Source organism: Pleurodeles waltl, chromosome 2_2 (genome assembly GCF_031143425.1).
Source record: "Pleurodeles waltl isolate 20211129_DDA chromosome 2_2, aPleWal1.hap1.20221129, whole genome shotgun sequence".
NCBI lineage: Eukaryota > Metazoa > Chordata > Amphibia > Caudata > Salamandridae > Pleurodeles > Pleurodeles waltl.
In genome coordinates, this window is record NC_090439.1 from 725,443,918 (window position 1) to 725,516,006 (window position 72,089).

Genomic DNA, 72,089 nt, shown 5'->3' on the forward strand with positions numbered 1-72,089 from the left:
CTCTCTCCCTCCCTCTGCCCCTTGCTCCCAGCCTGCTGAGGACATTGAAAAGAGGAAAGCCTGGATCTGAAGCTGGCACCAGTGCATCCCCTCAGCAGAAGCTTGCAGCATCCCCATGCCGACAGGCAGAAAGCAAAGCCTGAGTTAGGGTTCTCCTTGCCTGTCATTGGGCAAATGTTGTCTTCATTTTGGGCTGAGTGTAAAGTGCAGCCCAGTTATGGGCCACACAGCATAAGCGCAGTGCGCACTCAGATGAGCTCCACTCCTCTGCCTGGCTAGCAGAGTTTTTGGCTGAACTCCGTGTAGAGCGGAGCTCACCACCCACTCATAGAAATATGTGAGTTGTTTAGGGCCTATATAAAGGACAGTATGGAAGTGCAATAATTGGTACAGTCTGGCAACAGGAGCTCTCTAATGATCACAATTAGTGCACAGATGAGATAAATATGAGATGAAATGCTCTAGAGTCTAGTGATAACTGTGGCTACTCACTGCCAGTGAAATATGGAATGGAAAAAGAGCCACGTTGACTGTGGAATCAGGGATTGGCTAAGGTCATTAAGCACCAGTGAGCAGTGAGCAGACAGTGGGAACAACAGACCCTTCTGAGATATGGGGATAATTAATATGATTGTCTCCTGACTGACATCAAGGGAGTATGTCTGAAACGGGGGGCATTGGCTAGATTGAGCCATAGGATTGTTCAGCTAGACCCAAAAGTACTAGAAATGTTGCACAATGCAGTGCACCAATCCTATTTGCTGGTCTTCATTCTACGTGGGGGAGAGGCCAGGACAGCCCATATCTACTAAGATATGGCACTGCCCTGCTCTCTCTCCCTCATGCTTGCACACATTCAGGCTGCCAGCACCACTCATACACCAAAGGTGTGTTTGTCATGTATAGCACAGGTTTTGTACAGGAAGGGCACCCTTCTAATACAAAATACTCTGCTGAAAAAAAACTTACAACATTTCCCACTTTCAAAGTGTTCTTAACAGTGCATCACAGGTACAAAGTTGGGAAAGTTTGGACAAATAAAAACATTTCTCCTTTTTATGTCTGCCTTAAAGAGGTATTATTTTTTGGTCCGAAACACTATACACTATTTTTAGTAGATAGGGTTTGCTTATAAACCATGGCTGACTATATGGGAACGCCTAAGTACAATCCTTGAAATGACTCTATGATGAAAAGTAATGCAAAGCACAGCAAAGCCTTGTTTTGCATTACTTTTAGGTAACTTTCTAGCAGAAAAACAAAATGTGCTGGGAAGAAAATACAAAATAAACATTCTGCACCATTTTATATCACTTTTGTGACACAAACTTAGAGTAAAATGTGAGTGAATCTTTCCCTTAGTGCATTTACTAGAACATCACAAAGCATACTATTTACCAGCAGATGTATCGAGCTTTAGGTTCCACTCGCCCCAACAAGTGAATCAAGCAGCATCTGTGGCTCCATACAATCCAAAATTTAAACAATGGGGGAGTGACACACACTACATGCCTAACTGCCAGCACCATTTCTTCCGATTTATTCTGTTAGGTGTGTTAACGCAAAATGACTTAATTAAAAATTATTAATGAATGTTTATGTGTTCAAATAATGAGTTTGTTAGAAAATGGCTAACGTAGAAAATGAATGTGCATGTTTGAAATTGTGACCTTGGAGATTGTTCACCAGGATTCACAAATGTACTAATAAATAGACTAGCATACATGAAAAATAGAAAAACGTATAAAATTAATGTAGTAAAGTGTCATATTGAAAGATATAACCTATGTTTTGCAATGATGGTAGGCCTTAACTTAGCTAATGGCTTGACCTAGTTTTGTCAGGCCTCATGCAGAAGCTGTATTTGTTTGCGTTTAATGGAAAATGCTGACAAGCTGAACTAACCGTGAACTGCTCATTGTTTAATAAAATTTGCTTAGCTGAAACCTCTATGTGAACCGACGGACAGGAGATGATGGAACTAGAATTGTAATGGTTAAGAGTGTAAAGCACACTGAGTGTACTTTCCCAGGACTTGAACAATGAAGGCACTGACTGGAGAAGAAGATGCAACATTTTTGATACCTGACGAGCCAGATGATGAGGACATCGTAAAGCGGACCAATCAACGACAAGAGAACTGTGAAATATTAGAATTCATAAATTTTGAATAAAACAGCTATTGGGTAAAGTCATAACTTGTGATTAATTGACCAATTGGAAATTGGGGCATAGTCTGGGTAACTTCCATATAACAACGTGACAGTGAGACGACAGACAGATGGAGAGAGACGTCAGATGCCAGACGCAGATGCTAGATGTTACTAAGGCGATTCGAGATTCTGTCATTGGGCTCATACGTTTGTGAGTCTGATGTGATGCTGACTGTCTGATGACCTGAAGACGAAGACTGACTCTGTTGCTGATCCATACCGAGGATAGGTAGATATGATAATGTGACTGAATATAACTTTGTTGCTTTTTGTTTCTAGTTACCAACTGTGCTGTCGACCTATGCGCATCCCCTTGTAAGTTTACTTATTAAGGACCAGGCGCGCAAACAGATGCAGCCCTAAAGATTGTTCCTCCTTACAATTAGCTAAATGTTTTCCACCTAATGATGACACAGCATGAGCTGGATATCCTTGTAGATGTGTTTCATGTTAACTGACACTCACTGGCAAGCAGCAGTCCTTTGTTTGGGGTGCTTTTTAATTCACTGTCTGTGTATCAAGTTCTGCCCTCACAAACTACAAGCAGCATTTCAAGCACCCCAAATCTGAATTGCTTCTTCCTTTTGAAGAATGGGAATAACTCCTAAACATATGTCCCAGAATGTCCCAACCTGTCCTAAAAGACTGTGAACACTATGGGCCTCATTTAGATATTGGCGGATGGGTTATTCCATCGCACCAGTGATGGATATCCTGTCAATATGCCGCAGGCTTTTCTTTTAATTACAACGTATTAACTCCTCTGCTCTTTAGACTACAGCAAACAAGCTGACTAGTGCAGCGCGAGTGAGGAGACATGCACGTTTAACCCTTGCCAAACGAGTCAGCCAGCAGACACGAGGGGGCTTACACGCGCCTTCAGTAGACGAATCGTCGGCGATATAGCAGGCATGCGATTCAGAATGACAAAGGCATTTCAAAGGACGCTAGCCGATAGATTAGTTAAAGTGCCGCCTCGCACTTTTGAATGCCAAAGGCATTTTAGAATGCGTGAGCCAGCAGATGAGTCCTGGCACTGCCACACTCAAATAAATACTTCAAGGGTAATTCAATCCTCCCACACTAATAGCCAAGACCACCACACGCACCTCCGAGCGGCGTCGTAAATCACAAAAGCAAAGAGTCTTTTTCACTCTAACCCTAAGAAAACTGAACACAATTTCCCAAAATACAGCGCCACAACTAAATGGGAAGAAGAAACCAGACACACACACACAATGAATTACAGCCTCCAAAAGTCAACCCATGCTGCACACGCAGTCACCCTTTCAAATCCTTCAATCATACCAAGACTCAGAGTATTTACCTCATCCGTGAGCAGCAACAAAGAAGGGAGATGGTTGCTGGGCAGCAGATTATATAGTTGATCCGAATGTTGTTTTGCTAATATTCTAAATTCTGAAGTTGAAAGTCTAGTTGCTGCTGTGTATGGCAATAAAGAGGTGAATGCATAATATTGGCCTCCGTACCTTGCCATAAAATCAAGCTCAAACTCCAAAAATATTGAATTAAATAAATTCACTTTAGATAATGTAGGTGCATTAAAATAGGCTTCTACACTGCACTGAGCCATCAAGTCTATCACTATATTCCCCGGAATTCCCAGTTTCAAAGTGGCACCGCTAGCTTTTAAGCCACACAGGTACCATTAGGAAAGTTTGTTTCTCCTTCACGCCAGCAACTTTTCTTGTAGGTTTAATTCGTACTCTAAGGCAAGTCAGCCAAACATACTTACGTTACAATCTCATGTTGGAAAATACACTCAGAATTCGTTCCTTCAGATTTACAATTTGCAGCCCTTTTCTGTGCACAATCAGTTTGCCAAAAAGGACACAAATAGTTTTCTGCGAAGTATAAATCCCACAGAAACATTTTTGTATTAAAAAAGAATTCTGTTGCAGACATATGGTCTAATAAATTAAATTAAATGACCTTTCACCTTTGAAAATTCAGTCAATAACATGTACTTTCCTTTTCGCATCAGTCAAGCAGACAAAATACTCCTATTTGGTTGCCTTTGCATAACTTTCGTCAAATGCATATAGACAATTTAGTCCTAACCATGCGTGCTTAAAAGCTTGTGTATTTAGGAGAGTCACCAGGAGTTCACGTTAGTCATACTTACTACGCCCCTGACATCTCTAATTAGTGTTTAAGTCAACACTTGTTTTTCTAAGGAAATGTATTCCTGAAATGATCCACTCTCACTGGATATAGTATATCGGGTGGGAAATGTGCCTGATGTGCTGTCAAGGATGATATACTTGGCCTCGTCGCCATTGGCTCTCGCTGCAGCAGCGCCGATGTGGTGTCATTATTAAGTCGCTTCTGCTGTTAAGGTCAGAATGCCCGCATGTTTTTTTAAATTTTGAATTATTTTGAATTGATTTGACCTGACAACTCCCGGGTAGTTTTGAGCTGCAACACTAGGATGTTTGTTACATTTCGGATCCGCCGACGTTCTGGTTCCCATTTTTCTGGTTAACGGCATCAGGCTGCAGCCTGACCTTTCAGCTAATTCAATCACGTTTAGGCTCTTCATGTTTGATCACATCAGGAATATATATTTATTGGATGTGTTACAAATATTTTAATGACCTTTCCTGCCTTTGAAACTGGAGACGCCAGCGATTTGATTTGTGTAATCTTGCTAAACCTTTGAACTGCGCTGCAAATGCTTTGTTTTATAAAATCACTCCCTTTTAGGATGTCCAAACTGATTGTGTGGATTATTTTGTTTTACTGGAGCAGGTGACTCACTTGATGTCAGTGCCTTTCAAGGAAAAACCAGAGAGCCGGCTTCACCCTATCACACGTGCTTCATTTTCAACAGCTTGAATCTTTTAGTTAAACCGAGCAGTTGCTTTCCATCACAGCTGCAGGGCGGCTTGTTTCCAGTCTCCGAGCCAGAGACACTGCCCTCTCCGAAAGATAACCTGTCAACTTTAATGTGTTTAAAACACACGTTGTTCCATATTTCGGGGTTCCTAGTCTGCCAAGAAGATCTCAGAACACATACCATAATTTAGACAACTTAACTTTTATATGTGTTTCCGATTGATAGTGACGGCCTTTTTTTCTCAAGGGCCTAATAATTCTGAATCAGGTGCAAATTTATTTTGTGACACTCGACATTACAAGTTGTGCAAAACTACAACACCGGTGCTGGCCCCTATTGAAGTCTGCATGGGGAAAACTTATTGGAAAAGGGGAAATCTGTGGTAATTATGTGCTATGCCTCATTCGAGGAGGAACATTTGGAAAAACCTCACCAGGAACAATTCTTACCTCGCAGCAACGTATTTCCCTGGGTAGTTTTATTTTACTCACTTAATTCTCGAGTCTCCTAAGCAGGAGACCTACATATCGCCTTGTAACATTGACATTACATTGGCATTGTGCAGCACACATAGGACTAGAAATGGCAATAAATGATTGTTTATGTGCAAGAAGGGACACCTTCCTGCACATAAACAATCATTCCCTGCAGTGCAGGGACCCTTGCACTATGGTGCACTATGGTGCAAGGGTGCCTGGGTTGGCACTAGGCAGCTAATTTTACCGCCAGCGCTAGGGCAAACACATGGGTATGTAGTATTGTTTTAAATGCAGCGCAGCCCTGCGTTTCTGCACTGAAGCAGTGCGGCGCTGCCAGTCTTAACGCAGCGCCACGCTGTACCACTTTTTAATAAACAAGGACCTATATTTTTTAAATATCCTAGCCCATATTCTGAGTGTCTCAAAATCATCAGGAATTATCACTTGAATGTGGGTTGCGAAATGTGGAGTAAATCCGCACACAGTATTTCCTCATCAATTGGCTTTTCTGAGGACATATTCAGGAGGTATTGCCTTGTTTATATATCCCCAGGAAGCAACCCAAAAGTTGGAATTACTCAGGGAATCAGTTTTCATCAGTTTCCTGATCTGTATGTCTACCATTCATATGGGACTATGTGAAGGGACTTTTATGAAATCAACCAAACCAAAGTTTTAACATCATCTGGTCCTGAAGAAGGTGGTAATAAAGAAGTATAAACCATAAAAACATGTATTGACCATTTCTCTGTATGGTCCACTGGCCATGACCAAATATTCTGAAATAGATGCACAACATAAATCTTACTGATTGGGTGGCAATGGGCATCTGGGATTGTTTTACAGTTTTATTAAAGTTTGTGAGCAATCAATCAATCAATCAATCACAATATTTATAAAGCGCGCTATGTACCCGTCAGGGTTTCGAGGCGCTGAGGGGAGGGGGGGGCGTGGTGCGCTGCTGTTTAGCGGTCGAAGAGCCAGGTCTTGAGGAGCCTTCTGAATGCGAGGAGGTCCTGGGTCTGGCGTAGAGGTGTGGGGAGAGAGTTCCAGGTCTTGGCGGCGAGGAAGGAGAAGGATCTGCCGCCGGAGGTCTTGCGCTGGATTCGGGGTACGATGGCGAGGGCGAGGTTGGCGGATCGGAGTTGACGAGTTGGAGTGTAGAAGTTAAGTCTGGTGTTGAGGTAGGAGGGTCCGGTGTTGTGAAGCGCCTTGTGAGCGTGGGTGAGGAGTTTGAAGGTGATCCTCTTGTCTACCGGGAGCCAGTGGAGTTCCTTCAGGTGAGGGGAGATGTGACATCGGCGGGGTATGTCGAGAATCAGTCGGGCGGAGGCATTTTGGATACGTTGGAGTCGTTTGATGTCTTTGGTTGGGATGCCTGTGTAGAGTGCGTTGCCGTAGTCAAGTCTGCTGCTGACGAGGGCCTGGGTCACCGTCTTTCTGGTTTCTGTTGGAATCCACTTGAAGATTCTGCGGAGCATTCGAAGGGTGTTGAAACAGGAGGAGGAGACGGCGCTGACCTGTTTGGACATGGTGAGGGCGGAGTCCAGGATGAAGCCGAGGTTTCTTGCGTGGTTGGCAGGGGTGGGCGGGGGTCCGAGGTCGGAGGGCCACCATGAGTCGTTCCAGGCCGAGGGAGTGCGCCCGAGGATGAGGACTTCCGTCTTGTCGGAGTTGAGTTTCAGGCGACTGTTGTTCATCCAATCGGCGATGGCTTTTAGTCCCTCGTGGAGGTTTGTTTTGGCGGTGAGCGGGTCTTTGGTCAGGGAGAGGACGAGCTGGGTGTCGTCGGCGTAGGAGATGATGCTGAGATGATGTTGGCGGGCCAGTTTAGCGAGGGGGGCCATGTAGACGTTGAACAACGTAGGGCAATGATTGCTGTGTAAGTATAAAAGCAGTGGAGTAGAGGATAGTGACAAAGAAGCAAATAAATAATGTAAAGAGTATGTATATTCATCATGAATCATGCAAACAAACTATATTTTCGTATAGCAAAAATTATTTAAAAAGGTCAAATTTTTAGTTTCGAAGTCATACAGCATGGATAATTGCCAGATGATTTCTCTGTAGAAATACAGGTTGAGCAAGAGCTTTTGTGCTATACTTGTATGGTATAATTAACCCCTCGCCCAAACCTAAAAGTACAATGTGTGGTTACCCTATATGGTTGTGTGATGTGAAGTGTCAGCTTTGCTTTGGTGACAGAAGATCAACCTTCATACCATGTAAAGTAGCATCTTCATGGAGATCTAATAACATGGTGGACGGAGTGCTTTAATAGAACCATTAACAGGGTAGGGCGTGAATGATTTCACACATCTACTGAAATAGATGCAAACCTTTATGGGCTACTTTATCGACGCCTGTCAAAGTGGCATATAAAGAGAAGCCCTACCATGCAGAATGCCAACCGCAGGTCTAATAGAATCTGTAGATAGACATCACCAGTACTTGAAATTTACAGACCATTGTTAAGTATCTAGGTAGTGGGCACTTCCACGTCCCATCTCAGTCGGAAGCCTAGTCTACAGGGCTCATAGGTTGGGTTTGAGAAAATGAGCCAATAGTTTGGAAGCTATAGATTTTTCAATTACCCTCCAATTCCTTTTTTAAATTTATTCTATCAAAAAGGATTGAAGTTGAATTACAACTGATTGAACACATGAATAGCAAAGAATAAAAGAAAGTAATCTTACTATCAGCCCAAGAGAGGCTGTGGTTTGTAATGCTAGTGGAGTTCTGTCACATGCACATTTAATGACTACTCTACTTCACTGGTGTTCATGTGATGCATTTGAAGTAAACCTTACCAAAATCAACCTTCACTAATGAATCGCTGATGTTTTGTTCATTGAGAGAAGTGAAAAAAGGAGTGACAAGGGGTACCTGCATAGGCTTGAGAAATATTTCCATAGTGCTTAGGGCTGCTGATTCACTACCTCCACCTAGCAGGTACTTAACATATATGTCCCACTGCTTGTTCTGCTGCCTGAATTCCCGCCTTGATGGACAGGACTGGGGAATAGATTGTGTATGGCTGCTAAGCAATGGCTACAAATTTCCTTATAAGTTGTCGTAGGGAGACTCAACAATAAGGGCAGATATCTCCACATGGTAAAGTATTGGGAAAAATAAAAAAGTTTATTTAACTCTAAAATAAATTTTTCTAATAAATATTAATGTAAATTCATTTTATATATTCATTTCAAATGTAGAAGAAAATAAGAAATGTTGCAATACTACTAACTTAAATTGAAATAAATCTTTAATTACTTGAAATATATATACATTTAAATTAATTTGGTTATATTTTAATGTAATTTTTTTTATTCAATATAGGGTATTAAAATATGTTATAATTAAATAAAGGTTTACTATTTTATATATTTTAGCATTAAATTCTATTTTTTGATATTTTTTACTATTGTACATAGTTTAATTAATGTAACATTATTTCCTATGGGGTTTCTATTTAATCCCTTGCCTCCATTATTTTCAATGGGGCACACAGATTTTGTGAATAGCAAAAAGTAGTAAATGAACTAAAAATTGTAAATAACTAAAAAAAGTGCAATTTACTTTTGTGGCTAAGGCTCTAAGGCCCTCTTTATGAGTTTGGCGGATGGTTTAGACCATCTGCGATCTGCTGACGGGGAGGTTGCTGCCATAGTGGCTACCCACCCGCAGGGCCCATTAAGAGTTTCCTGCTAGGTCAGCTGGCTGAAACTTCAGTTTCCGCCTAGTGGCAAACAGCCTACAGCATTGTCTCTGGCTCATAATCAAGCCTGGGGCAATGCTGTAGGATGTTGGGGTGCACCAGCACCCTTGCAATGTTCACTGTCAGCAAGCAGACAGTGCTGGCCAGGGGACCCCTACACTGCCCATGCCAAGTGCAAAGAGGAAACCTACAACCTCTGATTTGATTCTAGACCCCCACCCATGTTTCTGGCACTGTGCTCAGAATGAACTGTTATTTTGATCCCTCTTAACACTAGCACACCTCCAGCAAGCAAAGATATACTAAGCAATCAAAATACATTGCTGAGTTCTCATGAGAAGTGTTAGACACAGCCAAACGATGTTCTTGCGTGCTTTACAAAACTATGTAAATAAATAAGTAAATAGAAACAAATGTTTGTAAATGGAACCTTTAACTGCTTCATGTAAATGTTCTCTTTACAGCAAGCCTAGACAACGTAATGATATCTGGCTATAGTCTTTTCTCTTCATTGCAATTAAGAATTTCTAAGCAAACAGTTAAAAGCAAGGAAAACACAATACTTTAATCCTCAGGGAGCATTCTTTGCTGTAAGGAATAAATTACAACCATCAAAACTTAAGATAGTCTATAACAAAGACTTTATATTACCTACAACTCTGTCAGTAATCTAAGTGAAGTTGGAGAACACATCCATATAATGGCAACAGTCCCAGGCAGTACCAGAACACTTTGAACAATTACTAAAGCTATTCTGAATTCTGCTTCACAGTGAAAGCTAGTCAGAAATTAAAAGAAAGGGATATAGTTCTGGACACATACCAATACATTCCAAAACATGTCAAGAATATGTGATACCTCTTGCTCCTTTCATTATCTTTCTCAAAGATTTAGACCCGCTTCTGATGCAGGAATTTCTTTTAGCTAAATCCTGAGCACTCAAAATCATGAGTCCTAAGACTCTTCTATCACTTTGAAGGCACATTGATTCTTGTTGAGCCTCCAGTGTGCCTCCAAAAATGCAGTGATGTTTTATATCTATTATATCTCATAGAAAATGTTCTCAAAGTCAACTCTCATAAAACTCAAAGTGTGGTATTTGGGACAAGTACACATACTGAAAATTTTGAAACGGTTGGAACCAAGCCCTAGATCATCAATGAGTACCCTGGCATACTATTGGACATTAAACTAACACGGAGTCTCTGTTTGTCCTTTTTTATTTCCCTAAAAAGTTGAATATGTATAATAGATTCAAAACCACATTATAGCAGTTACTAATTTCGACCCTTGACTCAGGTCTACCAAGTCCACAGAAGTTCCTGTTTTGATCTATGAAGATGAATTATGGTTTCCAGGGTATAATGAACAGTTCAATATGATATAGGCCCTCATTATGAACTTGGCGGTCGAGACCGCCATGCCGGCGGCAGCGGAAATTTCCACCATCGGTATGTCGATCTCAATCGCCACATAATGAACACAGTGGGGACCTTCCACCACAGACAGGCTACTGCCGACAGGCACCCTGATGATGGTTCACCCACCAGGGAAAGGCTGGCGGAAGGGGTGCTCAGGGGCCCCCGTGTAGAGCCCCGTCACGCTGGTCACTGCCTGATTTAAGCACAGCGGCATTGACGATGGCTCCATGTGGAGCCGTCAGCAATGTCCCTGCCCAGCATTCCGGGGGACAGGCTGGCAGAAACACTGTTTCCGCCCGCCGGCCCAGCTGAATGTTAATTATTCGGCTGTCGGGGTCTCAAGGTGGCTGGAGGTCTGTGATAAGACCGCCAGCATGAACACGGCGGGGATTCCTGCCATGTTCATAATGACCCCCAGAATTTCTCACATGGCAGAAATTGCCGACAATGTGAAGTTCATCCTTAACTGAAATGATAAGAATGGAGCTAAGCTTGCTGACCTTGGTGTTATGACCCAATTACATACAAGGTAGACATATGTCAGGGACAGTCCCTCCTCTCCCCTTATGGGTCCGCTCACTCCCTTGCTGTAAACTCAAGGATAGTCAAGGAAAGCAAAGTTTAAGGGGCAAATAGGCTATGAGAGAGATAGAGAGACAGAAAGAAAGAAAGCAAGAGTGTGATAGAGGAAGAGAGTGATAGAGAAAAACAACAAGAGAGACAGAGACAGAGAGAGAGAGAGGGGGGATTCAAGTGCAACGACTTCCCCATCATATGGAAAGAGAGTAGTGGAGGCTCAACAGAACTATATGGATTCCTTGGCACTGGCGTATAAATGTTTAGACTTATACAGCGAGAAAGAGGAGGTGAGAAAAACAAGGTAACAACAAAACCATGAATGGGGTATGAACTGAGTAAAAGAGGGAACTGGAAGGGGGAAAACAATAGAGGAGACAGGATGGTAAACCTGGATGAGAACTGTTGTGTGGCCTAAAGAGTCTTAACAACCCCTGTTCCCAGACACCTGCTTATGCATGTGATTGGTCTTCATAACACTCTGCCTATATCAATCTGCTACTGGCTGGCTCTAGTGTGGCTTGTGTAGTGTTTACAGGTCTGAGTGGCCATGGAATTCTTTGTTCTAAGTGTGTCCTTATTCTCCATTGCCATGCTTGCCACCTTCTTCATGTTGATGTTGTTAGGGTCTTTTCTAGTATCCCCACTCAGGTAACCTGATACTTGGAAAGCCTAACTGATTGTGCTTTTTAACTGGTAGTTTAATCTAAGGTGTGTTCCAACTTGGTTGTTATTGTAATCACCAGTACTACAACTGACAAACATAGTGAATCTAAAATTGGTGCTATATTCAATATGGAAAGATTAGATATATTAGTCCTCAGGTCATGTTATGATAATTGTGAGATGTTGTTAGTTTTGTTTAGAATACTGTATTCTAAATTAGATAGAGCCAACCTGACAGCAGTCCAAGGAATTAAACAACATGTAATTTATAGTAAATATTACATTGGAATTTCAATCATAGCTGGACATGGTTTCCCAAAATATCAGGAATTCTAAAAAAACATATCTGAGCACTAGATTAAAACAGCTTTCACTATTCCAAATCACTGTTGCTTGGGCCAGTGCAGAGGCCAATGTATGAGTTTTGTGGTAGCAATGTAGTATCTGTTAAAGCAGAAATCCTTAAATAAATAAATTGTACTTGTTGTCAGGCATACATTTTGTGGGTGTAGGAGATCCCATCCATCCACATCAACTGCCTACCGCTTTCTCGCCTCACATTCTTATGAGCATTCTAAATGACCTCACAATGTTCTATAAGATATAGAGATAGAAAAAGGGTGTACAGAATAATAAAGAAAGAAATACAATAACACAATAATTAAATATGATACATAAAAAATTTCACACATCTTCCTTCTCATATTGGCAAATAATATCAAACAAGACTATAACACCTTCATACCAATGCAAATAAGAAACATAAGGTGTGAACACTCTTTTTCATAAGCTGAAACAGAACGTATGCAAAATAAACCAATCAATCAATCACTTGTAAAGTGTGACTTATCACCCGTGTAGTCTTAATGCACTGTTGCGGGCATGCTGCTCACTCGAAAAGCCAGATCTTGAGATTCTTCCTGTCCTGCTTCACAGGGTGGCCTGTCTGAGGTTGTGTGGGAACGTGTTCCATGTTTGGGCTGTGAGTTAAGAGAAGGATCTGCCTCCAGATGTTCTTTTCCTGATTCTGGGGATGGCTGCAAGGGCGAGTTGGGAGGATCGGAGTTGCCTGGTGAGGGTATAGAAGCTCAGGAAGTGGTTGAGGTAGGCCGGTCCTATGTTGTGCATTGCCTTGTAAGTGTGCGTTAGTAGCTTATAAGTGATGTCTTTGTTGACCGGGAGCAAGTGCAGGTCTCTGAGATGGGCAGGGATGTCCAGGAAGAGTCTGGCTGCTGTGTTCTGGATTCTCTGTAGTCTTGTTTGGAGTTACTTTGTGATACCAGCGTAGAGTGCATTGCCGTAGTCTACTTTGCTGCTGAAAGGCGAATGGGTGTCCCCCCTTCTTGTCTCATGGGAATCCACTTAAAAATCTTCCGAAGTAGGCGCAGGGTGTGGAAGCAAGACAATGAGATGGCACTGACTTGGTGGGTCATGGACAGCATGGAGTCCAGGAGGATGCCCAGGTGGTGTGAGTGGTTGGTTGGGGCGTTTCCTAGGGCAGTTGGCCACTAGGAGTCATCCCAGGTGGAGGAGTTGGAGCTGATTACGAGGATCTCTGTCCTGTCCGAGTTGAGTTTGTGGAACCTGGTTTGGCCATGTAGATGTTGAAGAGGGTCAGGCTTAGTGAGAAACACTGGGGTACTCCACAGCATGTTTCTTTGGGTGCTGTGGTGAACGGATGGAGTCTGGCGCTCAGGGCCCTTCTGGTGTGGAAGAATAGAGTCCATTGCAGTGCTTTACTGCCGATGCCGGTGTGATGGAGTCTGGTGCAGAGGGTTGAGTGGGAAACTGTGTTGAACGTGATGGAGAGGTCGAGGAGGATGAGGGCAGCTGTGTCTCCATGGTGCAGTATGGCGCGGATGTCACCGGCGGCTGTGAGGAGGGCTGTTTCTGTGCTATGGTTGCTCCTGAATCTCGACTGGGAGGGATATAGGACCTGGTTTGCTTCGAAGAACTCCATGAGTTGCATGTTGATGGCCTTTTTAGTTACCTCGTCTGGAAAGGGGAGTAGAGAGATGAGTCTGTAATTCTTCACATCCCTTGGGTCAGCGGAGGGTTTCTTTAGGAGTGGGTTGTTCCCTGTGTGCTTGCATTCAGATGGGAAGGTGACTGTTTAAATGGAACGGTTGATAGTCCGGCAGAGCACTGGTGGAATGGTGGCACTGAACACATTGAAAATGTGATGTGGGCACGGGTCTGAGAGTTCCCCTGAGTAGATGGACTTCATGAGTTTCTGGGTGACTTCTGTGGAGATAGGGGCACAATGGTTCAGGGTCTGGTGCGGCTTGGGGTCCGTGGTGGTGCTGGTGAGCAGTGGGGGCCAGCTTTGGTTCTTGAATCCTTCGTATATGTCCTGGATTTTCCAGTAAAAAATGCTGGCAAGGTTGTTGCAGAGGTCTCGAGAGGGGGGATGTGTGAGGTGTCAGTTCCGGGGTTCAAGAATTCTTGTCTTCAGTTGTTTTTCTGTTTCTCCACTTTCATTCCAGTCTCCTGCAGGTGTGTTTAGACTCTTAAAGTTCTGTTGTGAATCAGCTTGGTTTCTTCCGGTGCTGGTTTCTAGTGGGTTTTCTGAGGGGGGCTATGCTGTTAGCGCATTTTGTGATCCAGTTGTGCAGGGTGCGTGCTAAGTCATTCAGGTTCACGGCATCCACTGGGGGAGTGGCTGAGTGCGTCAGTGTGCTGTGCTTTGGTTTCTTTGCCCCCAGCTTCTGATGGGGGGTCAGAGGCCATGGTGATGTGCAGTGGTCTTCGTGAATGCAAAATGGACACATCGGTGGTTGGTCCACTGGTGTTCAGAGGTATGCGAGATGCTGATGTTGTTTCCTGCTGAGAAAACGGGGTAGAGGGTGTGACCTGCTTTGTGAGTGGGGAGGTTGACTAGTTGCTTGAGACCAAGGGTTGCTAGGTTGTCCAAGAGGATTGTGGTGTTTGAGTCATCATGGTTGTCGGGTGGAAGTTGAGGTTGCCGAGTAGGATGTAGTCAGTGGAGGCGAGCGCGCGGGAGGTGACAAGATCAGCAGTGGTTTCGCTGAACTGGGGTCGGGGCATGGGTGGCCTGCATATGAGCATGCATTGGAGGGAGGTTTTTGGGTCGGTCAGGATCCGGAAGTGTAGGTGTTCTAGGGTGGTTGATAGGTTCTGTGTATCGATGGTGGTTGACAGGCAGAGGGTGTTCCTGTATACCGTGGCGATGCCTCCTCTTGGTCGATTGGCTCGGTCTTTGTGGATGATTTTGTAGCCATTGGGACGGTCGGTGGTGATATCCAGGGCTGGGGTGGGTCTGATCCAGGTCTCTGTGAGGAAGGCGATATCAGGGGCGATCGAGTCAAGGAGGTTCCAAACTTCTACTCCATGTTTGACGAGGGAGCGGGTGCTCAGGAGTATGCAGCTGAGGTGTCTGTCTGGACTTGGTGTGGGGTCGTGTGGCAGATGGAGGCAGGTGTGGAAGAGCAAAAGCAGTAGATTGGACCATAAGTATTCTTCAGGTCAGCTAGGTGGCAGGCTGAGGATCTTCTGGGGGTTGAAGACATGCAGAGGTTTGGCGTTGTGCTGATAGGTGGTGCGGCAACCAGGGTCTGTGGCACTGGGCATGGTCCAAGCACAGACAGGTGCAGACAGGCTTGCCTTTGGCCCTCCTTCTGTACACCAGTGGCACATGCATGCAGCGGCCACCATTAAGAAGGGGAGGGAGGAATGGGCTGGTCAGCTGGGAGGTGGGAGGGCTGGAAAGCGCTTCTCAGGGAGGGATGGGTGGTGCCTTAGGGGCAGCAGTGGCAGGGAGGGAGCGGGGGGAATAGCGAAGCACAAGAGCTCAAAAGAGAGAGAAGAAAAACAGACAAGGAGACATAAAGGGTGAAAAAAGAGGAAAAAGAAGAAAAGACAGAGGCAGACAGAAGCAGACCAAGGATGGGTGCCTGCGGGTGGATGCCGGCCTCGATCTCAGATAGGTCAGGCTCATGAGGAGATCAGATGCAGGAGGTTTACATGATATAATCATCATTATATAATAAAGGAAATAATCATCAAAATATGCAGGTCTCTTCATTGTTCTGTTAGACTTCCTTGATATTAAAATATTCTTGTCGCACACCACTCTCTATGTTTTTCCCTTTACAGACAACAATTCTATTCAGATTCCACTTTTTATGGTCTTCTCTTTTGACTTAATTGATAAATAGTTTGATAAAGGTTTTGAATATTTTCCATCACCATCCTTCCTCACAGACTTCTTTGCAAGTACCCAATCACCCACCACAACCTTGGTTACTTTGACCGATCTTCTTTTCTCAAATAGACCTTTGTTGTCACTCATCTTTCTGTCCTCTCTCACCTTTCACTCATCAGATGCTAACTTTGTGCCAAATTTTCTTAGGGAATCATTCACCCATGCAGATTCTAAGATTGCATTATTGTGTTCTCCCCTAAGCAACACAAATGGGGATTCACCTGTGGTGGAATGTGGTGTAAATATATGTGTTTTAACTCTTTTTCTCACTTCCTCCACCCAATCTTGTCGGTTATCTTTTGCCATAGAAATGGTCTCTTTCAAAACACGATTGAATCTCTCTATCATTCCGTCAGTCTCAAAGTGATACAGAACACATTTTCTGTGTTTTATTCTACATCCAGTCAGAAAACTCTCCATCTCTTTAGACACTAGATGTATGCCATTGTCCATGAGAAGAGATTCAGGGATAACTTCTCTTTCTATCAATTCCTTAATTTTTTTTATCACATGTCAGGTCTCAATTCCGCTGGTAAAATACACCTCCTGCCATATGGAGTAAAGATCTATAATGGCAATGACATAGGTATCCTGACCATCACCATGAATTGGACCCAAAATGTCCAATGCAATGTCCTGCAATGTCCTTCCATGGACCAATGGGATGATTTCTAACCACCAAGGGTTGTTCCCTGGGTTTCAAGGCTTTTTCACTAACTGCATATTATATGCATTCCCTCACTAACCTCTCAACGTGGTGGTCCATCCCTGGCCAACAGTATGAGGAACACAGTCTCCCCTTGGTCTTGAAAATACCATAAGGACAGTTATGTACCATACTTACATACTTAACCACTCCTCTATTAGCTTGACAGAAGGAACCAGTCTTGTGCCCCTAAACTGTAGACCATTACTTGTAGACAACTCATTTCTTAGCCACCAAAAATATTTGCACCCTGCACCACTTTGTTCTTTACTCTTCTATCCAGTACATATTTGACTCATCATTTCCTGCAATGACTTATCCAAACTTACCTCCTCCTGCCATCTCTTTTCAGAAATAATTTCATACCCAACTTCCCAGACAAATTCGCCCACATCATCAATTACAATGTCTTTTTCTGGCCCATCCTCACCTTGATCTTTTTCTTGTCCAACGCACATCTTAGGCACCAACCCGTACAAAGTATCTGCCACCTTGTTCTGTGCTCCCAGAATATATTTCACCATAAAGTTGTATTCCTGCAAAGTTACCAACCATTTGTGATTCTCCCAGATACAAAGTCTATACCTTTCATCCTGAAACCTCACATAAAGTCTTGTGATCCATCCTCACATCTAAAACACCTCCCCACAAAAATGCCTTCAGATTTCTAATCTCCCAGTGTACTGCAACAGCCTCCCTGTCAATGAAGGAATATCTAATTTCCACATTTCTAACTTTGCGAGAGTTGAACATAATGGTGTTGTCTGCTCTTAAACCACTGTGCTGTAACAAAGCACCCAGCCCTGTGAGACTGGCATCCGTAGTAATATTAAACTTATTTTTAGGATCCAATTGTTTTAATTTAATGGCATGACTGAATTATTTTCTTAATTTGGCAAATTCTTGCTCACAAGCAGGACTCCACACAAATTCAACCCCTTTTTTCAACAGATTCCTCATCTCATTGCTCAACTCTGAACATTTTTTAACAATTGTAGAAAAAATACTCCGTCATGCCCAGGAATCTAATCAATACTTCTTTGGTGACCAGTGAAGCCATGCTTTGAATTTAACCAACAAAATCTGCTTTTGGATTACCTCCTCAGATGTGACCATGTGACCCAAGTAATCTATGGATTTTGTGCCAAACATGCACTTCTTCAACTCGATTGTGAGATCATGATCTGACAACCTTTTCAGGACATGTCTCAGGCACAGTTGCATCTTTTTCATACACATCATCTTGATATATGCATACACCTTCCACGCCACAAAACACCTTCTCCATGGCACATTGGAATACTGATGTTGCCAAGACTAACCCAAAAGGTAACCTGACACACTTAAAAAGTTCCAGAAGGTGTCATAAATACCACAAGAACCTTTGCACCCTCTTCCAGTTGGATTTGGTGATAGACTGAGGTAAAATCAATGATGCTAAATACTTTTGCCCCACGTAGCATTATTAACAACTGTGAGATTTGGTGAAGTATTTATCTATCTACTATCACACTCATGTTTAAGTGGCTGATATCCACACACAATCTTAATCTCCCATTCCACTTTGTAGCTCCTACAACTGGAGGCAGCCACTCTGTACCCTCAACTTATTTAATTATTTTTTGCAACTCAGAGTACATCTCCTCTCTTATGGCTACAGGTACATTTCTCACTTTGCTGCAAAAAGGGTGCACCCCTGGAGTTAGTTGCATTCTATGGCTATAACCTTTCAAACAACCTAAACCTTCTCTGAAAACCTGGGAAAATTACTTCCTCACCTCATCTTGAAGGATTACTCCAGGTTGTCCCAGAGTTTCTACATTACCCACATTACAGTTTTCCATCAAAATAATTGGAGGAGAGCTGTTGGAATCCAACATCACCTCTAACTCTTTCTGATGAACCCAACTTATTATACTGTAATTTTCTTTTTAAATATACACTTTCCCAGATGTATAACATTGCTTGTACTCAGTCAATCAAATGAAATATCCATACAGTTCAATTGCCCCCCTCTAATGCACATGGTCTTATGTCAGGTTTCAATTGTGTCACTTTATTTTTAAATTTCTCTTCATAAGACTTATGTGCAACAAGTTTGATTGTAACTCTTGAATCAACTCTGTTTATTCCCCTTTAACCAGGATATAGTCAAAGGATCAACATCAACCTTGTTCGCTACTTGCAAAATTATTTGCCTATATTCAAAAATAGAATTATTCTCCCTGTCCTCTCTATCACTCACATCCACCTAGCTGAATATTTGTTTGAATTTTTTCATTCTGCATACAGATGCAAAGTGGTCTTTTTTCTTGAAAAACATACATGCGGCTATCAAAGCGGGACAAGACTTGTCATTAGCAAAGCATCCCACTCTGTCACACCAAAATCATTTCCTAGCCACATCACTCCTTGAACACTTTTGGCTTCACATGCTTTTCCAGCTTCTTTAGTCGTTTCTTTAATAACTTTCACATCGTTGCATGTCTTTCTTCATTTCTCCCACACACTTTATGAAATGTTCTATCCTTTTTGCTACTTCCAATACCTCATCAAGTGTGGGCTCATCCCTTAGACAGTTCCTCACATACCTTTTTAACGTTGCAAACCAACATGAACTAGTCATGACTACTTTCATCTATGGACTCCCCCTCAATTTGTACTTTCTTACCAAAATGGTAACACTCATGATTCATACTTACTTTCGGTTAGTAGTGTATTCCCAATGTCTGTATGCATGTCTCATATTCATTAAGATCTACAGCCTCATTGTCTGGTCCATCAGGAACATGATCAACAGTTTTCTGACCTTCAGGACCCAGACAATGCAGAAGAAGTGCTGCTGTACTCTCTGCTAAGAGATGTGCCACACACTCTAGCATAGCACTCAAAAAGCTTTTTCCATTTGCTACATTTTATTGGTTATAAACCATGACTCGTTAGAAAAAAGGAAGGAAATTCTGCATTATTTTATAAATATGAATTTGTCCAGACAATGTCAAAACTGCTGAAAATATTAAAATATTGCTAAAATGCAATGCACTATAATATAAATAAACACCAGGGATAAAGTTACTATTTGTAAACTATTAAAGATTAAGAACCATACTAGACATTAACACCTAAAAAACAAGCTTTCTTTATAATTCAGTATATGTTTAAGACAGTAGCTTTCTTTCCTCTTAAGACAGATAGCCAATGAGATGCGCTGGTACTAAATGACAGGGAGTGATGTTCTGTGCACACTGGGACACTCCAAAACTCTGTGTTCAGGACTGCTGCTGACTTTTCTCTAAAGCTGGTAGACAATAAGATGGGTTGTTATAGCACAGTTGGCTTGGTGATATAAGTGAATAGACAGTCTTGCGACTTTTCCAACAGGGTATTCTTCATGCAGAACTCGCTGCTCTGGGAACCTCCTAGATACTTGCTACAGCAATGGCAGAGCGGTAAGTTATTAATGGAGATAAGATTTCTTCATGCAGAATTCACTGCTCCAGGAACCTCCTAGATCCTTGCTACAATGATTGCACAGTTAGCAGTAAGTCATTAACGGAGATAAAAGAGACTCACACCTTTTTCACCACAATATTCTTCATACTGTTTTTATTTGTACTCAACAAACAGCTAGAGGACTTTCAGAATTAGTATCCACTACTCTCCATACTCAGAAGCTTCTTCCTACGTAGCTTTCCCACATGTGTAGTGTACAGTGGCACACTTCACAAACTTTCTTTATTGTGATCACAGCCATCAAAGGTGTTTAGAGTCAGCCGCTGTGCGTAGTGTACATTGACAGCACTATGCTTTACAAACTTTCCCTTACAGCCATCAAAGGTGTCTCAGTGCAGCCGCTGGCAGCATTTTAATGCTCGTGCGCTGTCTTCAAATATCGCAACAGTTGATAATGCCTAAAGTCAAGCCTTTTACATTGCCTGACAGTTGCCACAAGCACCAAACAAGTACACAGTTCCTTATGAATTATCTTCATAGGCAGTCAAAAGCACAATTGAAATTATGTTCATGAAGGCAAAAACACATACCAAATGCCAGCGCAGACTAATATAATAATTTGTCAGTGATGGGATCTACTTACAGTTCACCATCCTTGTCACCAGTGTTAAAGCTGAAATCCTTCAATAAAGAAACAGTGCGTGTTGTTGAGAATAAAGTTGGTTTATTGTGGGAGAACACACCCATCCACATCAACTGCCTCCTGCCTTCTCGCCTCACATTCCTATGAACATTCCAAATGACCTCACAATGTTCTATAAGGAATAGAAATAGAGAAATGGTGTTCAGAATAATAAATAAGTAAATGCAATATATACAATAAAGAAAGAAATACAATATATGCAAAATGCCACAGGATCCTTTTTACATATTTTATTTGATTATATTTTTAGTTTATTTAGATTGAAGGCAATATCTTAATTTGTATCTGCCCACTACCATTAATAACATTATGGGAGTTTATGCTATGCCCTCATGGTAAGACAATCCATTGTGTTTGTGGGTGACTAGATTTTGTGCTGTTTGCAGATGTAGATTGTTGGACTCTGGACAATCAGGGACTCCTCCACAGGTCTCACTGCATGTGCATTTGTCATAAATTATGGAAACTATTTAACTATGTGTATTAACAGAGGTGGCATTTGTCTAATTCAAACTTAAATGTGCATGTACCAGGATGCCACCCCCTCCTGTGATCAAAGAGGAAACCCAAAACCCCAGGCCATCAGGTCAGTGCCCCCAAGGCACAACGGAGAGCAAGAAGCTGATGAGCCCAGATGAGCGTGCTGATGTTAAGAGAGAGGAGACACGTGAAGGAGGGAGTTCGGGAATGGAGGACTGGAGAGAGATGGGACGAGAGAGAAGACGTGTGAAGAAAGAGAAGGTCACTGTGAGGAAGACGTGAGAAGGTGAGTCCACAGGAAGGCGAGCCCACCGCCTTCAACTCGACAAAGCCGGGAACCATCCAGAAGAGGCTGTGGAGAGGAGGACGTCGCGGAGAGGAACCCAGAGACCCTCTAGTTCCCAGGAGGGACGTGGCTTCATCAGGTACGATCCCGCTTTCAGGATAAGTTTTCACCATTGTGGAGGAGGGCTGGGTCCGGGGAAGAGGCGTAGGAGTCGGGTGACGACCACTGGCCTCAAGGCATGTGGCACATGGTGTCATAGGACCCTGTTGTCAGTAGCAAGGGGATATTGGGCTCATGCTGGTTGGTTTGGCACCTTGTATATAAAAACTCACAAGTGTACACAATATCCTTTCCAACCCATACCTCAACCCCACCTTTGCATGCATATATAAAAAATTATAAACGTGAAAGAAAAGAAAACACACTTACCTGAGCTGGTTCCTCTATTCTCTTGTTCACATGTACATGGGCACGGAGGCATATTGAAGACTGGAAAAGGACCTGAAAAAGAGCAAGAAAGATATAATCATGAATGTCGACTTACAGGGAACCCTGGAAATAAGAAACAGACATTGAGCAAAAACAAAAGAAGTCCAGTGATAGTTAATAGTTAATTTTTATGTGCGAGACCAACAACAACGTCAAAATTGTGATCAAACTGGAAGGTATAATAAACTAAGTTTGGTTTAACAGGACGACTTACTGACCTATTTGTATACTGCCAAAGCCGTATAGAGTACGAATTCCCCTGGGACCCTACTACAGTGCATAAACCACACAAATTGGGTACAACCCCATTTACTTCACAGTAACGTTTTTGACTCCACATGTGTGACAAACATTCTTAAATATAAGCTGAAAAGAGCCTTGATTCACTCGGGGCAAGGCCTCATGTTTGGAGTGCCTACGTAATCCATTTGTAGTAGTAAAAGGGAAAAGCTAACATTAAAAAATCGCCTTGACTTATTATGTTTAATTTTAAAACATGTAGCCTGGCCCACTTTGTATGTCTGAGAAAGTTGCATTGTCTGAATGCCTTGTTATCATTTAAGGCTGCATCAGCTGTAAATAGTGAAAACAGCAGTATTCAAAAGTTTACTTTTTTCTAACTTTGGCTTGGAAAAAGCTAGAAACTTCATTGGTGTCCAGAGATAGTCTTATTTTATATGTGCCAAATATGACTTTTAAAGATTTTGATACTGTACTGTCGTTTAGAAATCAGTTTAAAACATTTTTTCTTAGGGCATAATGTTTGACCATTATATTTATTGATTACTAAATAACAACATTACTGAATAGCAAAATTGGAATTGCTAAATATGAATTATGTGCCTTTCCCTTTGGCAAATAATGATTAACAAATAATCCCTAATTTAAAAAACAGAATTGCAAATTGCTATAAGTCAAACAAAGCGACTATCACTCCGGCATTGATTGATTACCTTGCCTTTTTCGGGAAACACCTTTAATTTAAACTGCACAGCAGAAACAGAATTTCTTTCTCATCTTTCTCATCACATGAGGAATTCTAACCAGCATGTCCAGCCAGGAGTCACAAGAGGTGGTTGGTAGCATTGTTCCCTGTAGCATGCTTGCTTGGCACCGAAGTGCGAAGAGCAGTGGCAGCAATACTATGGGGCTGGCGAAGAGCAGAACACCATGCAAGGATTTGTAGCAGGTATGTTTTTCTCTGCCAGGGCCTTTGTACAATGATGCAGATCACAGAGCAGGTGGGTGCTACGCACACCGCTTGCTCTATTAATGTAGTAGGTGGTGGCCAGCAAACTATGCAGCAGTAGCTTCCGGGGGCATGACTCATGAATGCATATATTAGTGGTGGGGGCACTGATCCTCCTCCAAGAAACCTCAGTATCTTACACTGATTTTAGGTTTTAGGTTTTGGTATTTAAAGGTCTGCTCTGTCTGTTTATCAGACCTGGTAAATACAGCTTCCAACTGTGTATTATTCGGGAGCCAAGCTTAGATTCCAGCCTTGGTTTACCTTCCTACGAATCCCAACAATGTTAAAAAACAATGTAGCATTGTCTCTGTCTATTGCTAAGTGAGATTACGCACTTCAGCAAGGTTTGGAACATTAAATCTGACTGAAATACAATTGGGATTCTGCCTCATGCCCAATCGCTAGTTGCATCCTCCAAGAATTAAGCCCAAAGCATTAAGTTTTGATGGCAGAAAGAGATACCAAGCTTTCGACTTAATTTTGCATTGTGCAACTGGAAAATCTTTTATTTGATTTGGTAAATATAAAGTTGCTTAATCTATGATCTATAAGGAATGAGAGGGCAAGGGCTCTGCAGGAGCTTAACAACAAGTTAGATAAGAGGTGAAGTGTAGATGATGACACTGACATGATTCGATACAGGACCTGCTATGGGGACACATGCAGCTTCCGCAGCAGGAGTCCCTGTCCGGCCTGGTCCAACAGCAGAGTGGTTGTTTTCCAGCCCAGGTTGTGAATGTACGCCAGTGCCTTGACCCTGGCTAGAAAGGGGCTGGGAATGACCCAGTGACCCTTGGCTTCCCACGCTCCTCCCTGCTCAGGCTGGACATCACCCCCCAGATGCACCAGATCTACTCCATGGGGAGGAGCAGATTAAAGGCCTCAACAACCAGTTTTCTCTTTCATCAACAAGATAGCTGCCAGCTTCTGGGACTGGGGAGACTACAGTCAAATGTAAATCTAATGCATCGCATAGACTAGTAGGACTGGATTAAAGAAGACCATATGTAGATCTAGTGAATTTTAAATGTAAATGACTGATTGCCACGTATAAGACCTGACAGCCTTAGGATAATCATCCCCCAATATTTTTGCCTGCCTCCCACCATTTTTCTGACCCTGTTTTTGCTGGTTTTAAAACTCTGCAGACTTTACCACAGCTCACCAGTGCTAACGTACATGTGCTCTCTCCCCTAAACATGGTAACATTAGCTCATACCCAATTGGCATATTTAATGTACCTGTAAGTCCCTAGTAACGTGCACTAGAGGTGCCCAGGGTCTGTAAAATAAATGCTACTAGTAGGCCTGCAGCACTGATTGTGCCACCCATATAAGTAGCCCCTTAACCATGCCTGCTATTTGCCAGGGCTGTGTGTGCAGCCTCACTGCCATTTCAACTTGTCATTTAAAACTAATTGCCAAGCCTTAAACTCCCCTTTTCTAAATACAGGTCACCCCTAAGGTAGGCCCTTGGTAACTCATAGGGCAGGGTGCTATGTAATTAAAAGTCCCACATCTGGGATACCCTTCCCACTTAGGGCAACAACGGCAAAAAGCAAAGATGATGGACGTAATGCTGAACAATGTAAACATTCCCCCCCCACACTTTTTGATGCACTTCATCGTGAGCATATGTAACAAAGGTTCCCCTGTGGATGAAGCAAAGGAGTGGGCATGCTTTGAATTTCAGGCAAGAGTTGCAGTGCTACACTAACATAAAGGGATCATCAAGAAGACAGGAGGCTTCAGAACAAGGTGGGTCACAAAGTACAGGCCACCGTCTACCCCTTTTAAAAGAATTAATAGAGCCCACCTTCAAACCTAACTCTATCTCTAGAGTATCCAATATTGACACATCAGCTAACTATTTATATTAAATAATTATGGATTAATAAGTGCAGTAACCTTTACTAATTAAATTGACCTACAGATGTGGTAGTAATAGGATGTTTATTTAGGAAACTGGTGTTCAATAAAAGTCAGCATTCGTAGTTTAATATTTCTGCTTTCCACAGTTATCAATACAATGCATTTTGGATAATATAGGCCATGTGTACAACACTCAGGCTTACTTAAAAAGTGTTATTATCACCGTATGAGCATGAGGAGATATCTAAAATGTATTGTAAATGCTACAGATAGTATTTACAAATCTCTATCATAATAAAACATGTTTAAATTAACATACTTTAGATGAAAAGCAATCATAATAATACAAATATTATAACAACATTTTCATTACAGTAACTCAGCCGACCCCGTATAACAACATTGGAAACCAAGGATGTTGGTGGATCCTCCTGTCACACAAAGGCAGAAACAGCTGATACAGCAATTACCATTCTCCCAGAGGCAAATAACCCAACAAGAGACAAAACACCACCCCTGTGTTAGGAGACCCAGGTACAACTATTGCTCCTTCTACAGTTTCTTGAGATCATCCAGCACCGTAGTTTCCTATCTTAGAAAGAGAAAGAATGGAATTAAGGCCTACTGTAAGGTCCAGATTCAGAGGAGTACAGGAAACCTCCTTTACTCTTGCACAATTACATGCATTGGAATAATCAACGTTGAAACTTTTAGAAAAGCAGCACAGCACTACCACTGATTTGAGTAGACAGGTAGCTAAATGGCTATAAAGAATATGGACACACAAATGGCTTAAGACTCTGCTGCATGCAGGCATCAACCGAAATGAATAATTGCCCTCAAAGATTCGGACGATCTGTTGAAAGGTTGCTACAGCCACTTCAGCTATGTGTTGGAGAACTGTTGACATGCAGATAGAGCGAGCCTATCCCAAATAACAAACACTTTAGAATAAATGCAAACTTCTAATACATGTATTAGGTCAGCAAAGGTTGGTTTGATAGACTGAGGAAGGTTGAAATGTGTGTAATAACAATATTACTGTTAGTGAGCCTTCTACATCAGGGTGCATTAGAGCCAAAGTGTAAAGGGACAAGGAGAGGACACACAATGTTCAACAGAAACAACTACTGACCAGAAATAGTCTTTACAAATAGAAATGCAGATCATTTGAGAATTCCTTTGAAGTTAAGCAAAATGTGTTTTTTAAAACAATAATATTTTTACAAATCCTGATAAATGTGTTTAAAATTAAACTGTTTTACATGTTCAAATGAATCTGTTAATAAAAAGAAAAATATTGTTTACTAATCTATATGTTGTATTTGATTTATTTGCAATTATTTATTGGATGGTACCTAAAACGTAGTCGTCAGTAACATCATCCCTAAAAGCTCGTCCCTCTGCAGTATCATGCCTGCGAGTTGTATTAAATGGGGATTTTTAACATCATCGAGATCAGATTCCTTACCTACAAGGTTCATGGGAAAACCTGACTATGATTTTACAGCACATGGCAGGATCATTCTTTAGCTCCCAACATTCTTGCAGATATCAGAACCTGCCTGTAAGTAAGCCAAATATTCCCTGTATAATCCGGCTTGTTTGTTAGTCAGCAGCTTTGCACTACCGTTGTCTTTGTGTTTGGTGATTAAAGTATGGATTTGTTATATATAGTTGAAATGAATATTCACTCTCACCTGAAATTTAAAATAAAGGTTATATTAAAATATTTACCTAACAACAATCTGCCTCTCAGCTCTCTTCAGTCGCTCATATAGTCCACAATGTCAAAAGATGTAAGAGTCATGAGTACACCTGGGGTAATGAGCAAGTAGGTCTGTTATCAGTCATGTTGCATTGCACACTAATTGTAAATAAAATGAGTGGTGACTCTTTCTATTGTGACAGGTGAATTCTGTTTCAAAGGGTGAAGATAATAAAGCATGTGTACTGTCCACACATCCAGTCAATTGTGAAAAATGTATTATGGCATAGAGTTGGACACAGCAGGAGTACTTTGAAATGCAATGTGAATATTTCTTCTTGCTAACATTGCAGCAAGCAAATTCCTATAAAGCCCTGCATAAGGCATTCTGGGATACCTTCAACTGTTGTTGTGCATTTGTAGTTTCCATATGCTAAGACATGTATGCTACACAAAACCTGAATGTGGGAAGGAATTGCTCCACTGTGTTGTGTAGGTCTGCATAGTACGGGGTGCAAGTCATTAATTAATGTAAGAATGACCTCTTTGCTAAGCCTATGCCTAGCATAAACTTCCTCATCGGTTTTATCGGTCACCTTTTGTCTGAACAGCCTCTCTCACTCCTCCCCCACCCTCTGTTGGTCTCCGAGATTCAGCATCCTTCCCACTACAGCATAGAGTGTAGCCATTTTGAAACACTGCAGTGTATTTTGGGCCTCTTTTTAAACTTTGCATCTAGTTACCACCTAATTCCATTTGACAGTATTTAGCATATGCAAAAGTATGTCTTTTGCTAATTTTCTTCTTCACAAATGCTTAGTATCTAAGACTAATGATTCACTGTTTGGTAATCACAATTAGTAATTTGATATTTTCTATTTCAAAAATAAGAAATTTCTAATTATGAATGTGGTGTGCAGTTTTAGGAAATATACCATTACAGATCGACAATTCAGTTTGCAACAGGTTTGGGACGTTTTTAGTACGTCAGGCCATACGTGCTTTGCAGGAATGAAGCAATAAGATTTTACTTACTTCCTCTTATAGCTCTCCCAGCAGAGGAAAGGCTGTGAAGAATTGCAAATGGCCCATGGGTTTAGCCCCTCTCCAGGTTAGGGGTCTTCCGGGACATCAGCACTATTCCTTCGTGATAGCTATCAGTCAGTTAGTACAGAATTTTACTGATGAAAGGAAAGACTATAAAAAGAACTGACAAATTATCTCTACCTTCTGTTTGAGAATCTCAAGTAAGCAAAGGCTGACACTTATCAAATACCAGACCACTCAGAGCTCCAGTCTGTCTTTTGTATCTTTTTGAAAGAAGGGGTTCACAAAGGCATCCAAGCATCTCACTGTAGGCGATGAATAGCTTGGGGTAACTAGAGGGGGTCCTTTTCACTTTGGTTTTGAAAGAGTTGGAAGAGCTGTCTTGGAGAACAGCTAGAGAGCAGATAACTAGTAAACAGGGTTTCAGACAACGGTTTACACCATAATTTTGAAATTATGGAATCAAGACTTTGCCATAAGTCATATGAAGTGTTGAAAAGATAGAAGGCGATTGTATGGAAAATATGTTATTATTTCTTAGTAGGATTCAACCGATTAGTAGTTGGTAGACCTTATAATTTACTGCTCCCACCAATTCTGTAAAAGTACTACTCTAATCCAAGAAGACAAGAAGATGGAGGTTTCTGTTGCAGATATTTTGTCTCAATGAGACAAGCTTTCCTATGAATCTTGGGCTCTGAAGGACTCTGAGGATCAGGAAACCTACAAAGATAAAAGAAATACATATTGTGTTCAAGAGGGGCAAACGCTCTGTCTACTAACTTTTTTAAATAAGCCTTGATCAGACAGTTTAAGGGGCATCCAGTACACTGTCCTAAAGAAACGTTGGTATTTTTGCTGTAGTACTGCTTACAAGTGAGAGAAATCATTATTCCCATCTGAATTCATAGCTTGCTGCCTAGGAGCAGTGCCTAGAAATGTGGGACACTTTAGAGTACCATTGAAGAATTACTAATTTTTACTTTCAAGCTCTAAAGGTTTGGATTTACAAACATTCCCACCTCTTGAGAAGCAGGGTAAGACACCAAAGGTACTCATTAAAGGCACACACATAGAAGGCAAGGTTTTTTTTTCATTTCCAAATTTGGAGATATTTGCCTCAAGAAAAAAAGCTTCAGCTGGACATGGTGAACAAATTGTCCAACCTGGTGCAGTCTTGGTTAACACCGTATTGGAGGGTGTCTCCAAATTTGTTTGAAACTGAAGAATCAGTCAATTTGTCTTTAAGGGAGCCAATCTCATCAACAGCTCCCTGCCTTGCTGGAGATAGACCTGCAAAACAATTGACCAGGATCATTGCTAAGCTTTTCCCAAATGCATCTGTTTACTTTTAAACCAGCCTTGAACCCTGTCTACTATCCCACATTTTAGCTTCCTATTGGTTTCTCTGGATGCTTTTAAATATTACATTGATCAATTCATAACTGCTGATCCCTTTAAACAATGTCTATTCTTTTGGTGTCTGTTAAATCATTGCATGTTATCATTTTTCCCTAAATTGATTTGGAAATTTGAACATATTGATTTCTTAACTTAAATTTTGTTTTTGTTACTATCTTTTATAATCAACATACTATTCTGTTAAGAAAGTCTTGCTGTTCATGCCAGTCTACCAAGGGTTAGCTGGAAATTCTTCACAGCATTGAAGTTTGCTTCTAGGCAAAAGTTTGTAGCTCATCTCACAATAAGACATAGGCTTTCCTACTCCATAGTGTCACAATATGGTTTCTTACAATCATAAACATTGATGACAGAATGAAGATAAAATGTTTTGTTAATTATGATATCTTTTTCTAGGTATAGCACCAAAATAATCATTTGATTCATTTCCATTTCCATAATTACGTACTTGTTATCAACATACCATAAATATGATTAAAATAAACACAAAACAAAATAAACATTGCTGAACGTTCAAACATTCAGGTTTTGAAGCACTTAATAGCTGGAACTTGTTTGCCTATTGTAGCAAACAATAGGTTGAAAGGTAGCTGACATTTTTGATTAGCACCATTCACAAAGAAGCACAGTTCATTTCATGGAGTGTGGGAAAACAAGTTGAAAAGCAAAAAATAAAAGATAGGTGTAAGAAATTACATTATTGTTATTATTATTATTTGGGGTGGGAATACTCAAAATGTTGTCAGGGTGAAACATCAAAGCCACCAAATTTACTTGTGTACAAAAACTATTAATGCAGAACCAAAACAGTGATAAAGTCAAAGTGTAAAGCAATACAAATCCCAAAATAGAGTACAATTTAATAAACCAAATGACATCAAAATGGGGGCGGGGGACCGGATATATATTTTTTAAAGTTTCAAGTAGGAACAGTACCAAAAAGTACAGTGTCAGTGATATTCAGTGTGTATGGCAGATGTGGGACCAAGGCATGTTTTGAGGCAGGCTGAGATGGAGTGTAGGTCTGATACACCAACCATGTTCTATTTTACCTTCTGACTCAGTAGTTTAAGGCGCAATCCACCACTGAAGTACACGTCTAAGCTCCCCAGAAACTCAAGGAAGGCACTTAGAGACTCACAGGTGTCAGGCAGAGGTCAGCATCAGGGTCCAGTCGAAGTCCAATTGCCACTGGCCAGCTGGACATTTGCTAGAATGGCCTCTTGTAGACTGTGGTATACCTATAGCTTGAATAGGAAGTCAGCCTTATGGCCCTTTGAGTCCACTTATTTGTCTTGATTATAAGAGAGAGCCAGTCCAGTCCTTCAGGCTACCCCAGGTCAAGATGTTTTCTGAAGTGGGGTGCCTGGATATGTCACATTTATGCCTGGCGTGAGCTAGTGGGTGGGAATGACTGTTGGGTATGCCCTAACCAGTGGGGTAAACATTCAGGCAGCCAAAAGTAGCACTTTGGACATTATAAAGATAATGAACATATTGGCCCCACTAAACTAGCGCTTTGTTTTGGGAATATACTATGGTAATTCTACTATTCTCCCACATCTAGCACTAGAATCCAGTTTGAAGCAACCACCATACCCACAACAATTTCGCAGACTGAAGTATGGTAGGTGAATGATAGGGTTCTTCAGCAACCAAACTGTAGAGTTCTCCAAAAAATATTACTCATTTTATTAACCTAGTTAAGTAGTATAAAAGACTGGGGGCTAGACGTTCTGAACACTGGTTGTAAAATACTGGTCACAGATTGCGACCAGTGTGGCATTTTGTGAACCAACCAATGCACTAATATGTTGGTTCACAAAATACCAACGTTGATCGTAGTGGGTCTCAATTTGACCTACCTCATAAATATTAATGAAGTAGGTCGCAGATCGAAACCCTCTATGAATCACCTCCATCATAGTGATGGTGATCTGCTGCGGTGGGCAGACCAACATGCCTGTGATTGCATTTAAATGAAACAATAATTTTTTTTTTAAAGCGCAGCCCATTTTTCTTAAAGGAAAATGGGATGTGTTTAAAAAAATTAAAAGTTTAGCAAACATTTTTTAAGAGAAGGTGCTGCTCCTGAGGAAAACTACATACTCTTAAAAAAATTGTTGTCAATGTTCACAAAGGGCTTCCCCTTGGAGGCCTCTTCCAGTTGTGGATGGTTTCCCACAACCTTTCAATAGTCTGTCAATTGTAAATTTTTTGCATCTGAATCTCAGTCGCAAGACATTCATTCATCCCATTCCAAATAACTATTTGGAAAGGATGCCCTAAACACGTCCCTTCCAAAAACCAATTTGATACAGAGTCACAAACCCAAACTGCAGCTTGGTAACATCACTGAATTGCAATTTGGGTTTGGTACACACAAAAAGGACATTTTGTTGTCACAAATTGCCTGGTTTTGTGGCTTTTTGCAGATACAAAAGGCCTTAATACATCTGGCCCAAGTTGTTAATGTTGCATTTGAATCTGTGCACAGGTCATCTGCTGTGATCCGCAACTGGTTATTAACTCACTGAGTTATCTTAATGGGATTACAGGGGTGTTACCTACTGGTTACGATGCATTTCTTCAGCTCATAGACAACCTATTGAGTCATCGTTTGAGCACTGCTAAGGGCAATTTTCAGGATGTAGAGATCTCTGCAGCTTTTATATTTCTTCACCAAGATATTTTATAGTACTTGGTACCTGTTAGCAGCAAGTTACACATAGGCGGCTGCAACATACAACTTACCCCAAGGGTTTATCTTTCTCTGATTGGAACCTATTAGCTGCATGTTTCACAAGAGCTCTCACGTTTTCTCATGTTAGAAGTGAAAATACATCATCAATTCCTGTTTTGTTCTTTGCCTTCTGGTATCTCCATCTAAAAAAAACAAATATCTACACTTGGCATATTTAAAGAACATGCCAAGTCTAGTTAAGCTACTCAAGCTTCACATCTAGGAGACACTTAGCAAATATAAGTCTCTACTGTAGGCACATTACCATCCAATCTGTCATATAGAGAATCCTTTGTCAAATATGGATTCAAAGTTTAACAGATTCAGAAAGGAACTCGGTGTCCTTCCATTCATTGAACATCTTGTCCATAAATAAACTAATCTAGTACACTGCACCCTCAGACATGCTGCTTTCTGTAAGTATATTCAACACATTGTATCCAGTCTCCTGCTCTCTATGGCACTCTTTTGCTCTAGAAGTAGGTGTGTTGTATATTTGTGCTATACAAGTCCATCCACATATAGAAGAGTGATCCTAATGCCTACAAACATTTCTGTTCAGCAGGAACATTGACTCCTACAGCTGCTTTAGAAGAGCACTTATTTTGTTTTCTTTTCAACTTTTTTTGATCCACTCTCCAGACTCACATCTATTCCATTCTTCAACAAAAACTCTGACTTTCCCTTTTAGTCTTTGCTTTTAATGACTTTTTGTGTGAATCAAAACCTAACTCCAAACTTAGGGCCTGATGACAAATTTGGCGGTCCATGCACTGCCATGGCAGCGGTGGAAGTCCGACCGCTATCAGCTTGATGGTCTGACCACTGTATTACAATACTATCTGGCCTATGGAGCAAAGACCGCTGCGGTCCTGTCAGCATCTCAAGGCAGGGCAGATCACCTCAGTGATGAGGCAGGATAAACAGGCCGGCGGAGCCTGTGTTTCCACCAGACCCATTATGATATTGCACACCACCAATATGACCGTGGTGGTCCACCCACCATATCCAAGCATGCAGGAACAAAGAGCATAAAGAAAGCAACTCACCTGCAGGCAGCGTTACCTGCCCTTTGCTTCCAAGGAGCCCGTCACACACGTCTTGTCGCTGCTGCTGTTCATCGAAGGTACACAAAATCCACGCCACCGTGGATGCGACCGATGGTAAGTACACACATCTACCTGTGCCATTAAGCTCAACAACAGATTGTCACACCGATGTCCACATGATATGGGGCTCACTCTACAGGCACCAAGTACATATCATTGTGTACACAGTCATAAAGAATGACACATTCAGAGCCAATAACCGCCCCCTTTGGGCAGATCACTGACACTGCGCCGCAACACTACACAAAAAAAATGTCTGCCCATCTCAGGCACAGGAACATAGAAGTGTACAAAACTTTGTGTTACACAAAAGCAACAACAGAGCAACATAACATCTACCAATACAACTGACACCCTCACATTACACACAATCCATGGATAGTCATCAGATTGAACACACACATGTATGGATGTGTCATAGAACATAGTCCTCCCATGAAACAGCCCTGCAATGGACCCACACATCATCCACATTGCAATACAATGGAAGGACAATGCAATGCACAATAGTTAGAGACAAATATACAAAGCTCTTCATGCAGACAATACCTGCACAATAAGGATGGGGGCATTGGAGCACTCAGGAAAGGATGCTGCACTGGGACACATCATACTTTGCACATGCCCATAAAACAACATTTGCACAGGAACTGGCCCTTCTGGTATCTCGGAGACAAGCAATAGTAGAGCCAAATGACATGCCCACCTGCAGAATGTTGAAGTGAACACACAACTGCAACAGCATGGGCCATACATCTAGATGAAGTAGTTGCAAGATATACACATCAAAATGGTCACATGCATAGTCACATGCAAAGGAAGCTAGCACAATTGAACACTCTCTATGTGTGGACAAACAAATCTTTAGCTCCCACACATGAGACAAATGTACAATCTGTATCAGGAGACAAGTCTAACATCACACATGCTTACATTGGACAACACAAGATAAAATACTTACCATACCAAACATAACACAATGCAATGACACCACAATTGCATTAACAAACACATATCCATACAGTCAACACCTACCCTTGTCCTGGGGGCACCAGCACTGCCCACAAAGCCAGATACTGCAAACAACAGTCAATGGATCAGCAAGCAGGGTAAAACATACACAACTGTAGGCATACAACACAAGTTACCCAGGAACAACATAAAGGTAGAAAAGGAATTGAAGGACAAATGTGTACCCAAAAATAAACTACTTTGGTTTAATAATGCAAAATGCATAAGAACAAAGGCCACTGACCTGTCCAATTGACGTCCATGTGCATGAATGTGCCCACACTTGTGACTCCAATCACTGCTAGAGAACCTCCACCGTAAGGAACATCAAGTAGGCAGGCAGGCGCCTCTGAAATCATCCTTAGGTGAGGTCGGATTTAGGATGGGTAGGTTGGGTTTTGGAGGGGTCTTTTTCTTTGGAGGGGTGATCTTAGGGGGATTAGTATGGGTGCTTACGGGGGCAGGTATGACAGGGAAAGGCTTGAATGTGGAAGAGATGGACTGGGATGTGGCGACCCTTGACCCAAGGGTAGGTCGCTCCCCCTGCCGCTGCAGCTCCTCCAAGTTCCCGAGTTCCTGTGTTCCTGAGACCCACCTAACTGTAAGTACCCCCCTCCTCCCAGCCCCTCGCCCTGCCCCGCGCCACTCACCTTCTCTCCTGCTCCTGCTTCTTTTCCTCCTCTCTGTCTCTTCCTCCTCGCTCCCCCTCTGCAATCTTCTTCTGTGTTCTTCTGTTCTTCTCTTCTGTTCTTCTGTTCTTCCCTTCTGTTCTTCTGTGTTCTTCCGGTCTTCTGTGTTCTTCTTCTCTGTTCTTCTCGGTGCTTCTGTGTTCTTCTTCTCGGTTCTTCTGTGTTCTTCTCTGTTCTTCTCTGTTCTTCTGCTCTTCCGATCTTCTGTGCTTCTGTCTTCTGTTCTTCTGTTCTTCTGTTCTTCTGTCTTCTGCTCTTCCGGTCTTCTGTTCTTCTGTCTTCTGTTCTTCTGTCTTCTGTTCTCCTGTCTTCGGCTCTTCTACCTCCTCCGTCTTCTTCCCCCGAGCCTGCCCTCCTGCTCCTTCCTCATCCCCCTCCCTCACTCGCCTCCCCCTCTCTCACCCCTAGCTAACCCGTTCGCTATCTACCTCCCTCACTCCTCCTATCTTCCTATCTCTCTAGCTCCCTATCTCACTATCTAACTCCCCCACTCTCCACCTCCTCCTACCTACCTATCTGTCTATCTATCTATTTCCCTATCTATCGACTTCTCTATCTATTTTCTCTATCTATTTCTCTATCTCTCCCCCCCTCCCGCCACCCCCCTCTACTACCTATCTCCCTATCCTCTCACTCTACCTCTCTCCCTCACCCACCTCTACAACCCCCCCTCCCCTATCTTCACAACCCTACTCCTATCTCTCTCCCTAATCTCCAAACCTCCTAACACTCACCCTCCTCCACCCTAAACCCCCTCCCCCAGCTCCTCTCACTCTACCTGTCCCCCCCCTCCCTCGCGCTTTCCCGCCGCGACCTCCTGCACGCCCCCGCCCCCCAGCTCCCATTCGCCCCCAGCTGACCCCTCCCCCCCCTCCTACCTCTTATGGCGGCCGCTGCGCGACAGTGGTAGCGACCCTTGACCCAAGGGTAGGTCGCTCCCCCTGCCGCTGCAGCTCCTCCAAGTTCCCGAGTTCCTGTGTTCCTGAGACCCACCTAACTGTAAGTACCCCCCTCCTCCCAGCCCCTCGCCCTGCCCCGCGCCACTCACCTTCTCTCCTGCTCCTGCTTCTTTTCCTCCTCTCTGTCTCTTCCTCCTCGCTCCCCCTCTGCAATCTTCTTCTGTGTTCTTCTGTTCTTCTCTTCTGTTCTTCTGTTCTTCCCTTCTGTTCTTCTGTGTTCTTCCGGTCTTCTGTGTTCTTCTTCTCTGTTCTTCTCGGTGCTTCTGTGTTCTTCTTCTCGGTTCTTCTGTGTTCTTCTGTGTTCTTCTCTGTTCTTCTCTGTTCTTCTGCTCTTCCGATCTTCTGTGCTTCTGTCTTCTGTTCTTCTGTTCTTCTGTTCTTCTGTCTTCTGCTCTTCCGGTCTTCTGTTCTTCTGTCTTCTGTTCTTCTGTCTTCTGTTCTCCTGTCTTCGGCTCTTCTACCTCCTCCGTCTTCTTCCCCCGAGCCTGCCCTCCTGCTCCTTCCTCATCCCCCTCCCTCACTCGCCTCCCCCTCTCTCACCCCTAGCTAACCCGTTCGCTATCTACCTCCCTCACTCCTCCTATCTTCCTATCTCTCTAGCTCCCTATCTCACTATCTAACTCCCCCACTCTCCACCTCCTCCTACCTACCTATCTGTCTATCTATCTATTTCCCTATCTATCGACTTCTCTATCTATTTTCTCTATCTATTTCTCTATCTCTCCCCCCCTCCCGCCACCCCCTCTACTACCTATCTCCCTATCCTCTCACTCTACCTCTCTCCCTCACCCACCTCTACAACCCCCCCTCCCCTATCTTCACAACCCTACTCCTATCTCTCTCCCTAATCTCCAAACCTCCTAACACTCACCCTCCTCCACCCTAAACCCCCTCCCCCAGCTCCTCTCACTCTACCTGTCCCCCCCCCCTCCCTCGCGCTTTCCCGCCGCGACCTCCTGCACGCCCCCGCCCCCCAGCTCCCATTCGCCCCCAGCTGACCCCTCCCCCCCCCTCATACCTCTTATGGCGCCCGCTGCGCGACAGTGGTAGCGACCCTTGACCCAAGGGTAGGTCGCTCCCCCTGCCGCTGCAGCTCCTCCAAGTTCCCGAGTTCCTGTGTTCCTGAGACCCACCTAACTGTAAGTACCCCCCTCCTCCCAGCCCCTCGCCCTGCCCCGCGCCACTCACCTTCTCTCCTGCTCCTGCTTCTTTTCCTCCTCTCTGTCTCTTCCTCCTCGCTCCCCCTCTGCAATCTTCTTCTGTGTTCTTCTGTTCTTCTCTTCTGTTCTTCTGTTCTTCCCTTCTGTTCTTCTGTGTTCTTCCGGTCTTCTGTGTTCTTCTTCTCTGTTCTTCTCGGTGCTTCTGTGTTCTTCTTCTCGGTTCTTCTGTGTTCTTCTGTGTTCTTCTCTGTTCTTCTCTGTTCTTCTGCTCTTCCGATCTTCTGTGCTTCTGTCTTCTGTTCTTCTGTTCTTCTGTTCTTCTGTCTTCTGCTCTTCCGGTCTTCTGTTCTTCTGTCTTCTGTTCTTCTGTCTTCTGTTCTCCTGTCTTCGGCTCTTCTACCTCCTCCATCTTCTTCCCCCGAGCCTGCCCTCCTGCTCCTTCCTCATCCCCCTCCCTCACTCGCCTCCCCCTCTCTCACCCCTAGCTAACCCGTTCGCTATCTACCTCCCTCACTCCTCCTATCTTCCTATCTCTCTAGCTCCCTATCTCACTATCTAACTCCCCCACTCTCCACCTCCTCCTACCTACCTATCTGTCTATCTATCTATTTCCCTATCTATCGACTTCTCTATCTATTTTCTCTATCTATTTCTCTATCTCTCCCCCCCTCCCGCCACCCCCTCTACTACCTATCTCCCTATCCTCTCACTCTACCTCTCTCCCTCACCCACCTCTACAACCCCCCCTCCCCTATCTTCACAACCCTACTCCTATCTCTCTCCCTAATCTCCAAACCTCCTAACACTCACCCTCCTCCACCCTAAACCCCCTCCCCCAGCTCCTCTCACTCTACCTGTCCCCCCCCCTCCCTCGCGCTTTCCCGCCGCGACCTCCTGCACGCCCCCGCCCCCCAGCTCCCATTCGCCCCCAGCTGACCCCTCCCCCCCCCTCCTACCTCTTATGGCGGCCGCTGCGCGACAGTGGTAGCGACCCTTGACCCAAGGGTAGGTCGCTCCCCCTGCCGCTGCAGCTCCTCCAAGTTCCCGAGTTCCTGTGTTCCTGAGACCCACCTAACTGTAAGTACCCCCCTCCTCCCAGCCCCTCGCCCTGCCCCGCGCCACTCACCTTCTCTCCTGCTCCTGCTTCTTTTCCTCCTCTCTGTCTCTTCCTCCTCGCTCCCCCTCTGCAATCTTCTTCTGTGTTCTTCTGTTCTTCTCTTCTGTTCTTCTGTTCTTCCCTTCTGTTCTTCTGTGTTCTTCCGGTCTTCTGTGTTCTTCTTCTCTGTTCTTCTCGGTGCTTCTGTGTTCTTCTTCTCGGTTCTTCTGTGTTCTTCTGTGTTCTTCTCTGTTCTTCTCTGTTCTTCTGCTCTTCCGATCTTCTGTGCTTCTGTCTTCTGTTCTTCTGTTCTTCTGTTCTTCTGTCTTCTGCTCTTCCGGTCTTCTGTTCTTCTGTCTTCTGTTCTTCTGTCTTCTGTTCTCCTGTCTTCGGCTCTTCTACCTCCTCCGTCTTCTTCCCCCGAGCCTGCCCTCCTGCTCCTTCCTCATCCCCCTCCCTCACTCGCCTCCCCCTCTCTCACCCCTAGCTAACCCGTTCGCTATCTACCTCCCTCACTCCTCCTATCTTCCTATCTCTCTAGCTCCCTATCTCACTATCTAACTCCCCCACTCTCCACCTCCTCCTACCTACCTATCTGTCTATCTATCTATTTCCCTATCTATCGACTTCTCTATCTATTTTCTCTATCTATTTCTCTATCTCTCCCCCCTCCCGCCACCCCCTCTACTACCTATCTCCCATCCTCTCACTCTACCTCTCTCCCTCACCCACCTCTACAACCCCCCCTCCCCTATCTTCACAACCCTCCTCCTATCTCTCTCCCTAATCTCCAAACCTCCTAACACTCACCCTCCTCCACCCTAAACCCCCTCCCCCAGCTCCTCTCACTCTACCTGTCCCCCCCCTCCCTCGCGCTTTCCCGCCGCGACCTCCTGCACGCCCCCGCCCCCCAGCTCCCATTCGCCCCCAGCTGACCCCTCCCCCCCCCTCCTACCTCTTATGGCGGCCGCTGCGCGACTGCGCAGCGGGCGCGCGCAGCGGGCACGCCGCTGGCGTGCCAGAGGCGCGCCAGAGGCAAGCCCGTCTGCGCCCGTCCGCGCCTGGCCCGCGCCCAGCGCCACGACCCCTGGTCCCCAGCTCCCCCAAGCCCCGCTGATCCGCTACGACCCCACCACCCTCCACGCCCTCAACCCAGGGCGCTCCAAAACCTGCTTCCTAGCTCACCCCAAACGCACCCATGGACCCTTCGCCTGCAACTCCTGCAAACGCATCTTCCACCACGCAACTACCACGACCACAAGCCCACGCGCCATCAACCACCTCAAGTGCATCCTGATCAACGCTCGTTCCGTCCACAAGCACGCCGTTGAACTTTGGGACCTCCTGGACTCCACAGCCCCGGACGTCGCCTTCATCACGGAGACATGGATGAACGCCTCCTCTGCTCCAGACATCGCTACCCGCCATCCCCGAAGGCTACAAGATCTCCAGAAAAGACCGCACCAACCAAGTAGGAGGAGGTGTCGCCATCATCTTCAAAGACTCCATCAGCGTCACCACCTCCACCGAAGACCCCCCCCTCGCCGCTGAACACCTGCATTTTCAGATTCGCACCGACCCAAGGACCACCCTCAGAGGATCCCTCGTCTACCGTCCTCCCGGACCTCGCGCCTCTTTCAGCGACGCCATCGCCGACTTCATCTCCCCGCACGCCCTCGCCTCACCGGACTACATCCTCCTAGGCGACCTCAACTTCCATCTGGAACAAAACAACGACCCCAACACCACCACCCTGCTCGACAACCTCGCCAACCTCGGCCTCAAACAACTGGTGAACACCGCCACCCACATCGCCGGACACACGCTCGACCCTATCTTCTCCGCCAGCAAACACGTCTTCTTCAGCCACACCTCTGCCCTACACTGGACCGACCACAGCTGCGTCCACTTCACATTCCGACGCGAGACCTCCCACCTCCGCACTCAACCCATCCCTCATCGACAGTGGAACAAGATCCCTGAAGAGCAACTCTTCTCCGCTCTCGCCGCCAACCAACCCACCCTCACCACCGACCCCAACGACGCAGCTCTCAACCTCACAAACTGGATCTCCAACTGCGCTGACAACCTTGCTCCCCTCAAACGCACGCATCGACAGACCAACACCAAAAAACCTCTCTGGTTCTCTGACACCCTCAAAGAATCAAAGAAAACTTATCGTGCCCTTGAGAAGGCCTGGCGCAAGGACCACACCGCTGACAACATGACCGCCCTCAAGAACGCTACACGCGAACACCACCACCTGATCCGCACTGCCAAAAGGAACTTTTTCACCGACAGACTAGACAAAAACAGCCACAACAGCAGAGAACTCTTCAGCATCGTCAAAGAGTTCTCCAACCCCAGCGCCAGCGCCAACGCCGTCACGCCCTCACAGGATTTGTGCGAATCCCTCGCCACTTTCTTCCATCGCAAGATCAGCGACCTCCACGACAGCTTCGGACACCAGACCCAACCATACACCACTGAACCCGCTTCCCCGGACATCACCCTCAACAACTGGACCCACATCAACACGGAAGAAACCAAATCCATCATGAACTCTATCCACTCCGGCGCCCCTTCGGACCCCTGCCCGCACTTCATCTTTAACAAAGCCGACGACATCATCGCCCCGCACCTCCAGACCGTCATCAACTCTTCTTTTTCTTCTGCTACCTTCCCCGAATGCTGGAAGCACGCTGAAGTCAACGCCCTACTAAAGAAACCTACGGCTGACCCAAGCGACCTGAAAAACTTCCGCCCCATCTCTCTTCTACCTTTCCCAGCCAAGGTAATAGAAAAGACCGTCAACAAACAGCTGACCACCTTCCTGGAAGACAACAACCTGCTCGACCCTTCACAAACCGGATTCCGAACCAACCACAGCACGGAAACCGCCCTCATCTCAGTCACAGACGACATCAGAACCCTGATGGACAACGGTGAAACAGTCGCCCTCATTCTCCTCGACCTCTCGGCTGCCTTTGACACCGTCTGTCACCGCACCCTAATCACCCGCCTACGCTCCACCGGGATCCAAGGCCAGGCCCTGGACTGGATCGCCTCCTTCCTCGCTAACCGCTCCCAAAGAGTTTACCTCCCTCCGTTTCGCTCAGAACCCACCAAGATCATCTGCGGCGTACCTCAAGGCTCATCGCTCAGCCCAACACTCTTCAATGTCTACATGAGCCCCCTCGCCGACATCGTACGCAAGCACGACATCATCATCACCTCCTACGCCGACGACACCCAACTTGTACTCTCCCTCACCAAGGACCCCGCCAGCGCCAAGACCAACCTACAAGAGGGTATGAAGGACGTCGCAGATTGGATGAGGCTCAGCCGCCTAAAGCTGAACTCTGAAAAAACGGAAGTCCTCATCCTCGGCAACACCCCGTCCGCCTGGGACGACTCCTGGTGGCCCACGGCCCTCGGCACCGCACCGACCCCCGCAGACCACGCCCGCAACCTCGGCTTCATCTTGGACCCTCTTCTCACCATGACCAAGCAAGTCAACGCCGTGTCCTCCGCCTGCTTCCTCACTCTCCGCATGCTCCGTAAGATCTTCCGCTGGATCCCCGCCGACACCAGAAAAACCGTGACCCACGCCCTCGTCACGAGCCGCCTGGACTACGGCAACACCCTCTACGCCGGGACCACAGCCAAACTCCAGAACCGCCTGCAACGCATCCAAAACGCCTCGGCCCGCCTCATCCTCGACGTACCCCGCAACAGCCACATCTCCGCACACCTGAGACACCTGCATTGGCTCCCAGTCAGCAAAAGGATCACCTTCCGTCTTCTCACCCACGCACACAAAGCCCTCCACAACAAGGGACCGGAATACCTCAACAGACGCCTCAGCTTCTACGTCCCCACCCGCCCCCTCCGCTCCGCTGGCCTCGCACTTGCTGCCGTCCCTCGCACCCGCCGCTCCACGGCGGGTGGGAGATCTTTCTCCTTCCTGGCGGCCAAGACCTGGAACTCCCTCCCCACCAGCCTCAGGACCACCCAGGACCACTCCGCTTTCCGGAGACTCCTAAAGACTTGGCTGTTCGAGCAGCGATAACCCCCCCTTTCCCCCCTAGCGCCTTGAGACCCGCACGGGTGAGTAGCGCGCTTTATAAATGTTAATGATTTGATTTGATTTGATTTGGGTTGGGGCTTCTTTGGGTTGGGAGGGTGGTGAAGGGAAAAGTGGAAAGGGCAAGCTTGAAAAGGAAACTCTCCTTGGGGACACGGGGACAGTCTGCAGAAGGGGTTAGGGATTTGGAGGTTGAGGGAGTGGTTGTCTAGTGCGTGGGTGTAGATGTCTTGGGTGTGTGTGTGTGGGTGTGTTAGGTATACGTTTGTTTGGGTGGTGTCTGTTTCATGTGTGAGTTTGGGCATGTGAGTGTCTTGGGGACTGAGAGGTTTAGGAGCTGGGTGATGGAGTTGTGAATGTGTATGTGTCTGTTGGATTGGTGTCTGTGGATATGCTGGATGTTGAGGATGTTTGTGTGTCTTTTGGGGTGGTGTCTGCTGGAATGCTGGATGTGGTGTCTGTGTGTGTTGTGCTGAGATCTGCGGGTATGGTGGGTGTGGCGGCTGTGTCACTGGCTGTTGTGGTGGTGTCTATTGGTAAGCCTGCTGTGGTGTGTGTGTCAGTGGATGTGGCAGGGGTATCTGGTGAAGTGGTGGCTGATGTCATGTTTGTGGGTGTATATTGAGTGCCTGCATGCTAGTGTGACTTGTGGTATTTGTATTGATTTGTGCTGCTTGTGTGTGTTGAGGTGGGTTCCTGCGGATGAGTCTTTGTGCTTGGGATTGGTAGAGGAATAGGGGATTTGGATTGGGAAGAGGGAGGTGGAGTGTGGGCAAAATGTGGGGGGTGACTGACTGCCGTCAGTGAGGATGTCAGACCCTGAAAAGATCTCTGTAGGCCAGACATGGCACTATGAATGCCTTCCAGGAAAACATTGGTCTGCTGAAGTTGGCTGTCCAATCCCTGGATGACATTCACAATGGCAGTCTGACCCACAGAGATATTCCTCAGGATATTATTAGCTTCCTCACTCAGGGCAGCAGGCATAACAACAGCTGGGGTGGAGGTACCTGTGGCAAAAAAGACACCCACTCTCTTGGGTGAGCAGGCACGGCTAACTGGGTGGGGAGCAACAGGGAGGATGGCGATAGAACTGGGGGTGGTGGACAAGAATGGTATAGGAGTAGGTCCAATTGGGTCTGCCACCAAAAGGGAGTGGCCACTGGAGGTAGAATCCGATAATGAGGATGTAGATCCAGTCTCCTCCATAGTACTCCCCTCACCCTCCGGGCACTGGATCCATCCATGTAGGTGGTCTCATGACTGGAGGCACCATGCCCAGATGCTTCCCCACTTGGTTGTGCCCTGTCTCCTTCACTTGCTTGGGCAGATGCCGAAAATACAAAGAGAAAAAGGGTCACCACATGTTCCTGATCACACTTGAACCACAGCAGTGATTAGAAAACATTACAATCACGTCAAGTAGGCCCCAGCAACAAATTACATCAAAGTGCCTCCTACATGTACCATACCATGTGCATTCATGCCATCTGAACTGTCACAAGTTGCCCACAGGAAAATCATGGCTGAAATTGTGCAATCATAGTAACCATTGAACAAGGAGGAGACCACATCAACTTCAATGATTTGCCTCATGGAGCATACCTTAGTTACCTGATGTCATACAATAGTAGGCCAATGCCAACTTCATTCCCACAGTTCCCACACAAGGTCATGCAGACATCTATTTCTCACATTCACAATAGCACAACAATAAGAAATGATGCTCCTAAAAGCTGCCATGTTGCTGACAACAGTTCAGTAGTCTGGAGAGGGTGACATGGAAATACTCATGTCACACTGGAAACATATCAACAATGCACACTTCACCACGTGAAAAAATTAGCAAAATGTCTGGGAGATATATCTCTAAAGTCTACAACACAATGATCCAGCAAGCCCAAGGAAATTCACCACTGATGTCTAACACCGCTTACAATGACATACTCTGATTGCATCAGTAGGCCCCATAAGTCCTTTGTAGGTGGGAGAGGTCTAGAGATTTGCAAATACTAGTACAAGGCCCTCAACATGTTTTGCTAATGGTAAGCTACATCGCTCTCTCATTTTGATCCTGCGATCCCAGATGTCTGTGCAAGAATGGTTGTACGCAACCACATATGATTCCAACATAACTGAAAGTCACTCCATGATGCATGCCAACAGTCAGGTAACAAATATGTGCAGTGCACCTTTCCACATAATGCCACATCAGTGGCATGGAAATTCCCATTGTGGGTAGAAACTCTAGTCCTATCCGTCATGTCCCTCATTGCTAACGCAGTTGTACATGCCAAATGACATGCTTTGATGGATGAGGGTATGTGCAAGCCAACAATCAATGGTGACACACTCCTGTCTGTGGCACCCCATGCAATGTAGCCCCATTGCAAATGTCTCGTTCCAAATACAGGTTGGCATGCACATATGTGAAAGAACACAGACATTATCCCATGAACACAGGTAGACCATGCATCTAACAGCAGTGCAAACATTTTGTCAAATGAGTAGGGGACAAATGCTGAAATGTAGGCACAAGGAACGTGGGCAACAGAGATGGCGCTGCAGTGCTAATCCTTCAGCAAACACAGAGCTGCTTTGAGAGCAACTCCGTGCTTGCTGTAGCATTTCATCTCTGTCCTCTGCATGCATGCAGGGGGCAGAGATTAAACTTTGGATTTTGACAGCAGGACCTACTTTAAAGGTCCCACTGTCAAAACCCGAAGTGTTTGCTGTGGCTTGGCTGGAGCGATGCATCCAGCGCTGCAGCCAAGCTACAGCAGAAAGCTGTGTCCCTGGGGTGACATAGCAGGAGCTCAGCTTGGGGGGTGGCAGTCCCCAGGGCCATCTGTGGCTCCACGAGGGCGGGCCACTTGGCCCCTCTCCAATGAGAACTTAGCCTTGGAGCATGGGGGTCCCATAGGGACCACCTTTATTCTTTTAAACATTTGGCCCAGGGGGTGGTCAGTCCCTGCGGTGCGGGGGTCAACGTGCCCCCCTCTCCAACTACAGTGTTGTACCGGGTTGGTGGTCCCTGGAGCAGAGAGGGGGCCAGACCCCCCCGACATATTACAATGGACCCTGGGGAGGTGGCAGTCTCCAGGGCAGCGGGGGCCACAGCCCCCCTCCTGCATGCAATAGAATGAGCCCTGAGAAGGTGGAAGTCCCCGGGGAATCGGGAGGGGGCCCAGAAGGCCCCCGCTTTTAAACTAAAAAAGCACAGGAGACAGTGCTTTGTTCTTTTGTTTAATGTTACAAGTTGATTCATGGATCCACCACATCTCTGCTCGTAAAATATTTTTAAACATGCTTTTTAGCCCTGTGCAGGTCTCTTCGGGACCCCAGCACCAGAGCTAAGGGGTCAGGGTGTTCGTACCCTGGCCCCTTTGGGACTAGGTTGAAGCTGAGTCCCAAGATGGCTGACAACACTTCAACAGCTTCTGTTGCTGAAGTGTTATCAGCCAATCAAATGTTAGCACAAGATCGTTAGGGGTCATGAATCCTTTGCATTCCAAGATATATAAATTTGTTTTCCCCCTCATTTCTCAAAAACTACTGAACGGAATTACACCAAAACAAATAAGCACTCTTTCTGGATCAGGACCTACCTTCCTGCCAAATTTGGTGTAATTCTGTTCACTAGTTATCGCGCTACTGCTGTTCAAACTCCCTATGGAGGAATGAATGGGGAAAACGTGTTTTGGGACTCCCCTTTTTTCTCTGCCCCCTGGGACAGATCACCCCAAAACATTCCAGGCAGCAGCTGATGGAGGTGGCAATTTTTTGGGGGAAAGTTTCATGAACATTCGTCAAGTGGTGCCAAAGATATAGGCAAGTAAAAAAATGCTTCTTAAATAGAAACTAGGTTATAGCTATAACTATCTAGTGACAACCGCCAATAGGTAATATATCATACATATATATATATATATATATATATATATATCCAATGGTGGGTGGGTAGCAAATTACCTTGTGTACTCTGTCAAAAGAAACATTCCTTTTGTTGGCTTTTCAATTTGTTTGTTCTGTTTTGCCAGAACCCCCCATATCAGGATATAGATGTATTCCAAGTCTCTCCTTTGCACAGCACAAAACACTAACCAACTCTTCTATTTTCTTTCAGTTTTTTACCTCTTTCCTTCCACTTGCCTGGACGTGGCACTTAATGGACCACCGATGGGCAATGTGGTGTCCTCCTAGTTACAGATGGAAGCAAGGAACCACCAGTCTTCAGTACTGTCTTTGTTTCCGTCTACCATCTGTAGTACATCATGCTTTTCACACCTCTGGGTTTCCACGCTATCTTCACTTCAACTACTTCCGTTTCCACCTTCACTGCTACATTGTTATGCACTTCCTCCATGTCTGGCTTACTCTTACCTGTGCTGAAGCATTTTCATCCTTCACAGGAATCAATTCCCTTTAGAGGTCAATGGATCTTTGGTAGAACCATTAACACAATTTCAATACAAACTAATTAAGCTACACTGTATGACCGATGTGGTCATACAAGGATAACTCCTGTTAGGAATAAAGTTTAGGAGATTTATTACAAACTTAAGCTTAAACAATTAGGAAAATTAAGTTATATAGGTACAGAATCACTAAGGGTTGCCCAAAGCGCCACAATAAGTCCAGGTGGACTAACATTAATAAAACTAATGCCCTCAATATGGCTGTAGAAGTCTTTTCCCAAGACCGCCGCCGCAAGACCGCCATATTATGACTGCCACCGGATATCCGCACCGCTGGTGGTTGGATATATGGCAGCATTCACTATGTCGGTCAGCAGCACTTAGGAGGTTCCACTGCTGGCACCGCCACACTAGAAAAAAGACCGCCCACAGAATTACGAGCAGTAATTCTGTGTGGCGGTCTTTTTCTGGCATGGCGGGGCGGCGGTGGGAGCGTCAGATCTCGTCACCTCATGGAAGAGCACCTTATTGGACGAGGTAAGTGTTGTTTGCAAGGAGAGGGGGTGGGGGGGCGTCAATGGGTGTGTGTGAGTGTATGTATGCGTGTCATGAATGTGGAGGTGGAGTGATTGTGCATGTATGCGTGTGTGTCTGTGTGTAAATGTGGTGATGCGTGTGTTTGCTTGTGGACAGGGTGGGGGTGTGTGCATGGGTGAATGAGTATGAGTATGTATGAAGCTGAAGGGGTGAGGGGATGGAGAGTGAATGTGTGCATGTGTGATGTGTATGGGTATGTATGCATGTCTATGAGGGTGAATGTTGTGAGTGCGTGTGTGAGTGAAGGTGTATCTGGGTGTGATTGTGTGTGTTTGGGTGCATGCATGAGCAGAGGTGTTTGGGGGGGTAACCTGGTGACAGGAACGCAAGTTTGGGATACCTGTACACCAGCATTTGATGGTAGTGAGACTGCCAGGAAAATGCTGATAGTGTCTCTAGTCGGAATAACCTCAGCAGTTATTTGATTCCCACTGGGCTGCAGGTGGAAACCTCCAGCCCAGAGGGCTGCAGTAAAACGGTGGGACGGGCAGGGATGCGGCGGCTTGGCAGTGCCCAAACCGCCCCAGTCGTAATATGGCAGTCTGCACCGCCAGTCAGTGGCGGTGAGACCACCACAGCGGCCCTGGCAGACCATGGACCACTAGGGTTATAATGAGGGCCTAATGTTCAAGAAGAAGAGTGCACAACATTAACAGGAATATCTGTGATACAGAAATCAAGCGTTGCTCAAGATTAGCAAGTATCAGTAAATTTAAACCAACAGAGTGATAATTTCACATGGGCACATGGAAACCCTACATCTGGCCAAATCAGGGGAAGACATGTGTGGGGTGGAACACATACAGGCAAAAGACAAAAAGAGCAAAAAGGGCAAAAAGAATTTGGAAACAAGTAATCTCAGTCAGTAATCTACTAACTAAGGTAGGCAAAAGGTAGATAAAAAGGGAAAGCGTCAGCATATCACAAGCTCGAAAAAGACTTTTCTGCAGAGAATTAGAAGAAAAATCTTTAAGTCTCAATAAGGCATCTCAAAGGGCAAAGCAGAGAGGAAGATACCTCTCCAGGGGCTCAACACGCAGGAATCAGGAAAGGGCTCAGTAGCTCATCTTTCGCTATCTCGATCTCTTAGGGATCTTGATCTGACTAAAGTCCAAATGGTCATCGACATATCACAAATTAAATGGCTTTCTGATTCAGTAAAGGTGTCAATCCACATTTCTTTGAAAGGGCATCATTCAATAGAAACACGACTTCAAACTGCAACAGTTCAATATTTTCCCAAGCCTGTCATGGGAACATTTTCCATCCATGTAGCTCCATGCAAGTTTGAAATAATTGTATATAATGTCAGTCCACAGTTCAGGGTGTCCTTCCTGCAAGGACATTGTTTCACTTCTCTCTATGTCTAAAACAATAGGAGTCTATTTCCAAAGCTAATCTTCTCATGAGAACGAAGTCTAAAAGAAAGGTTCACATTAAAAAATGAATCAGCTTTTTCTACACCGTCATGACATTCAAGCCTAACATGACTCAATTAGGCTAATGCAATTAATTAATACAGCACATTAATACATCAAATAAAATACATTTTAATAAGCAAACTATATTTTCTATGTTAATAATGCTTCATGGGCATTTATATTTCAATACTTTAAACAGAATAACCCTTCAACCCGTTTCAGTAAGTATAACGTAGACCTACATTTCTCTATTTTTGCATGCATATTTAAATCATTAATCATTAGCAATTGAATATTGTTTCAATACATTCTATTAGTCTAAATTACATTATAATATCAGTATAGTCCTTCTAATATTTGATTTAATGTAAAAATACCTATGTCGAACTCTACAGTATAAACAAATGCACATTTACAATGAATTGTCAGTGCACCTTCTACATTCAAACCATTCTACATTCAGCTGTCAAAAGCGATAGCACTATGATTTCAACTACATTACCTGCTTCCTTCTCCCACAACGTGGGGAATTGGCTTGTTGGTTGACTGAGGTGTTAACACTGTCAAACAACAGCCACAATCCCTGTCAGGGTGAACACCAAAAAGTCACTAAATTAAGCTGTGCATAACTCTCTGATAGATGGGCAACAAAAGCAGTCAGGTATAACCTAGAGGCAAGGTGGAAAGTATTTATGCTGCACACAAACAGTAATAAAACGAAAACACAACACATGAACAAATCCCACACCGGTATACATTTTAATACATTATTTGACACCAAAACAAAAAAAAAATCAGTAGAACCAGAGATAGGAATTTTTAAAGTTTAAGGATAAAAACTAGCACCTAAGTGATCAAAGAGCCAACCACAGACAACTAGTGGCATGAAACAGGGTCAAAGTCAAAAAGTATGGCTGACTGCAACAGAGCATGGGTCGTATTTAAATAGTGGATTGGGCTCGTTCAGGGCTTACCTTCAGATTGAGAAGCAATGTCATCAAAAGTTTTCTGAGAAGGTAAAGTTCAGTGGGTCAAGGCTGCAGGTTGTGCTGTAAAGGGAGTGTCATAATCGGGGAGTCGCTGGATGAAATCACTGTGAAGATTTCTCCATCTCCAGCAGGACGAGACAGGAGTCAACAAGAGTTCCACAAGGCCGGATACCCCTTTAACGAAGGTTTACTGAACAGGATTTGCTGCTGCAGAGAAGAATGTAGCTGGAGCTGCTGTGAAGAAAAGCTGACCAGCGACGCACCTTAGGCGGATGAGCTTGTTGGTCCCAGTCTTCCCTCCGTTCTCAGAGTAGTTTTATCCAAGTATTTTCCAAGTCTCAAGTTTTGATTGTTGGCTTTCTGGGCTCCTTTATCACCACCATCAAGGGTTAAAGCCTGGAGATAACGACTTGGGGGGGTGAAAGCTCACTCAGGCTGGGCCCATGGGTGGGTTAAAGATTGAAAGAGCCTTTTATGTCCTTAGGGCGCTCAACAGGAGGCCGGCAAACTAGTCCTTGGAGTCACTCTGGTAGTCCTGGGTGCATGTCATCAAACAGGGTTCATGCAACAGGGTAGGTCTCTGATGGTTCAAGGCAGGCTCCAGTCAGCAAAGCAGTCTTTTCAGGTGCAGCAAAGCAGTCTTGTTGACTAAACATAATGCAACAGCAGCAGGCAGTCCTCTGAGAGTCCTTCTGCAGGTCCACAAAGTGAACTGAAGAGCGGGTCTGAAGGTCCTATTTTTATATCTGAAGCCTTCTTTGAAGTAGAACTTTTCTAAAGAATTCCCTTATATGCCAACAGATTTGATTGAAACATTAGTTATCCAATTCCAATGCACAAGGGAGGGTACAGTTTAACATACATTAAGGGGGGACCATGGCAACCCACATTTAAGCACCAGATATAGTACATCCCCCTCAATAAGTCCAGCATTGCTCCATCATAGTTGCATAACCAGCACTAACCACATCTGTATAATTGGTGGGAGGCCCATAGACTTGGAGAACAATCAAACATCCCCCTCTTTTCCCTGACCTGATTGATACCCACCTTCCTCCTACTCCTTTCCATGCTCTGCACTAGGGCTCGTATACAGAGGTGACCTACCTCAGCAAGTGGGGGCACAATGTAGGGCAGAAATATATCTCTTACTATGCATTTCTTGTGCCCGCTAGGCCCACTGGGACAAGCTTTCATCACCCGGCAGCCTCCTGCATTTGAAGATCACCCCAGGCCAGAACACAGGGCAACTAATCTGAGTCACCATCTTCATACCAGTTCTCTCCTGCACCCAACTCATCCGTCAACGCCTCTCAAGGCAGTGCAAAACCCATAGGTCTCCTACCCTGGTGTGCTTCCTTTTGAAATGCACCCCATTCCCAGCCCTCCCACAGAACCAGGTCAGCCCTCCAGTGCTTCACACTAGGGCCACCAGTGTCTTTACACAACATCATTATCCATTGCAAGTACCAAGGCCAATTCAATGTACCCAGACACACTCCATATTTAACCGGTTGGGGAAAGAGCCCCAGAAAACATAGGTGGTCATTATGAACATGGCGGTTTGGACCGCCATACTGTCGGTGGCGGTCATTACCACCAATGGCACGGCGGTCCAGACCACCATATTCTGAACACAGTAGTGAACTGGCTGCAAAGCAGCCAGTTCTCTACCAACCACCGCCAGGCCAGAATCGACTGCCAGGCCAACTATAGGCACATTCAACCTGGCAGTGGAGGCCGGACAGGCGGTGGGATTATGATCCCATTACCACCAGGGATTTCCTGACAGGATACCCCACCAGGTAATCCCTGGCAGAAAGCATGTGGGTGATAGGAATACTAATTCCTGTCACCTGTATGTGAAACGCCAGGCCCCCTTGCCTCTACACCCACCCACCCCACCAAGCCCCTAGATCCGCCCGAACCCCAAAAACCGACTCCCCAACCCTTCACCACCAAAACCCCATGTAGGTCCCCCAGCTCGACCTTCACCACCCCTGACAGGAATGGAACCATGCGCGGTTCAGTTCCCGCCCGATACTCCGCTGTGCGGCTCTGCGCACCACTTGTCATTCCCTCTTGCTCCAAAGGTGGCCATCAACATCGTCTGCCCTGTGGCAAAGCTCATAGAGCTGCAGGTTCAGGTAATTGGTGGACAAGATGCACTTATCAGTGCTATTCCATGAAGGGACTACAATTCCCATGTTTTTAGAGGCAGCAGCCATCTTAGGTGTGGCAGGCCAATAAAGCCCAGCCACACCCAAGCACATTGCTCACTATTTTGAAGACTTTGATGCAGCCAGACCTCGTGGGGGTTTCTCTGGAGAAGAGCAGAGTTCCTGAATGGCAGAGTGTCATCCAACCGAAGTATCCTTGTTTCCATGGTGCATTAAAAAACAAATAGGTCGTACTCGTAGCGGTAAAGCCTTGCTGAATCCAAGTTTGTAGGAAGTTGTTACTTCTAAATGGTAAAGCGCCCCTTAGCATAACGAGCAAAGCGTTTCAGGCCACACTGGTAAAGAGCCCCAGGCACGACATTTAAAGCGCTTCAGTTCACAGGAAGTAAAGCGCCCTTCACACAGCAATCAAAGCGCTTCAGTTCACAGGAGTAAAGCGCACTTGGCATGGTATTCAAAGCGCTTCAGTTCACAGGAGTAAAGCGCACTTGGCATGGTATTTAAAGCGCTTCAGTTCACAGGAGTAAAGTGCAGTTGGCATGATATTCAAAGCGCTTCAGTTCACAGGAGTAAAGCGCACTTGGCATGGTATTTAAAGTGCTTCAGTTCACAGGAGTAAATCGCACTTGGCATGGTATTCAAAGCGCTTCAGTTCACAGGAGTAAAGTGCACTTGGCACAACATTCAAAGCGCTTCAGTTCACAGGAAGTAAAGCGCCCTTCCCACAGCAATTAAAGCACTTCAGTTCATAGGAGTAAAGCGCTCTTGGCATGGTATTCAAAGCGCTTCAGTTCACAGGAGTAAAGCGCACTTGGCACAGCATTCAAATAGCTTCAGTTCATAGGAGTAAAGTGCCCTTGGCACAGCATTCAAAGCACTTCAGTTCATAGGAGTAAAGCGCCCTTGGTCCAATAATCAAGGCGCTTCAGTTTACATGAGTAAAACTTTCAGGCCTAGGAGGCAAATGTGAAAACATTTCAAAGATAAGCAAATCATAGTTTCATTGTTTTTGCAAGCATATTATGTGAGATACATATTTAAGTCTTTGATGATATGTGAGATACATATTTAAGTCTTTGCAAATTTCTAGACTGAGACCAAACGTTTTATGTTTATGAATGCATAATAGTTGCATGATTGATGTTCAGAGTATGTCCATGGTCCAAGCTCTTGCCTTCTCAAGGTTCAGAGGTCTCAGTTCATTCTTGTTCATACTTCACAGAAGGGCCACGCCCAGTTTTGTTTAATGCTCATGCCATCCTGAAGTATCATGATTTTACTAACTGTTCTTGTTCCATGATTCAGAGAAGGGCCACGCCCAGTTTTGTTTAATGCTCATGACATCCTGAAGTATCAGGATTTTACTAATTGTTCTTATTCCATGATTCAAAGAAGGGCCACGCCCAGTTTTGTTTAATGCTCATGACATCCTGAAGTATCAGGATTCTACCAACTCTTGCATTCACGGAGACACCTTTGTTTATTCCATAAGGGTCTCAACACTTGCGTCCATAGAGACGCCTTTGTCTATTCCATAAGGGTCTCAACTCTTGCATTCACGGAGACGCCTTTGTCTGTTCCATAAGGGTTTCAACTCTTGCATTCACAGAGACGCCTTTGTTTATTCCATAAGGTTCTCAAAACTTGCATCCACGGAGACGCCCTTGTCTGTTTCATAAGGGTTCTCAACACTTGCATCCACGGGACGCCTTTGTCTATTCCATAAGGGTCTCAACTCTTGCACCCACGAAGACGCCTTTGTCTATTCCATAAGGGTCTAAACTCTTGCATCCACTGAGACACCTTTGTCTGTCTCATAAGGGTCTCAACACTTGCATTCACGAAGACGCCTTTGTCTATTCCATAAGGGTCTCAACTCTTACACCCACGGAGACGCATTTGTCTATTCCATAAGGGTCTCAACTCTTGCATTCACTGAGACACCTTTGTTTATTCCATAAGGGTCTCAACACTTGCATCCACGGAGACGCCTTTGTCTATTCTATAAGGGTCTCAACTCTTGCACCCACGGAGACGCCTTTGTCTATTTCATAAGGGTCTCAACTCTTGCATTCACGGAGACGCCTTTGTTTATTTATTAAGTGTCTCAACACTTGCATCCATGGAGACACCTTTGTCTATTCCATAAGGGTCTCAACTCTTGCACCCATGGAGATGCCTTTGTTTAGTCCATAAGGGTCTCAACTCTTGCATCCCTGGAGACGCCTTTGTTCATTCCATAATGGTCTCAACTCTTGCACCCACGGAGACGCCTTTGTCTATTCCATAAGGGTCTCAACTCTTGCATCCACGGAGATGCCTTTGTTCATTCCATAAGGGTCTCAACACTTGCGTCCATGGAGATACCTTTGTCTATTCCATAAGGATCTCAACACTTGCATTCACGGAGACGCCTTTGTCTAAGTGTATAACTGAATGTTAATGCTGTTATGAACAAGTATATACATACATGCTTAACCATTTTTCCTTTTCAGATCTCTCTCCCTGCTGTTCCCTACCCTAATTTCCTTCCCCCCGACTGGCTTCACCATAACTCTGTGCTATAATAGCTTTCTGAGTCGGTGACGCCAGAAGGTGGGCCTTTGTTCGGCGGCGTACAGATCCTGAGGAAAGGACACTGTGACAACCCCTCACCCCCACCTCTACATACAGGTGCCCCCAAACCTCAACCCCCCACATCCTCATGCACCCATTCACCTACATGCACACACACACATACATACACTCAGACACACATCCCCCCACACATATACTCACACACTCCCCCATGCACTCACACACCCTCCCCCCTTCCTTTTCAGACAGCACTTACCTCTTCTGTCACGCTGCTCCGGGAGGGAACCGGCTCCCTGGATGCTGCTCCGCCACCATCGCCACCTCTCTATACACCGCCACACCTATGAATGCATCATCATAGGCGTGGCGGTGTCTGGACTGACGTGGCAGTGAGGGTGAAGCAGCCATCTTCACAATCCAAAAAGCAACAAACTCCCCAACATCCCTACCCCAAGATAGCAAGGCAACATACCCCATCTGAACAACCCAGTAGGTCATATAAACTACCCACTTCACACTGTATGGGGCAACAGGAATAAGAAGCAGTCCCCAACAGGAGTGGGGAGACCCGGTAGAGCAATTCACCATCCGACTAAATACCCAGCAGACAACACTCATCCCCATCATATGCATCATATGGGTAGCAAATATGCAATGGCAATCAGATTATTGGGCCAGATGTAGCAATATTGCAAATTGTGAGTTGCAATTTGCGAGTCCAAGTGATTCGCAAATTGCAACTCGCAATTTGCAATGCAGAACGGTGTCTCAGACACCGTCTGCGAGTCGCTATGGGGTCGCAAAGACCCACCTCATTAATATTAATGAGGTGGGTCGCAAATTGCGGCCCCATAGCGACTATGGGCACCCGCTATCATGGAGGCCTGCTGTAATCAGCAGACCTCCATGTTCGTGACTGCTTTATCAATAAAGCAGTTTTTTTATTTTTAAGTGTAGCCCGTTTTCCTTAAAGGAAAACGAGCTGCACTTAAAAAAAAATCCGAAACCTTCAGTTTCGGAATTTTTTCAGGGTAGGTAGTGGTCCCTTGGACCACTACCTGCCCTGAAAAAATATTTTGTGGTCCATTCACAAAGGGGAAGGGGTCCCATGGGGACCCCTTCCAATTTGCGAGTGGGTTACCATCCACTTCAAGTGGATGGTAACTGCGACTCCATTTGCGACCGCGTATAATTGCATACCACTGCGAATCGCAAATAGGAAGGGAACACCCCTTCCTATTTGCAATTCGGAAATGCATTTTGCGAGTCGGTCCCGACTCGCAAAATGCATTTCTGCATAGGAAACTCCGGTTTGCGACTCGCAAAAGGCCATTTTTGCCGTTTGCGAGTCGCAAACAGTTTCCTGAATCTGGCCCATAGTTCTCAATTGTCCCAAAAGTCTTTCGAACACCAACATCAGATTCTGATTGAGAAAACAGGGATTGAAAACCAACTATGTGCACAAGATCCAAGAAGACCCAGCTGTTACAAGAAATACAACTTTTTTATAATGTCTTTTCAGTCATGAAATTGATCTGAATATTATTGCTGGATTTTAGATAATTTAAATTGAGGAGCGCTGATCAAGATCCCAAGTTAACAATGTAACTTGTGCTACCTTTTTTGGGATGACTTGTGTTTTTTTGCCAGCGCAAGGAAGTGCAATACGAGAGATGAATTGCAACCTGCCCACCTTTTACAGGTACTGTGGTAACTGTGGAGAAGATCAGAAATTCCAGGTCGGAACTCAGGATGCACATCACTTTAAGGAGAAGCCTGGCACTGAGTAGGTATGGATGCCACTGTAAAGAAAGGACTGCCGATGCGAAGGGAAGGCTGCTGAAGACGGGAGACAGGTAAGTGTTGCTTCCAAGTTAAATGAGGCTAAGCAGGATTTAGTCTGAAATGCCGGCTTTTATAGCTCGTCTGAACCAGGTGCAGGGAAACACATGGGGAAAACAGAGGAACTCGTTAGTCATAACTGTAATTGCACGTTTCTCAACTGTCTTTTTTCTATTAGGAGGATCAATTTAAGAACCAGCAGGCAGTTGTCGACAGTCGACATGTGCTTCCTGGATTAGCTGGGTGAGACCCCGGTGTTCACAAGCTATCTTGACAACAAGAATTGGTCTAGGTCAGCTTTAAACATTGCCATTATGTTAATAACTGAGTTGACAAGTTACTCAAGGTTAAAGGCATAACATGATTCAAACTAGTACTGTGATGAAAAGAAAATAACAAATCTCTGATATCACTAATAAGGGGGGGACTAAGGCATGTCTAGCCTTGCTCATGGGACCATGAGAGTTGCCTCTCCCAAACACTGACCAACAGGCTGAGGTTTAGTGGGGTTCAGAGCATAGAAACATTGGATTACACGAAGGGAATGGACAAAGAAGGTGTGATGGGTCGCTCCATTCCGACCCACACAGTTCTCTTACTTGTGCTGACTCTGCCCCACACGACCTGGTGCATACTGTAGACCCCGGCGATTTGATTGGTCGCTTATGGCAACCGCGGGACCAACTGCGGGTTAAAAGCGGAGCGTCAAAGAGAGTGAGAGAGGCGAGAGGGAGTGGAGACATACGAGTGACAAAGGAGGAACAAGAGGACGAGGAACCCACCATCGAGGAGGAGGACGGCCGGAAGACGGAGCCGAAGGGAGCTGGAGTACCACAGAGGAGACTTGGAGACAGCTGGCCCGGGGAGCCCGCTTCTACGCCGCCACGCTTCCGGAGAAGTGTGGCCTCTCCAGGTACGGAGACGGAAGCGGGGAAGGGAGGCGGGAGGTGAGAGGAGCGGGGAAGAGGAGGTGAAAGAAGGGAGAAAAGGAGAGGGTGAACGGGCACTTGTGATGGTGAGCACTGCGGGGAAAAGGGGACGGGGCAAGAAAACAATAGCAGGCATTCAGATACAGAAAAGAAAGGGAAGAGAAATATAGGAAATACGATACCAAGAAGATAGAGCGTACACAGGAAGAGATTTACGATTAAGTACACTAAAACGAATAAACGAGAGAAAGAGAGAGAGAGAAAAAAGAAGAAGAAAGACGGAAAACAGTACATAAGCAAGAAGCGCAGGACGCAAGGAAACAGGCAGGAAGGGAGTCTGGAAGGAGAATCAGAAGAGGGACAACACAAGCGAAAAGAAGTAAGACAATAAGAAGACAGCGGAGACAGGGCCAAAGAGAGTGAGAGAGAAAAGGGAAAGACGAGAACAGTTAAGCCTTAACAAGCCTCCCCACTTACCGTATCTATTTATTTTCTTGTTTCCATGCTCCCCGCGAGGCCTGGGAAGAAAGAAGAAGGACGAGCCAAGAGGACCTACTGCTATTTCATAAACTTTGTACATATTACTCATCGTATAAACTGTTTCAAGAACCAATAAAAGACAGTTCTTTGAAACCACGATATTGCTATTCAGCGTCATAAATTTGCCATCCTCGCACAAGTGGTGTCAGAAGTGGGATTTGAACCCCACACACGCGGAGAAGACGATGGAAGAAAAACCCACCATGGCGGATGTAATTGCTCAGCTCGCAGAAGGACAACGACATCTACAGTTGATGTGGGAGCAGCAAATGAAAGACGCCAAAGAGGAGAGAGAAGCGTTACAGACGGCCCTTAAAAGTCAGGCCACAATTATGGCCAACAATCAACTAGTCCATGAAACTGCCATGAGTAAATTAACAGAGACCATTGCACATACCAAAGTACATCCGAATGTGCCGAGCAGTGTTCTACAAAAATACCAGGATCAGGAAGATCCGGATTCATTTTTTCTTAATTTTGAAAGGGTGGCCAGTACAGCCAACTGGCCCGAAGACAAATGGGGCCAATATATAGCCCCATTATTGACTGGACAATTACAGGCCACATATCAAGCCATCAATCCCATGGGCACACTCCCATACAAGGAGATCAAAAAGACTGTCCTAGAAAGGATAGGACTAGACCACGAAAGTTATCGGAGCAAATTCCGGCATATGAAATGGGGATTACAAGAAAATCCTCGCGCCTTATATTACCGGGTCCAAAATGCGGCGGGACGTTGGTTAAGGCCCACCGAAAAGACTCGGGAAGAAATGTTCGATGTGATTGTATTAGAACAATTCCTGGATGCACTGCCCTCAACCACAAGAAATTGGGTTCGGCAACACCCCGGATTAACTAACGAAACAGCAATTGACTTAGCCTGTGCCTTCCACAGGAGCCCAGATTTCAAAACCACCCCTTATCGGAACCCTGGACCATCTCCTGCACGGCCCAATATAGGGAAAATAGCACCTTCACGACCACCAAATTCCCATGAGCCAGAGAGAATACGTAGTCCCCATCCACCTCCAGCCTCTTATACGTCTAGCGGACCTCAATGTTATAATTGTTCTGAATGGGGTCATATCGCCCGCTTTTGTCCACAGAAAAAAGACATAGAAGAACCCATGGAAATTGGCGTCACCAAAGGCAGGGTTTTCTGGGCTGGGGAGGCTAGGCCTACCTATACGCTTCCCATTTGTCTAAATGGACAAGAGAAAGTAGCTTTAGTTGACTCTGGCTGCAGTCAGAGCGTCATTAGACAAAACCTAGTAGAAGCAAGGCACACCATACCCAGGTATTGATAGCATGTGTCCATGGTGATCAGTCATATTACCCAGTAGCTAGCATTCGCTTTCAGTGGAGGGGTGAAGAAGAAACCCTCAGGGTTGGAGTATTGCCACATCTTGAAGAAGATATTATTATTGGGACCGACTATGTAGCCTTTCCACAATTATTGCACAAAGCCGGAGAAGAACATCTGATGAGAAAATGGTGGGAGGAAATACCCTATGATATTGAAATAGCTGAGACTCGCCCTCTAAAACCCCACGTAAGCAAAAGACAGAAAAGAGTCCAGAGACAGCAATATTGGGAGGAGAATCCAGGGAACAAGAACTCACACAAAAGCACCGGAAAGGTATACACCGTTGCCGGGGATTTTAGACAAACTCAGAGAGAGGATCCATCCTTAAAGAATGCCTGGAAAAGGCCCTTAATCGGGAGGAAGGAGGGGTAGGACCCACATTTCACATACATAATGAACTGTTATATAGACTGCCCCAGTCAGGAAATAGGGACCGGAGACAATTATTAGTCCCTGGGAGGTACCGAGAGCAGGTCTTACAACTAGCCCATGGGGAGACAGGGGAAGGGCATCTCGGAAGAGATAAGACTGAGGCAGCGGTCCTCCAGCGATTCTATTGGCCTGGGGTATATGGGGATATACGGCGGTATTGTCAAACCTGTCAGAAATGTCAATTCTATAATCCAGGAATGCAACCCCCTGCCCCTTTACAACCCCTCCCGATTATAGAAACCCCTTTTTCTCGTATAGGAATGGATCTTATTGGTCCCCTCACCCCATCTACTAAAGGAAGACAGTATATATTAGTCCTGGTGGACTACGCCACGAGGTATCCCGAGGCAATCCCGCTTCCTAGTATGCATACAAAGGTAGTGGCCCAAGCTATGATCGAGTTCTTTTCAAGGGTCGGGTTCCCTAAAGAAATTCTGACTGATCAGGGTACTCCTTTCATGTCTAGATTAATGAGGGAGGTCAGTGACACGTTGGGGATAAAACAAATCCGGACCTCGGTTTACCATCCCCAAACTGATGGACTTGTGGAACGATATAATCGGACCATTAAGTCGTTACTTAGGAAGAGCGTATCAGAGGACGGAAGAGACTGGGAAAAAAAACTACCACTCGTATTATATGCCATACGTACACATATCCAGACTTCCCTTGGACATAGTCCTTTTGAGATGTTATTTGGTAGACCTCCTCGAACCCTCCTTGATATGTTGGTAGAACAATGGGAGGAAAGAGATGAGGACATAAAGGATCTACTGACCTATACTAAAGACTTAAAAGAGAATCTACAGGCTGTATGGGATAGAGCCCATGAGAATTTAAGAGAAGCCCAAGACAGGCAAAAGAAGAATTATGATGCTAAAAGTGTGTTTCGTACTCTTAAGGTTGGAGATAAGGCTCTAATCCTTCTCCCCAGTAGTGAGAATAAATTGTTAGCCCGATGGCAAGGACCATATGAAGTGTTAGAACAAATCAACCCAACAACATACCGGTTGGCTCTTCCCCATCGACCGCAAAAAGAACAAATCTATCATATAAACTTGTTAAAAAAATGGCAAGAGACTGAGCATAGCCATAAAATCCAACATATCGTGACAGAGCAGAGAGAAGACATTCCTTATCCCGCTCTTTCCTTTTTCCCCAATGAAGGAGACGATAAACCCCGGATCAATACCTCTCTTGCTGACAGTTATCAAACCTCTCTCTATCGAATACTTACCACCTATGCAGATATATTCTCCCGACACCCTGGCCACACTAATTTAACCGAACATAGTATCAGAACCAAGAGCGAGGCAGTTGTAAGACAAAGACCCTATAGGATTCCGGAAGCCAAGAAAGCTGTAATCGAACAGGAGGTTACTAAAATGTTACAATCCGGGATTATTGAACCATCCAGTAGTCCCTGGTGTTCCCCTATAGTGTTAGTACCCAAGCCAGATGGAACCACGCGCTTCTGTGTAGAAGATCGGAAGGTGAATGAGCTCACCTACTTTGACGCTTACCCTATGCCTCGCATCGACGAACTGTTGGAGAGAATAGGGCATGCCAAGTTCATGTCTACTTTAGATCTCACAAAAGGATATTGGCAGATCCCCTTAAAAGAAACAGACAGGGAAAAGACCGCATTTTCAGCACCCTCTGGGTTATATCAGTTTACAGTTCTCCCTTTTGGACTACACGGAGCCCCTGCTACCTTTCAACGGCTAATGGATATGATTTTAAGGCCCCATCGCTCCTATGCCTCAGCCTACTTAGATGACATTGTAATATTTAGCGACTCATGGACTGACCACCTCCAACATTTATCAACAGTGCTACAGACATTGAGGGAAGCCCACTTAACTGCCAATCCTGAAAAATGTATGTTAGGCTGTACATTAATCAAATACCTGGGGTATGTCTTAGGACAAGGTAAAGTCTACCCTCAAATTGAAAAAGTTGCAGCCATAAAACAGATTCCAGTACCTAAGTCAAAAAAAGAAATACGCTCGTTCCTTGGGCTCGTCGGCTACTACAGGCGGTTTATTCCTGGGTTTTCGACCATAGCTGAGCCTCTTACGAATCTGCTAAAGAATGGGTCTCCTAAAACATTCTCCTCCTTACCAGAAGAAGGTATGCACAGTTTTTTGAGGCTTAAGGAGGCCTTGGCTACCAACCCTGTATTGTGCTGCCCGGATTTTGGTCGTCCTTTTATCTTACAAACCGACGCTTCTGACGTTGGTCTAGGGGCCGTGTTATCACAAACCCAAACTGATGGGTCGGTTCACCCTGTTCTGTTTATCAGTAGAAAGCTTCTTCCCCGTGAGCGTCCATATCCCACTATTGAGAAGGAATGTCTCGCCATTAAGTGGGCCATTGAGTCTCTCCGGTATTATCTCAGTGGCCGTCCTTTCACCCTCCTGACTGATCATGCCCCACTCACTTGGCTGTCTCGTCATAAGGATACGAATCCTAGAGTCCTGAGGTGGTTTCTTTCCTTACAACCCTTTTCGTTTCAGGTGTTTCATTCTCCGGGACGTCTCATGGCCAATGTTGACTTTCTCTCCAGATGTCCTTCGGATGAGCGTCGTCTACAGACGCTCTCTAGGGGGAGTGTCTGTGATGGGTCGCTCCATTCCGACCCACACAGTTCTCTTACTTGTGCTGACTCTGCCCCACACGACCTGGTGCATACTGTAGACCCTGGCGATTTGATTGGTCGCTTATGGCAACCGCGGGACCAACTGCGGGTTAAAAGCGGAGCGTCAAAGAGAGTGAGAGAGGCGAGAGGGAGTGGAGACATACGAGTGACAAAGGAGGAACAAGAGGACGAGGAACCCACCATCGAGGAGGAGGACGGCCGGAAGACGGAGCCGAAGGGAGCTGGAGTACCACAGAGGAGACTTGGAGACAGCTGGCCCGGGGAGCCCGCTTCTACGCCGCCACGCTTCCGGAGAAGTGTGGCCTCTCCAGGTACGGAGACGGAAGCGGGGAAGGGAGGCGGGAGGTGAGAGGAGCGGGGAAGAGGAGGGGAAAGAAGGGAGAAAAGGAGAGGGTGAACGGGCACTTGTGATGGTGAGCACTGCGGGGAAAAGGGGACGGGGCAAGAAAACAATAGCAGGCATTCAGATACAGAAAAGAAAGGGAAGAGAAATATAGGAAATACGATACCAAGAAGATAGAGCGTACACAGGAAGAGATTTACGATTAAGTACACTAAAACGAATAAACGAGAGAAAGAGAGAGAGAGAAAAAAGAAGAAGAAAGACGGAAAACAGTACATAAGCAAGAAGCGCAGGACGCAAGGAAACAGGCAGGAAGGGAGTCTGGCAGGAGAATCAGAAGAGGGACAACACAAGCGAAAAGAAGTAAGACAATAAGAAGACAGCGGAGACAGGGCCAAAGAGAGTGAGAGAGAAAAGGGAAAGACGAGAACAGTTAAGCCTTAACAAGCCTCCCCACTTACCGTATCTATTTATTTTCTTGTTTCCATGCTCCCCGCGAGGCCTGGGAAGAAAGAAGAAGGACGAGCCAAGAGGACCTACTGCTATTTCATAAACTTTGTACATATTACTCATCGTATAAACTGTTTCAAGAACCAATAAAAGACAGTTCTTTGAAACCACGATATTGCTATTCAGCGTCATAAATTTGCCATCCTCGCACAGAAGGCTCGCTCCCAAGAGCGTTCAGAAGGGAGGTAACCCTTCCAATCAATAAAAAAATAAATGTTTCCTTGAATGCGTTTTGCATCTAGTATACCTTGCACTTCATATTCTTTGTGATCTACTACTGCCACTAGGGGAGGAGATATATCCTTTTGTGTATGTGAATGGCTTAGTTTGATAAAGAAACATGAAACACTGGGCGCATAGCATATTCATCTGGCAAGTGTTAATGTACTGTGAAAGGGGTCAGAATATCAGTAATAGGAAAAGGACCTATGAATCGTGGTTGAAGTTTCCTTGGGCCCTCAAGTTTCATGTTGCAGTTGAAAACCACACCATGTCTCCTTACTTATATTTAGGTACAGGAGTTCTACCTTTATTGGCTTGTGCTTTCATTATTATTTTGTTTTGTGCTAAATATTTACAGGCTTGTTCTTGTGTGTCTTGTAATGTCAGTAACCTTTCAGATACTGAAGGCTTTAGCTCTGGTGTGTCAGGTAACAGTAATACAAGGGACCGTAGATGATAACCAGTGAGGAAGAAGAAAGGAGAGCACCCTAAGGGGGTATGAACGCTATAATTATATGAGAACTTATCCAATGTTAGGGCCTGAGCCCATTGACTAGTTAATGTGGAGATTAAACACCTAAGGAGCTGTTCTAAAGTTTGGTTGACTCTCTCCGCTTGACCATCTGTTTGGGGATGATAGGAAGTTGCAAGAGCCATCTCAGTTCTCAATGTACTACATAGGACTTTCCAAAGCTTTAACATGAATTGTGAACCACAATCTAAAATAATCTTAGTTGGTATTCCATGTAACCTAACAATTTGTTGTGAGACTATATCACTAAACTCCACGGCGGACGCTATCTTTCTGAGGGGAATGAAGTGGGCCATTTTGGATAACATGTCTACCACTACCAAAATGGCGGTAGATGTGTTAGATTCTGGTAAATCAGTGACAAAATCCAAACTGATCGTATGCCAAGGAGCTCATGGAATGGATAATGGCAGTAGAAGACCCCAGGGTGCTAAGAGTTGAGTCTTATTATGAGCACATACAGGGCAAGAATTTACGTATGTCTGACCCTGTTTTCGAATATTTTCCCACAAAAATTTCTTAAAATCTTCTTGAGGGTCTTCTGGAAATCTAAGTGCTCAGATAAAGCTGAGTCATGGTGTCATTCTATGATTTGGTGTCTCAAATCTACTTGTGGTATAAACATCTTTTGGTCATGAAAAAGGTAACCTTCTTTTGTGCTGCGTTGTGGGTTAAGCAACCAATCCTGAGTTTTCACTGTTTGTAGTGCCTTCTTAACTTCAGTCAAGAAAGTATTGGCTATTTTCACTGCCACAATCTTTTCAGTGGGTATGATAATAGGAGGAGGTGTAGAGTTCTCCTTGTCTTATTTTTGTGTTTTATAATAACACAGCTGATGTTCTAAGAAAATGTCCCTCCGTAAGGCTGTGTATTTTCTACGAATGTTGGAGACTAAACTTCTACCACGTTCACCGGCAATGTACCAAACTGTAGCCTTGACTGAAGCACAAAGTGATCAAGAATGTATTGTTTGAGAACACAGTGCTGGGCTAAGCAAAAACAGTTAGGTGAAAATAAAACAAGACCGCAAAACTGGTTATTGTAAAAATAACAATGCAAAGCCGAATAAAATATATTTAGGTCGAAGTGCACAGCGGCCTAGTATGTTAAACTAACGTGCATGGAGCTATAACTGGAATGGCTACACAACAGCCCTAACCAAAACAAAATGTCTGATTGTAATTGCTTTGTTCTAGGAAGATAAGTGATAAGGAAATCTAAATCACTAATAATGTGTAGCCAACACATTTGGCTGTAAGTTCTTATGATCTGTGAAAATTGTAATGGTTTGTTTTGCCCCCAATAGGTGATTATGCCAAACTGCAAAAAACGCTTTGATGGACAATACCTTTCTTTCTGCAACTGTGTAGTTTTGTTCAGCAGAAGTAGCCATCAAGACTAATATGCAAAGTGTGCAGATGGCCGGTCTTGGAATTTCTCTGAGAGAACACCCCACCAATGGCTTTTTGGGAAGCCTCTGCCTCAACAAAGAATGGCTGATAAGATTCTCGATGTGACAGAATGGGAGCTGTTGTGAATTTGTGCTTTAAGATTTGAAAGGCCTGTTCAGCTCTTTCTGACCACAAGAATGTTTGTCCTTTATTTAATACCTGAGTAAATGGTATTACAATATCTGAAAAACCTGCAGTACATCTCTGATGAAAGATGACAAAAGCAAGAACTCTCTGGATCTCTTTAACAGATGTAGGTGTTGGCCAAGAAAGAATGGCTTCTAACTTTTTTGTGGCCACTGAAATACCTTCTAGGGAGAGATGGTAACCCAAAAATTCCACTGACCTGGAGTGAAATGTAAATTTATCTAATTTAGCGTACAGAGAATGCTCTCTCAAACACTAAAGAATCATTCTTATGTGCAAGACATGATCCTACTCAGTCTTAGAGAAAATCAAAATATGGTCTATAGACAATTGCACAAACATCAAAGAAGTCATGGAGAAATTTGTTGATAACATACTGAAATGCTGCTGGGGCATTATAGAGACCAAAGGAATTACAGTATACACAAATAGGCCAAATTTAATTCTGAAAGCCATTTTCTACTCATCTCCAGCTTCAACACGTATGAAGTGCTAAGCACTGCGTAGATCTAAATTTGTATAGACAGCAGAGCCAGGTACATGATACAACAGCACAGGAATGAGTGGTAATGGGTAACATTTTTTTATCGTAGCCATGTTAATGATGCAAAAGTCAATGCAGGCCCATAATTACCCATTCTATTTTTGGCCAAAAAGAGGGGCAAAGAAACGTGTGAGGTGGAATGCCTTATGAATCCTAGTTCTAACATTTCGTCCAATAATTTATGTAAATGTTGGGTTTCTGGCTCAGTAAGAGCATATATTCTATTGCATCGGAGGATTGCCACAGAAATGAGATTGATTCAACAATCATACACCATGTGAGGTGGTAACTGGGTAGCTTTAATAGAATCAAATATGTCTGTATTCCTGTGGTAATGTGTTAGAGTGAGAATGATTTGCAGCCGCACAGTGAGTTGGTGTGACTGGTTCCTGAGCTTCTTGAAAACATGGGGAATCCAAGGTTATAGTTCTCAGGACTAAGGCCCTCATTATGACATTGGTGGTAAATCCCACTTACCGCCATGCAGACTGCTGCCAACTTACAACCACTGAGGCGGATATCAGTTCACCATATTATCCCACACTCACACCAATCCGTCACTATTCAGCCACGGACACAAATCCGCCACACAAAGGTCAGTGATAGACTGGCAGTATCAAAACCCACATTGTTACGCCAACAGAACAACCCTCACCACATTATGACCCACAAATCACCACAGAGGACAGTCAACGGCGGTAAACCATTGGTGGTACATGCCATTGCGCTCAAAATGAACACACACAAACAAAACACCACATTGGACAATTCAAACAACACACACCTGACACCCATACACATACCACACCAACATATACACACCACTATAAACACCTACATTACCCACAACCCTTTACCATTCCAAACCATTGCCAGAGAGAGACATCAAGACCACAGACACAACCAGAGCCACACACTATACACACCTATACACCACTCACTCACCCCAAATCACACACCCCAACACATTACCCAACACACCCTCATCTACACACCTCACACAACACCCATGGTACCACAAAGACACCCCCGTTTCACAGAGGAAGAGCTAAGGGTCATGGTGGAGTAAATCATCAGAGTAGAGCTACAGCTATTTGTAGCACAGGTGCAGCAGATATCTGTAGCTAGGAAGATGGAGCTATGGCAGAGATTCGTGGACAGGGTCAACACTGTGTGACAGCACCCAAGAACTAAGGATGACATCAGGAAGAGGTGGAACGACCTACAGGGGAAGGTACGTTCCATAGCAGCAAGACAACAGCTCGCTGTACAGAGGACTGGCGGTGGACCCCCACCTCCTCCCCCACAACTAACAGCATGGGAGGAGCAAGTCTTAGCAATCCTGCATCCTGAGGGCCTGGCCAGAGTAGGAGGAGGACTGGACTCTGGTAAGTCAACTCTTTACTACTATCACTCCCCCTACCTGCATACCATCACATACCCCCACCCTCACTCCCATCACTCCATCACTTCCCACACACCCCACCATCACCTCTCACTCCTCCCAATGCCAAGCCCTTTATGCTCTACCAATGTATGGACACCCCTCACAGCCCTGCATGGACACTCATCACTAAAGCATGCATACCATAGAGAACTAATCATCCCACCATACACCAACATACACAAGTGAAGGCTTCCAGAGAAAATGAAACCAAAGAGGGGAAGCCGCAGATGCACAATATATCAGACACAGAAAACATAACATATCATTTACATCCCCACAGGTACCCCAGCCAATAACAGCGGAGAGGAGGCCAGCACTATCCAGTTCCCCAACTGAAGAGGCCTGCAGTGATGACAGCAACTCTGGTCTTCAGGATCTGGATGGCCTACCTGGCCCATCAGGGACCTCTGGACAGCCGGTTACCCAGGCCCAGTCACATACCCCCACAGAGCCTCCCCCATCAGGAAACACCACCACAGCACCCACCCACCATACCCACACCTCTGTCCCCAGGACACGTCAATCAGCAGTGTGTCCACCTCTACAGGGACCCCAGGCCACACCTCATACCCAAGACAATCAGGGACCTGGGGTCAATGGCAGTGGGCACACGGTTCAGGGGACAGAGGCACAGGCCAACAGGGAAACTGGGAGGAGTGCTGTGCGCCAGGGAACCAACTCTCCAGGAGGCACTTGCAAAGATCCTGGGAGCTTATCAACATTCCCAGGACACGATGGGCCAGATCCTGGACAATGTGCAGGAGGACAGGTGCTAGCGGGAGGGACTGTACCAGGGGATCAGGGAGGACTTGAAGGCCATCAACAACACCCTGATCTCTATAACAGGGGTGCTGGCAGACATGGCCAATTTTATGAGGGAGGCAGTCACACAACAGCGAGCCTCTGCCACTAGCTATACATCTGAACAGCTGTCCACCTCCGCTACTGCTAGTGGACAGGAGGTCCCGCCACAGGACTCTCAGGCCACCAGCACCCCTGCCCCTGCAGAAGGAGAACCCCCCAGCAAACGTTCCCTGTGAACCAGACAGAAGCCAGAGACACTTGCCAAGACCCCGCCAGGAAATGAGACTCTCCTTATTGTCACCCTTGTATCCCACTCAGTCACCCTGTCCGTCTTGCACTGCCATTGCTCTCCTTCCTATGTCCCCTTGGACAATGCACCTGTGATACAAACCGACTTGAACAATACCCTGGACTTTCCTCCATTATCACCCCATCCCATTGCACTTGCCCCTCTATATTTTAACACTTCAATAAACACCCTTGAAAAAAAAGACATTTGGATTATATCATGTATATTAATTATATATTCATTGAAACAGGTACAAACATTGCAAATCAACTGTACAGAAAATGAGTATAGATTAATGATCTGTAGCTGGCTGCAGTGATCACACCAGGAGTATATGTGAGGTCACCAACATCTGCAAAATGAATTGCCAGAGGGAACAGTAAGTGGGCATATAGGTGGGAAATATTAGCATGCCACTGACATTCAAACAAATGTCATTGAAATGTGAAGTAACACTGTCTTACCTGTGTGTCATTGGAAGTATTGTCTGATCACTGATGTTCTGATTTCCTCATCCTCATCTTCTGCCTCCTCATCGTCACTGTCCACAGGGTCCACTGCTGGCACAGCGGGATCTCCAACCTTCTCCTTCTGCAGGAATGAGACAGGGCATCTGAGGGCCAGGTTATGCAACATGCAGCATGCCGCCACTATCTGGCAGACCTTCTTGGGTGGCACCGGAACCTGGCCTTCAGGAGGCCAAAGGTCCTTTCAATTATCTTTCTGGTTCACCCATGTGCCTCATTATAACGTTCTGCCCTTGTCCTGGCATTCCTCACAGGGGTCAGCTGCCACGAGAGGTTGGGGTAACCAGAGTCACCTGAAATATTGAGGGAAAACATTTAGCTACACACTATTCCATATGGCCCACACCATACCCATACACCAACATCTACTGGGTGGGCACCAGGGCTCACCTATTAGCCACACCCTGTGCCTCTGTAGTTGGTCCATTACATTTGCGATGCTGCTATTCCTCAGGACAAAGGCATCATGAGACCCAGGACACTTAGCATTGACGTGGAAGATGTACTGGTCCACCAAGCACACCATTTTTACATTCATAGAGTGGAAACTCTTCTGATTTCTGAATACCTGTTCGTTCTGGTAGGAGGGAACAAATGCAATATCTGTTCCATCAATCGCCCCAATTATGCTGGGGATATGTCCAATTGTATAGAACTCAGCCTTCACTGTGGCCAAATCTCTTGTCAGCACTATTGAGAACATTGGCTGTGAAATTCCTGCTGCCAAGCTCACTGTCACTTGGAAAGAACCAGTTGCCATGGAATGGAGCACTGATAGAATTTGCACAAGAGGGGGATCCCAGGGGGTGATGGATAGCAGAGATCAAGTGCTCCAATTGGGCACACAGCTCTGTGATTGTGGCCCTGTCAAGTCTATAGGTGAGGATAATGTGCCTGTCCTCCTGTGTTGCCAAGCCCACCAGGGCTCTGTACACAGGGGTATGTCTCCATCTCCTATTTATCCACAGCAGTAGGAGTCTATGGGGCAAAAGAGTGAGGAGACGGTCACAAACTGAACAATGGAACTACAACAGAACTTTGCAGGCTGTTAACTTGTAGTGGGTCAGTGTGATTTGTCCAGTATGTCCTAATTTCACCAGTGATGCAACAATTTTCCAGGGTCGGCCCCCCCATGAAATGGCCTCCGGCTGTCCTGTGTGGAGGGACAGGTGGAAGTGAGGTAATTCCACTTACATTGAGCGCCACTGCAGGAGGCAGTTGGGAACCGCCATGCAACTCCTCATTGGTTACAATTGGGCCCTATGGGTAACAGTGGCCAATGGTGACTTCGGAAGAGTTGGAGAGACTGGTGGATGAGGTCATTCCCAGTACGGACTGCTGTATGGGCTTCCAGACCAACAGGTGAGTACACCGTGGGTATGATGCATGTGGCATGAATACGTGGAGTGGTGTGTGTGAAGGGCTTGTGTAAGGTGGGTGGGTGGATGTCCTCTGGGAGGCGTATAGGTTGTGTAATGGGCCATGTGTGTGCCAATGCTGATGGAAACAGGTATGGTGGGCCATATGTGTAACAGGCAGGACTGTTTGTGTAATTCAGTTTTCTTGTGCGTATTGCCTCTGCAGGTCAGCGCCCATCAAAAGAAGGGTATATGCTGTGCCATCGCCAAGGAGGTGCGGACCCTGGGGGTCTATGGCAGGCAGAGCACCCACTGTCGCAAAAGGTGGGAGAACCTGAGACTCTGGGCACGGCAGATGGCGGAGGCCCAGCTGGGGATGGCCTCCCAATGAGGAAGGAGTGCCCGTCAAACCCTGGCCCCCCTGAAGGCCCGCATACTGGCTGTGGCCTATCCTGAGCTGGATGGGCACTTGAGGGCATCACAGCAGCCACAAGGGGGTGAGCACAGTGCCCATCATTGCAACTTACGCATGGTAGGGTGGTATCCAGGTGGGGAATGTGTGTCAGTCAGTCCCCCACCAGAAGCACCACCACCACTGTGCAGCCATCTCAGGTTGCAGGGGATGGGCTGGTGGCGCCCCCTACCAGCAGCACCACCACCACCACCGTGAAACCGTCACTGCCGGCGGATGGTATGTAATCCTGCCCCCATGGGCTGCTGTGTGGCCTGCCCCCCGCAAAGCCAGTGGGTGTGACACCCACCTGAGAGACTGTGACCTTGCACTCCCAAGGATCAAGCACAATGCATGATGCCCCCTACAGAACCTGTGGGCAAGACACCCACTAGAGAGACGGTGGCCCATCACTCCACAGGATCAAGCACAGGGCACAATGCCCCCTCCAGGACCAGTGGGCAAGAAACCCACTTGAGAGACTGTGGCCCATCACTCCCCAGGTCCAAGAGCACAGCGCAGGTTGCCCCCTGCAGAACCAGTGGGTAAGACACCCACATCCCCAACACTCCCCAGGATCAAGCATAGGGCACGATGCCCCCCCCAGAACCAGTGGGCAAGACACTCGAGACCCGAGAGACTGTGACCCATTGCTCCCCAGGACCAGGAGCACAGGGCACGATGCCCCATCCAGAACCAGTGGGCAAGACACCCACTCACGAGACTGTGGCCCATCACTCCACAGGACCAAGAGCACAGGGCACGTTGCCCCCTCCAGAACCAGTGGGTGAGACACCCACATGAGACTGTGACCTTGCACCCCACAGGACCAAGCACAGGGCATGTTGCCCCCTCCAGAACCAGTGGTCTTGTTACATCTCCCGGCTGAGGTGCCCCCCGTCCCCTGTCCCTCTGAGGTGCCTGCCTATTTACCAACTAATGCCCCTGCAGTGTTCTCTCCGTGTTGAAGCAGGTGACATGTGTGGCCTTGGACTTTGGCCTGTGGCCGTGTTGACTATGCAAATAGTGGACTGGGCTGTGTCCCTTTGTCTGTACATATGTATATATCTATTATCTTG

General features: G+C 45.4%; 1 long non-coding RNA gene across 1 annotated transcript; it reads left to right on the top strand.

Moving 5' to 3' along the window:
- The first annotated feature begins 2,293 nt into the window (after positions 1 to 2,293).
- On the top strand, positions 2,294 to 26,685 carry LOC138273916 (uncharacterized). Its single transcript, XR_011200299.1, has 3 exons — positions 2,294 to 2,442; positions 21,554 to 21,925; positions 25,774 to 26,685. It is a non-coding gene; the product is annotated as an uncharacterized lncRNA (long non-coding RNA).
- Positions 26,686 to 72,089: the final 45,404 nt, after the last annotated feature.